Here is a 72,089-nt window from a genome sequence, read left to right as displayed (position 1 = left end):
ATGGTGTAATGATAAAAAGCAAGCAGGGTCTCTGGAACCAGATAATTGGGGTAATATTCCTAGCTCTAGATTATTAATAAGCTCTTGTACAAGTTACATATCTTCTCTGTGTCCCCATTTCCTAAATGATAACAATAATAGAATCAACTTTGAAAAGTCACTGTGAGGCCTAAATGCATTAATATACGTAAAAACCTCAGCTCCAAGTAATGTTGGTATTATTATTAGAGCTTTGTTGTTATAGTTTATAGTGTGACTATAGCAAAATTCTCAAAAGTTGTTAAAATATATGGGGTTGTTTGCTCCTACACTAAACGCTTCCATATTACTCTAGACTCTACTATTTGATAGGCCTGAATGACCCTTCAGTAAGGAAAAAAAAAAATCAAGGAAACTGGATAACTGAATCAAGGGATCAAATGTGTTGAAATCATAGAGCAATGTGCCCTGTAGAGAGACATGCAAAAAGTAAATTGAGCTAATATCACTGACCTTCTGGCCTGCCTAGAAAAGAGGAGTAAGTAATGGGTCTGTTCCACGGAGGTCTACATTTTTAAATCTATGCCCAGTATATACATGCACCAATGCCCACTAAGCACGCGTGCACACGCACACACACACACACACACATACACACACACACATACACATACATGCTTTTTAGTCAAGCAATTACCACTGAAACAAATAAGAGATTCCCCAGCCTGTTTTTTAAATTTTTCTCTGAATAGCATATCAGAAACATCTTTTTTCTCCCAGATATTACACAGTTATCTTCAGAAACGTTTGTCCTTTTGGGCTGTGTGCCTGACAAAAGTGTTTTCTTTCAGGGGCCTTCAGATCACATGTTTTCACTGAGTGATTTAAACTCTGCTTAGCAAAATGTACCAATTCTGCTTAACTTTGCCCAACTTTTCCCTTGTAGGGTTGTTCCAAAGACTAGAAGAAATGAGCTATGAAATTGCCTGGCATAATGACAGTATTAATGCTAGCTATTTAATAAGTGTTAGTTTCCTCCCTTCCCTCTTTCCTTTCTTCTTTCTTTCTTTGGCTACTAGGAAGCTCAATTCACAGTAATACTATTGGTAATAATAATATTAGTTTTCCTTTTGAGTATATTCCTCCTATCTGTCTTGGCTCTTCCATTTCTACTGTGATCTCATGGGTGCTCATTTTGTTTGTTTTTGTAAGCCACTGCAAATCCTTTTTAGAAGAAGGCAGAGTGCAAGTTATTACTTAATTTATCAGTAAATGAAAGTACAGCTTTCCATGGGCCATCTTAAATCTGTCATCACTCCTGGAAACACTCTTGCACAACACATATGCTCTTCACAGAAGTCAGCAGTTCTGTCTTGACGCAGAGGAACAGTGTATTGTACTGATGAAGTCAGTGCTTCAATTCCTGCACATACAGTTTAAGTGCTGGCATTTACTTAGCCTGCTCTGCCTTCTACTTTCTATAACTGCAGGAATATTGTGAACTGCAGCTTCAGATTCATTGGCCATCAGGAATATGCTTTGTGAAAAAAAAAATGGGCGTTGGCACAGGTCTGGTGGATCAATTGCCTTTCCTGGGGAGAGTAATTCATCTTATTCTTTGCTTAAGATAGCCAAGAACAAAATCCCTTCCATAAAGGAAAAAATCTGCTCCTTAAAATCAGCATGATCAGGAGCACGGATTTCATCCCCACCAGCTGTGTCTCCACTCCGTGGGCAGATTCAAGAAAGCAAAAGTCTTCCCTGTTTTCTCCTCCCACTGAACATGGATGCCAGTTTTTATCCTAACTGAAAGAAAATCCCCTCCGACTGTTCCACCCACCAGAGATTCCTCTTGGGCTGGCCCAATCTATTTGCATCACTGCTGCCACTCCCAGCACCCCTCCTTCCCCCAATTGCATCACAGAGAAGTGGAAGCCCCGAGGGATCTTATCTCTGCCAGTTTTTCTAGGTTGTTACTGCTTTTAAAAATGAAACCATCTGTTCCCTTCACTCAGCAGATTCCTGAGGAGCTGCAGCTACTTGCTGGATTAGCCAGGCGAAGGGGGAGCCTTGGAGCTGAGAAGTGATAGACAACTTCCTCCTTTCGGGTTTCACAAAACCCCAGTTCTGCCCTCAAACCTTGGTTAAGGCCACCTTTAATTTACCCAACAGCTTTACTCTTCAGTAGTCTGATGAGATCCCCTCTGCCTAATACCCAAATAAGGAGATCTAGGCTGGCCCCTGCTATGCAGGAGACTGAAGGACCTGGAGTAGACCAGGCCGGGTTTAAGTCTGAGGTGACCCTGGCAAGTCCAGGTTGGGAGATCAACGGCCAAGACACTGAAAGGCCACAATTCTTCTGAGGCTATAAGCTGAGCCTCTGGGACTGGGGAGCATTTAGCACTGTCAGCATGAGGCCTTGGCGGCTCTCTCTCTCCACCTTTGCCTTTCCAGGACCTCAGAGTACCCTGAAAGAGAGTTCACAGCTCCTAGGAGCCCAGGATTCCCACCACTCCCTCGCTCCTTTCACTCCACCACCCCCAACTCCCCAGGAGTCACTCCTTTAAACTTCAGCCACACTGATTTCTTTCCTTCTGCCACTGCTCATGTGTCCCTGCAGACTGAAACCCTAGTGCCCGACATATTGTCAGTTAAATAGAATTCAAATTCCTCCACGGTGCCGTAGTCTTGTCTTCCTAGACTTGAGTAAATCTTCTCCCATTTTCTGTATATTCTTTCCTCAGCATAATGAAATCTCAAACTGGGTGTCCTCCTTGAAGGAACTCAAGTATTTTGGGCCCCATACTTGCCAACCCCAGCCCGACATAGATGAGTCATTCTGATTTTCACACCCTCAGCCTCTTCCAACTTCTCCGTCTCCATTTGAGTAAGCCCCAATTCAGCCTATCCTTCTAGGCCTAAATGAAATGACAGTGTCCCGAGCTACTCTGAGAGCCAGTGATTTTTTTTTTTTTCTTTCTGCTGCTGTAGAGCCTATGCCTCATGTTTTTAACAGAATGGTAGCAGACCATCCTCAGAGACCTGGCTTCTAGCCGCACTTTGACTATCTGTGAGCGTTAGAGAGCTAGTCTTTCTTTCCTAGCTATAAAATGACTGAGTTTAGACTGAACATCTTCACAAATCGAGCTTTTATGTAAGCCACCTGGACCAAGTCTTCTATCCCCTCCAGCTCTGAAATTCTATAGTGATTTGTTGTTCACTCTTTTGTCTGCCTTATCTTTGCAGTGAGGTTTGGGTTCTTTTCTGTAATCTCCATTGTCAGGCCTAGCACAGATGGGAGCACCTAAAGGTCCCTTCAAGTAGCATGCTACATCAAGGTTGTCTGTAGCGGTTTCCCTATAGACAAGTGGTCTTCAAACATCTTACTGGAATACCCTTTAAAAGATTTGTGAAAAGCTTGTAGAATAATTAGCTTGCCTTGGGAATATTGACATGGCCTTCTTTCCAGACTCTCCAGATTTGCACCAGGGAATTTAGTGACAAAAGTATCAGCATGAAAGAGGAAAGTGGTTGGTGATGAAAAGGATGATGATGTCCCAGAGAAAATGGCGCTGGCAAAAAACCTTCACGTTAAAGGAACTTCCAGAGATACTTCGCAGCATAGATAGCACAAAGGATAAGATGTTGGACACTGATCCAAACTTTAGAAAGTAGCTGACAATCCACCAAGACATAGAAAAGATTCTAGCTCTATTTTGTAACTCTTACAAGGAGAAGGCAAGTACTGTTCAAACTGCTCAAGTTTTTTACTTCTCATTGTTTTCAATTTTCATTGTTTCTAGTGCTTTAAGTTACAGTATGCTAAATAAGTATTAGTTTCACTATTTTTTTCACTTCCCCACACATTTATAACTGACAGCGAGAGAGTTTTTAATGTTTTGACAAAAACGTTAAAGGTCATGGAACAGTCACTATTTCTCCCATTGATTATTACAATTCCTTTGCATGGTTTCAGCTTGCACAGTTATTTTTTGTCTTTGCATTACCAAAATGAGGATTGTTCTGTATTGTTTCATGTATTTACAAGTAAACATCTAAAAAAATTCATCATACATTTAAATAGTTGCAAAGGATATAATTTCCAGCATATTTCTCTTTGCAATTGTGCAAAACAGGCAAGTGAAACACTGACTAGTGCCTAATTAAAGAAGGTTCCGTGGGTACCAATATTTCAAATCCTTCCCTTAAGCTCCTTCTTATGTTAGGAGGGAGAAGGATTTTTTTGTTTTTAAGGCAAGCTTGAAAGGACAAAGTAGCATGTTCTCAAGAAGGATCTTCCAGAAATTGAGTATCTGGAGCTTGATTTCTCTAAAACTACCTGTGGCTGCCTGCTTCTTAATCCTTGGTAAACTGGCAGAGTAAGGGGTACCCTAGTTTGAAGACCCCAGTTGTAAACATCCTACTTTGCTGATCCAGAACCCTAGCTCCTCTCCTCTAACCTTTACTTCCTTCTCTCTCAGGCTTTTGTTTTACTGAACTACTGGCACCTTTCTCAGCTGCTATGGCATGGGTTTTGGGATCTGTTTTCTGGCTTTGTACAGACTCCCCAGTAGAGGAGGTGAGAGCTGAGCTGAATAATTGCGAAAGAAAAGGAAGGAATGATTACAAGACACACCCCACTGTACTGTTTTCCCAAGCGGCTTCCTGGGTATTGACTTGTGCTAACAATGAAAGGGAAATTTCTCTTAGGTGTAAGACTCCACATCTCAACTTCAAACAGCACAAACTTGCTCAATCCTGAAGCCTAAAGGGAATGTTTTGCAGGTAATCGGTATGCTCTAACTTCATTCCTAAAATTCTTGCTTGCATTATGAACATTGATAACCTGGATTTGCACCTGAGGGGAAATTTGTGGAAGGAAAAATAAATATTTAATAACTTGTCTATTTTCCCATTGAATGCTCTAAACCTATTATCTTTTTCATATTCAACTTTATCATATATTTTATAAAACTCAGAAAGCAAGATTTCTATCTTAATTGCTGAGAAGAATTAACCTTAAAAAAATAAAAAAATAAAAAACCTTTCTTGAGGCATCCGAAGAATCCGGGACAAAGCTGAAAATAAATGGATGTCTCCATTCCTTTACAATAATACCCTACTCCAAGCCCTCCAGACTGATGTGTGTGCTCTTTATAACATCGTCACTGGAGAACAGTGATTCATTTATTTATTTCTGTGTAATATCTAGGGCACCTCTCTTAAAGGATAAGTAGGAGTTAGCTGGGTCAACAGTGTTGTGAGACCCAATTGGAACTAGGGACTCAATGCTGGCAGGCTTGTCTTTCATTTTTTTTTTTTTTTCCTTTCTCTGCATATCCTTCTCCTTCCTCATCTTTTCTCACTGCTGAGTGGATTCCTCCACATTGAGGCAAAACATAGTCACCAACAAAATCTTGAATTTGTGCTCTTGAAACTTCTGTCACTAGAGATAGACCAATTTTCTCTTTCTCTCAATCCCTGTCTGTCTTCCAAGTCCAAAGTGCTTAGGCAGAAATTCATTGATTCAGCTTTGGAGAGCTAGGGGATGGGCTATATTACTGATCAGAGATTTGGTAAATGTTATATGTTCATGAAAAGCCAAAGTGTTTGGAATGGCTAGAGTGGGGAAGCAGCCAGTGTACAAGATCATCCGTTGATCTTATACAACATCCTCAAATATTTGTGCTTTACTTTGAAGATAATGTAGGAATCATTGAACGATTTTAAGCAGGGTTGTGGCAGGATCAGAACGTATTTAGTAAAGGCACTGTAATGCAGATGAGGTGACTTGGAGGGGGTTGAATCAGTGCAGCCACTCATCAGTGCCCGTCAACTACAACTCAGAGAAGAATGACCTCAGCCCCAGCTTTAGTAGTCTGCAGCCAGATCAACAGCCAAGGGGGCTTGCACTTTTTCATTGGATGGGCAGCATCTAGCAGAACACACTTATCCCTGATCCAGGGTAAAAGGAGAGAATCTTCAGGGGTTCTGCTTCCAAGAAGGCTTTTTGCCACACTCTCTCTCCCCTGCTAACTGTCAGAGAATATGTGTGAGATTCTAGTAATAAAGAGCTAACTTTCTTTCCTCAGAATCATTGTGGTCCTCCAGTGGGGAGAAAAATTTTTAATTACAAGTTTGAGAACAGCTGCAGAAGCATCTTTGTTTGTGTGACCTCTATCTGAAACTGTTTTGCAGTTCTTCACTAATTTGGCCCCTTGTGGAATAAAACCTTGGTGTACGGTATTGCATAGTTGCTGCAGATCAGCTTGCTTAGTATTGCATTCTCAGGCTGGTTATTTCTGATTAATGTTTCATGTCTGCCCACTCTTCAGTCTCAGTTTCAGGTGGAATTGCCTATTCTGAGTGACTGGCTGAGAAAAGTCCATGCACGACGAAGCCATACGCCTGCCTCAGTCATGTGTCATTTGCTCTGGAATCCTGAGCCAGGATGATAAGACTTCTGCCACTGAGTCCTCTTATCTTTGTTCAGAGAACCCTTGCTAACAGTTTCTTCTATATTGCTTTTACTCCTCTTCACTTTAATTTCTTTTTCCTTGATAAGATCCGCAGAGTCCTGTTTGTTTATAACTCTTGGGTTTGTTACTTCTATGTTAGCATCTTTTTTGCTCGTTCATCTATTTTATTTTTCTGCTTTTATTTTATTCCATTTCTGCTAATTCCCTTAGGGTTTTTCCAGCATTTTTTCCTCCTAAATAATGAAGCTGAATGCCTTACTCATTGGATTTATTATTATTATTTTTAGGAGTAAAGGCATTTAAAAGCTGTATATTGACCTCTGAGTATTTCTATGACTTCATCCCAAAGGTTTTCTGTTATGAGCCATTCTAATTTTTGTCATTTTCTCAAGTCTCTCATTATCTAATTGGCTATGTCTTATTTTAGTGGTTATATCGGAGAGTTTTAAACATTGTCAATATGTTATCTAGAATCTTATATCAATAATTGTAATAATGATAAAGTATTGCAAATAATAATTCCTTATTTGATTGCATTGTGAACAGAGAACATAACCTAGACAATTTCTTCTGTTGTTAATTTATTGAGATTTTCTTTGATGAGTAATTTTTGTGTATGTTTTATAGCTATCTGAAAAAAAATTTATTACATGTTTTTAGGATAATTCCTTCTAGGTATCACTACGATTTTTATATTTTTTAAGCTCCCACTTATTAAACATACACTTGTAGCAACTGTTCTGCTTGGTTCCCTTATATGTTTTCCCTAAGGCTAACAACACACCTAAAATTTAATAAATATCAACCCCATTTTGTAGATGACGGAAGGCTCAGATTTTTTCTTTTTATATTTTATATCTCATAACTGCTTGTGGTATCTAAAAGTTCTCACTCTGTATTTCTGTCACTTTATTCTTGAATTTCTGATAATTATTATCTTATATATTTTTCTTATATGTTGATCTGTGCCTAAAGGTTTAGCTCTTTTGCCTACGATGCTAATTATGCCTTTCACCAATATAAAATTCCTCCCTTTATTCCATTTGGTGAGTTTTGCTTTAAAACCTTGGTACTGAAATATTATGACTCTAGGTTGAAGAGATAAAAAGGAGAAGAGGGAACTTGCCTGTATAATTCTCAATAATTCATGCACTTTCGGTCATTTGTTTTAGGGTCTCTTGTAGATGCTTTGGGCTTGGGGCCAAGTGGTATAATAATAAATAATTTAAAAAGTAATCCTGGTATCTATCTATCTTGCAGGCATGTTGTGTGGAGAAAATGAAATAAAAAGTAAGTGTGCCCTTTAATTATTTTAAAGACCTATGCAAATTGAAAATAACATTATTTCTTCCCATGGTTTCCCACTATCCTCCCCTCTGGCCTCTCTTTCTCTCTTTTAAGTCTCCTGCTGGACCACTTCCTGACATCAGAATCCTGAGAATATGATCCAAGGGAAATAATTCTTCTATTATTTTCCTATAAGCCAATCCTAAGGCTTGGCTTTTTTTTCTCCCAGAGAGAATTTTGAAGAAGCAAAGGTAGTGTTGACATTTACTTTTATTCTCAGTCCAATAACTTACATAGATGCCTGAAGTCATGAACCCCTAATATCATTTGAGAGGTATCCTCAAGATAAGACATCACAGTCTAAACTGCTCTGCAGCAAATTGAAGGAACACTCCCTCCTCAGTGAGGCAAATTTCTTAGAATAGTCCTCTCTCATATTGCCCTTGTTGTCCTGTTAATCTCAAACCTCTGACATTTTCTTTTGAATTAATGTGACTTATTTTCTCTTAAAAATATTTCTCTCATCCTTTAAGTATCTATTCCTCCAGCCAAATCACTCCAGCAGAGTGATTTACACCACCATTTCTTCCTGGCACACACAATACTGCAATTACTTGTTTGCAAGTATGAATCAGCCATGCAGGACCAAGCACCATGTTTTGTTTACTTCTGTATCCCCAGTGTCTAACTCAGTACCTACTGCACATGTGTTTTGTCAAATTCAGTTTATTAAATTTTCAAAGCACTTTATCTTTAACAAAACATATGCCTGTCCTTTATTCCTACAACAAGATGTTCTCCCTGTGCCAGATTTGACTGAAGCACCAATAATTGTAATTAGATACTGTTGGGGATTGAATCATGCCTCTCACAAAAGACATATTTAAGTCTTAATTTGCATTTCTGTACATGTGAGCCCATTTGTAAGTAAGACCTTTGAAAAGGTTATTATTACTTAAGATATAGATTCATTTATGAATAGGATCTTCAAAGATCTTATATAGATAAGACCATCCTATACAGATAAGGCCAAATTGAATCGGGGTTGGCCTTAATTCTTATGGCTGCAGTCCTTACAAGGAGAAGAACTCTAGACAGAGACATAGAAACAGCAGAAGCCAGTAGAAGCCAGCAGTGTAGCAGCCAGAGAATGAAGCAAATCACCATGTGACGGGGGCAGAGATACAAGCCAAGGAACTTCAAAGATTGTGGCAAACCAGGATACTACAGATTCCAAAGAAAGCAAGGCCTGATAAGACCTTGATTTTGGACTTCTAGCCTCCCAAACTGTGAGCCAATAAATTCCTGTTGTTTAAGTCAACTAGTGTGTGGTGTTTTCATAACTACCCTGGCAAACTCAGACAGATTCCAAGTAAGTGTGGAACCAATATCCATATGTGAAATTTATAATGAAAATGTGCAAGAAACTGGTCTACAACTTTTTGACTCCTCAGCTGGAGAAGGATATGAAAAGCAATCAGAGTATGGACAAAAAAAAGAGGATCTGTAAGAATGATTACTTTATAGAAAGCCCTTCTGTGAGCTCCTGCCCTAGGCCCACAAGGGCAAACACCTGAACCCTTCATCTCACACGTAGAAGGGGTGTGGGCTTCCACAGTTACTGAGATAGCTTAATGTGTGACTACTATAGTAGAAGGATATAGGTGTTTGGGTCTTATACCCACCTGGAAAATCTAGATGCAAAATATGGGCTAACTGCTCTGGTGGCAAGGACAGGCTGATTTCCATTACGTTGAGATTGGCCAACACTACTAGAGTTTATCAGGACAAGGGATGGTGAGGGGAAACGTGTGAGGTCATCTTTGGAGCTTGTCCTCTGTGGTCACCTAAAGGGGCAGTGGTAAAAAGCTGGAGATGAGTGCCAGATTGCCAGGAGTTATAGAACAAGACATAAGTGACCAGCCAGATGAGAGAAGTATCTGCTCAGAAGGGGACTGAAATCTCAAAGGCCTGATCATGGCTTCCAAAGAACCATGAAAGTGCTTCATGAAAGATTCTGCTTTAAACATCTGTTGTGTTTGAACTGATCTTATTTGGTCAGTTCAATTAAGGCTTTATCATTGTTGTTGTTGTTCTTTTTACAGTCCCTGGCCAGCAAGGTCTGGAGGACGTAAGAGAAGATAGGGGCAGAGAGAAGAAACAAACCATGTCTTCCTTTCCTACTAGAGGCTTCCAGGCTGAATCAGGCCGAGTTGGGGGAAGGATGTATGCCATTAAAGTACAATTTGAGATCTACTTAATTTCTTCTCCTGGACATTCTAATTGTTGACTTAAGGGTGAGTTCATTATTTAAAGTGAACCTCTTGAATAGAAAAGATTTGGGATCCACTGGAGTTTCCTTCCAGGAGTAGGGAAAGATTATTCCCTCTGAAGAAACCTTACAAGGATGGAGGGTAACAATGAATTTGTTCTATGATTACATCAAGAGTTATACAAATTTACTGGACTACTGAGACTTCATGTGAGCTACTCAATAATCCGTGAAGGATGAAGGGCAGGGGATAAAGCCAAGACATACAAAGGTTATCTAAAGCCACATAGCATGACCACTTAGTTGCAAAAAGGAGTACCTACTCTGGTTAGTTTAAGCAGAAGAGGAATTCATTATGAGACATTAAGTAGCTCAAGGGGCTGGAGAAATAAGCTTATGGCTAAGTTTCCAAATACAGCGCCCATCACCTCACTGTATAACTGAACGCCACAGAACCATGTTTACGCCATTGACCCTAGAGCCAAGCCACCATCACCTGCATCTAGCCTGGTTCCTCACCTAACTCAGTCCAAAGTTGCATGTATGATTTATGGAACCCACATTACATGCCAGCACTATTCATTCCAAGAAAGTGGGAAACATAATACGGGAACAATCAAAATATTAAGAGTATATCAAGAGAAATAGATGACAAAAAAACAGCATATTCAAAAGATGTTGGGCAGCCACAAATAACAGATGTTCTCTACTCATGGCATGAAATTGCTTAGAGTGACCTTTGCATTGGTATCTCTTCCCGTTCATTGCACTGTGGGTGTTCCTTGCTTAGTTTCCAAAGCCTGATGAGGAATGTCTGTTTTTTCATAGCAATAGAAGTTATGTGCCTGTTTAGAATCAACAAATACTGCACATTGCAGGGCTGGCTGCCTAACATCTTTTCTATTTCTGATACTCAATCAGAAATCTTAAAGTTAAGTATAGCTCACCACATTCATGAAAGCTTCCCAATTCGGAGAGATTTCTTCTCTTCCTAATTCTATAGCATTAATGTCTGTCCCATTCATTTGCACTTACAACGTCTTTCACTATATTGTTTAACTGTTACAGCATTAAATTTAAAAAATTGTAGAAGTAGCTGGAGTAGAGCGAAGAGAATTCCATTGGGTTATTTTCCACAGGCATTCACACATATACTTCCCACACTTGGTATATTTTCAGCAAATATTTGTACAGTTGTCACAATTTAGAAGTTAAGATGCCACTGAGCAGTAAGCTTCTGAAAAACAATCCAAAGTCATATGATCAAAGCTTTGCCACATTCTCAGCAAGTGCCCTGTGGGCCCCTGTCCACAGAACATACCCAACTTGGAGCTTGCTTGCCACCCCCACATCTCAGAGTCACTGCCCACACAAATGCCCATCCGAGAAGCACTGTTGACTTCCAAACTCTTCTTCACAATTCCCTAAAGAAAGATTCTGCAAACCAAAGTACGAGTAATGAGGACATGGCGGTGCAATTTGTGCCATAGGTTGAAGGTCAGAGGTTCCTGAAGAGCCTTTGGGCCTAGGAAAACCCTCACAAGCAACTGGGTCTGGATTGGCATCAAATGACCCCTTATGCTAAAAATCAGTCCACACTTCCTCACTTGACTTTCTTCTAACATACTCTTTTCCGACCTCTGGGAATTGTTCATCCATTTGTTGGAGTTGACGCCTCTTTTTCATAGTGTGGGTTTTCCTTAAATGTTTGCTCATCTTTGTATTTGAGAGCCTGGTTTTTGGCCTGCCTACCTGGTCCCCTCACCCACCTCTGGTGATCGTGGGAAAGGAGCAGGACATGCAGCCATGCTTTGGCCTTGCTTCTCTGCCTCCAGCACCCCCATGCACTGCTTTAGCCTGTGGGCAAATGGCCCTGCTGCCCACTGCTGCCCACTACTCAGCACAACAGCCTAATCATTCCAAATCCAATGACTTAATTCATCACCCTGATGAAGGCTCCAGGATCCCCTCCCACTTCTAGTGTCTGTGGACTACAGGTTTGGAGGACACCAAACCACTCCTACCTCCACCATTATTTTCTCCCACTTGTGATTTGGTTTATAATTTTGAAGGATTGGTTTCCCTGTACATTGGATCCAGTACACTTCATCCTCCCAATATTTCTCAACAGTTCACATCCATTGATGTAGTAGTTATCTCCGTCTATCTGGCTAGTATTTATTACAAATCAATAGTCCCTTAATTCCAGGTTTTCATAGTGCTTCCTAACTTAAAAAAGCAAACAAACTCATTTTTTGTTTATCTCATTTAATTCTCACTACTTTATCAGGACAGAGGAGGACAGTGAAATTCAGGGAGGTTGAATGACCTGTGCCATAAATGAAGGAGATGGGATCTGTGCACTTTTTTCCATACAAGTAGGTCTCAGTGTGCTCAGAGTCAAAAACCCCTCCATATCGTCTCTCCCCACTGGAATACCTATCCTGCCTGTAGGACTCAGATCCCAAATCAATTAATCCCTCATTCATGTTAACTACACCTCCTAATTTAAGCCCATCTCCATAGTTAGATTTTCATTAAGTTTACACTTTCCTTTTTAATGCTTTGGTTACAAAGAGCTCTTCTTTATCTTACTCATGCCAATCAATCATATCAATTGTTAATATCTACCTGGAACACTAGCTTAACAAGCTTATGAAGCTAAATTGGGTGCAGCAGAAGAGAATGTCTGAGCAGTTCACCATATCTGCCATGCAGCAGAGGATGGTGACAGCCTCTGAGACACTTGAACCTATTCTTTTCCCACTCACCCTACCTCCATCTCCCCTCATCATCACCTCTCTTCTGCAGGCCAAGTTTCCATCAGTGGGTGTGGGACTCAAGTGCATTGGTATTTCTGATGAAAAGAAGTCAGGCCTCCTTTTCAACTTGGCATTTCAAGAGTATGCCTATTTGTTCCACAACAACTTTTAAAAGATTTGGCTGACTTTGACCAAATTTGCTACAGCTCCAAAAAGAATCATGGTAAACCATAAATTTTACGTATGTTTCAGTCTATTCTGACATTGTCCGAGGTGGGGAGGAGTGGGTGAGTGCTGATAAAAGTGTTTCTAATATGTATAGCATCAGTAATTTTTAAACAAACATGAATGAAAATTGGCATATGTCTCAGAAGTGTGGCTTCTCCCGTTCTCAGTCCCAAACCTCCGTTTTAGAATTTTAGAATTCCATGTGAGTACCTTAAAAGGGGAAAGTTTAGGAAGTACTCCTTTACCCAGGGACAAAGCATGAAGTCAGGGAAATAAAGATCTGATTTTTCAAACTCTTGAAACTTAACTGCTTGATTTGGCCAGTTGTTGAGGGTAGGCATTTCATTCCTAGGCCAAATTGTAAGAATTATTGAAAATCCCAGTTCCTCTCCTTTAATAATCATTTTATGTGTTAGTTATCTTAAACACACAAAACCATCTAAGTAAATCATAAGCAGTATAATCCACTCTGGGCCAATAAATATTTCCAACCAGGTATCTGTCTCTCCCTGGACCCAGACCACAAGATAAACTATCTTTTGGAAAATTATTACTTCTTCAGAAAAGGAGCAAAAAGCATGAAAATGTGAGTAATGATAAAAACTGGAAAAAAGTCAAACTTGCGCAAAATATGGTGGTATCAGTGTATCTGGCACAGCTGACATCCTCCTCCAGACTCATTGCTCAACCTCAAGCGACAGACTTCTGGGTTTTATTTGGTTTAAATTAGAGGCAATGTTTTCTCTGAAGAATACTCATCCTTTATTGAATCTTCCTCTAAGCCATGGTGTGTGGGAGAGGGTAAAGAGGAGGAGGAAGAGTGAGGAGTGTATATTGATAAGGGCAAATCAGACAAAGTGGAAGTCTGCCATCTTCTCCTGCTTCTGTTGATACAGGAGGCTATGTCATGCCATGTCAGAAGAGCCAAAAGGACCACCATCTCTTTCATAGAAGCTAAACTCTGGTCCTTTTGACAGGAAAAATCACACAGTTAGGAGCAGCTCATTAGGATGAATGCATCATTCTCACTTTGGTGTGAATGTACCCACCCATTCTTTCATTCACTAGTCAGCACTCAGTTAATGAATGACTACGAGGTGCCTGGATTTCTGTTGAGTGTTAGGGGTAGAACTGTGTACATTAGGCAGCTCTTGCCCTCACTGAACCTAAGACCTAGTGAAGGAAACAGACAAATAATTGGGCAATTGCAATTAATACCAGATGAGATACAAAGTATAGGATGTTTTATGGGAATGCATAAGAAGGGCACCTATGCAGACATGGAGTTTTAAAAAAAAAAAGCCTTCCTATAATAAGTGATAACTGAGACTAGAAAGAAGAGTAGAGATTAGCCAGTAAAAGGGAAGGAAAAAATATTTCAGGCAGAGAGAACAGAGCAACAAATTTGGGGAACTGAAAGCAATTTATTCCGCTTGAGATGTAGATTTTTGGGGGTTGAGGGCAAAACTGGTTGTTCTGGGGGGAAGATGAAGCTGAAGAGATAGGCAGGGATCAGGCCATGAAACCATGAGTGTCATTTAGAAATAGCATGTGGCTATGACTAACAGAAACCACCAAAACAATGGTTTCATATAAGATAGAGGATTATCCTTCTCTCATGTTAAAGAAGTCTGGGAGCAGACAGTCCAACATATGTCCATAACAGAGGAACAATCAAGGATCACAGTGCTTTCTAGCTTTCAGTTCTGCCATCCTTCATGCTATATTTCTATCCAAAAGACCACTTCATGGTTTCAAGTTGGCCACTTCAGCTATAGATGATATTTCTTCCAAGCAGGGAGATGGAAGATGAGAAGAGCCTAAGTTACAGGCCCCCAAATCAGTTCCCTTTTTGTGAGGCTTTTCTAGATGCCACACTCAAAACTTTGGCTTATATCCTATTGGCCAGAACGTGACCCACACAACCATTGTTATACCCAAGGGATGCTTGGAAATAGAGTTTCTGAGCTGAGCATGATTGCTTTCCCTTATGAAACCAGGGTTCTGTTAGTAAGGAAGAAAGAGAAAATGGTATGAAAGACAACTAGCAGTCTATGCTGTGCCACACCATGTTAACTTAAGTGTGAGGGCACTGGAGAGTCATCCAAGTATTTAAAGCCAAAAAGTGACATGGTCAAATTTGTGTTTTCCAAAGCACCTTTTGGCTGCAGCATAGAGACAGGAATGAAGAGGATATGATTGTTGGTAATAGGGGATGGCAGCCATAAAGAGTGATTTGATAAGGATAAGAGGTGAGGTCAGAAAGAACCAGGAGCATGAAGAAATAAAGAGAAAGATCCTGTTGTTGTCATCAAAGACAAACCTCACCCACCTTATCATTTATATCTGAGATGGTTCATCCCCATCTGAGCCCCTTTCTTCTGGGCAAAAGTAAGCCAATAATGCAGTTAACTCAGCTCTTTGGTGCAATTGGGGCAATTGGAGTGCCCATCCTATGATGTTCTTTAAATGTTAAAAACTCATCCTTATTACACTTGCCAACCCTTTCATATGATTTCATTTAAATACATAAATGTGACCATTTCACAAATCCTATCACTTTAATGACATATTTGTTACATACAAAATAATATATATCAAGTATATTAACATTGTGGAACATAATAGTAAAACTAGCACTCATTACCCCCCATCCAATTTAGGAATCAGAATATTAGCAATACTTACTTATATTGAAAAGTCATCACCCACAGAGAATCAAATAGCCAAGATTTCTACTTACCATTGCCATGGTTTTTGTATTCACATAAATAATGAAAGGGGATAGCAATATAAGACCTCAGTGGCCTCACAGTTTCCCCAGGGCCATGACTTACCCTGAAACCTTAACAGAAATAGCTAATATATAACTAGAGCTTGCTATGTGTCAGGCACTCTCCTAAATGCTTTCCATATAAAAATAATCTACTCAATGATTTTGTGAGGTGAATATTATCATCATCCTTATTTTATAGATGGGAACCAGACTAACACAACTTTATGAGTTTTAAGTTATGTATAAAGATGCAGCAGGTTTGAAAAAGAGGCAGCTAGATTTATGGTCTGATTACTTCATGCTCTGAGATTATAAACTTGGCTCCATGAGTGGTTCTATGAATAGTCACTTTCTTATTCTCACCAAGTGTGTTAGTTAAGCAATGCTGGCTACTGCAAAAGAAAATTTCCAGTATCTCAGGGACTTAAAATATTGGAAATTTCTTGCTCATGTAGCCCAAACAAGTATTACTGATTAGTGACAAGAGAGGGGAAAGAGTCTCTATTCCATGCAGACATTGAAGGACTTAGGCTGAGAAACTCCACAGTTGCCCTGGAAGTCAATACCAGCCAGCAAATAGGAGAAGAGCACACAGGATGGCAAGTGGAATGGGCCATACCTTACATCCTTTGGTTAGAACTCAGTCACGTGGCCCTACCTAACTGCAAGGGAGGCTGGGAATTCCAGAAATAAAAGGACAGTTTTGTTGATTAGCTAGTAGTCTCTGCTATTATAAACCTTAGTTTTCTCATTTGTAAAATAGTGTCTTTTTTTTTTTTTTTAACTTTTCTTAAGTCCATAACATTTTCAATAATAAAACAAAAATTTACAGGCCAGACACTTCCTACAGCTCATAAAGTCTGCACTGTTTGCTAATAATGCAAGATGTTCCATTTATCTTATTCATTTTGCTTGTAAAATCATACACCTGAATCTTTCTCTACTTCTTTTAGAGATCCTTATGTCTTTACTTCTGTGAAATAGTAAGAACTTACAGGGCAGAGACTGTGGTTTTTATAGTTAGTAACTGAAATGACACCTTCAAAATGTCTTGAACTGTGGAGTGGCCTTGCTGCTTCATTTAATCCTTTCAACAATTCACTGAAGTAGATTTCATTGTTCCTATTGATGCAAACAGCAGATGGCAGGGTGCTGCGATTAGGTAATTAACCAAAAAACACAGCTGAAGAGCTGATAAATGATGGTAACATTCAGCCTTGAATGTAAAATCGTGGGTGCTTTATATCAACCATACTCTTTTTTGCTGTTTTTCTACTTCCTTCAGAATCCCCAGAATGCCTAGCACAATGGCAGGCACATGGTAACAGAAATTGAACAAATAGTTGTTCAAATAAATTGAACTGAATTTTATAAACTCTCAAGTTTAATAAATATCTAGTGTAAATTTGTATACTTTAAGGCCACATATATTGTCCCTTCCTTGATTCCTTTTCTTCCCTGTGTCTCCCTTATTTTTGCTTTTCCTCACTTGCCTTCTCTCACTCTTTTTCCTGGTGCTCCCAAGGGTCATCCCCACTACCACCGCTACCTTCTTCCCCCTCCCCCCAGAGGAAGCTTTTATTTAGGGAGTGCTGCCACTTGGCAAGTTGAGAATTTCTGGCAAAGATCTTACGAGGAGCATGACTTACTGTAATTTGTGAAAATTCCTTTTCTATTTAATTTTATTGGAAAAATAATTAGTTCAGAGCCAGGACATCATGTGGAATGTGGATCCAGACCCAAGAGTCTGCATGTCTAGACTTATCTTGAGACACTACTTTTTCCCCAGGCTCCCGAGCGAAGTTTAATTCCTCTTGGTGAATGGTACATGGGTTATGTTTTCAGTTGATGCTAAACTAACAGGGCAGTCTGCCAAGCCACCAGGAAGTTATGCTGTTTTATGGTCTATGATCAGTCGGCTGAAGCCGCCTCTCACAAATGTCTTGTGCTTGTAATTTTAAGTACATGGCTGGGCTGCAAAGTCAGAATGAATACTACATCTTCCTTAGATCCTAGGCAAGATTCTATGTGAAGGAAGCTATAAGTAGGTAATTATTAGTGATGTAGTTGCTTTTTTGTGAGTAAATAATTATGGTTTTTGAGACCTGCCTAACAAGTTATATCCACAGGAACTAACTACCTTCAGAAAAGAGTAAAATGATGGGACTTTGGGGAGCTATTCCCACACTGTCCGTCTGGACCAAAAAACTTCACCAGGGGCCAGGATCTGGACTTACAGAAGGAACATTTCATTCTTTAATGAGGAGATACTATTATTATTATTGATTGCTGCTAGAACAGTTTTGATAGTGCTATCATGACTGGATCCTACAAGTTCTTTAGAATGTTTGCTAGAAACACATGGCAGTATATTACATTGGGAGCTTCATAATAGAACAACAAACCTCAAACCATCACATAGCCCAAGAAAATAGATATAGGTGGTAAGAGAAAGAAAGAAAAGTGTTGACAGTCTGGACGTCAGTAAGAAGATTCTTCACATAGCCTGGCACCCTATGGAGAATATTTTTGCTGTATCTGCCATCAATAGCTTGCATGTGTTTCCAGAACAAAATTAACTAAAGATGCTCATTTGAGAACCAAGTTTATCTCATGGTTAGGCCATGTCATTTTTCCATAAAAGAAAGGTTATTATTGTGCTTTCCTTTGAGAACAGTGATTCATTTGCTTCCCTGTATTGATAAAGGAGAGAAGCTGGCATAGACTTGAGTCCATAGCGTAGTTTTGTCTTTAGTGAAGTGAAATATGAGTTGTTACTGCTTGAACAAGACATCTACTCTAAGCAGAATTGTAGACAGTGTTCATGAAAGGCCATTCTTTGAAATAAATTTATTTATTTAAGCTGAGCTTGTTTCTAGTTTATAGACCAAAAAATTGACATTCAAGAAAAACATTGTCAAATATATTTCTCTCTAATTTTTTCCCCTTTCTCTTCAAACATATGTTGTGCTTTGTTCACATTCCTTCTCTCTCCTTCATCTGGTTTCAGGTTGTTTTACCATTGATGCTCAGGGTCAGAGTGAGGTCAATCAGCACATTTTTCAGGTACTCACCTACTGTATCTACAGTCACACCCTCTGGTGAAGACATTTAATAAAAATAAAAGGCTATAAAAAGTGTTGTTGATCTGAACATATAGTCATATTATAGCTTGAGTTGCATGTAATGAAGTTATGTAGAATTATTCTTGGGAAAAATTTGAAAAACTTTTGTTCTTAATTGACAGAATGGTGGAGTGTGTGCAATACTTCAAACTCTGAATTTATCTATCCCCAAACTGCCATAACTTTGTGTTTCTTTCAATAGCAGCTTTATGGAAATATAATCTGCATATTATACAATTCGATTTAAATTGTTCAATTCATTGCTTTTTTAGTGCATTCAAAGTTGTTCAACTATCACCATAATCAATTTTAAAACATTTTCATCACCACTACCCCTCAAAATCACCTTCACCCAACGGCAGTCACTCCTCCCACCTTCCAACTCTCAGACAACAACTAATCTACTTTCTATCTCTATTAAATTGCCTGTTCTGAACCATTTATATAAGTAGAATTATTCAAAATGTGGTCTTCTGTTAGTACCTTCTTTTATCTAGCATAATATTTTCAAAGTTAATCTGTGTCATAGCATGTATCAGTCCTTTGTTTCTTTTATGGCCAAATAATATTCCATTGCATGAATATACCACATTTGTTCACCCGTTCATTAGTTGATGGACAGTTGGGTTTGTTTCTACCTTTTGACTATTATGAGTAATTCAGCTAAGAATATTTGTGCACAAGTTTTAGTGTAGACATGATTTTATTCCTCTTGGGTATATACCTAGGAGTGAAATTGCTGGGTCAAATGGTAATTCCATGCTAAACATTTGAGGAACTGCAAGATTGTTTTCAAAAGTGGTTGTACCATTTTGCATTCTCACAGCAGTGTTAGAGTTTCAATCTCTCCATGTCCTCATCTACACTTATTATTATTTATTTTATTATAGCCATCCTAGTGGGTGTGAAGTAGTATCTCACTGTGGTTTTGATTTGCATTTCCCTGAAAACTAATGATGTTGCACATCTTCTTATGCACTTATTGGCCATTTATATACCTTCTTTGGATAAATATCTTGTCAGATCCTTTGGCCATTTTTTTAACTGGGTTATTTGTATTTTTATTATTGAGTTGTAAGAGGTCTTTACTGTTCTAAATATAAATCCTTTGGCAGATATATGATTTGCAAGTATTTTCTCCCATTCTGTGAATTGACTTTTCTCTTTCCTGATTGTGTCCTTTGAAGCACAATAGTTTGTAATTTTGATAAATTCTGATTTATCTATTTGTTCTTTTATTGCTTGTGCTTTCGGTGTCATATCTAAGAAATCATTGCCAAACCTAAGGTCCTGAAGATGCACCCCTATGTTTTCTTCTAAGAGTTTTACAGTTTAGCTCTTAAATTTAGGTCTTTGATCCATTTGGAGTTAATTTTTGTATACAGTATAAAGTAGGGCATCCAACTTTTTTCCTTCACATGTGGATATCCTATTGTTCCAGTCCCATTGTTGAAAAGGCTATGGTTTCCCCATTGAATGGTCTCAGCACCCTTGCTAAAAATCAATTGACCATGGATACATAGGTTTCTTTCTGAACTCTCAATTCTATTCCATTTATCTATGTGTTTATCCTTATATCAGTACCATACTGTTTTGATTACTGTATATTAGTAGTAGGTTTTGAAACCTACTACTAATAGTAGTAGGAAAGGGGAATCCTCCAACTTTGTTCTACTTTTTCAAGATTGTTTTGGCTACTCTTGGTCCTTTGAATTTCCATATGAATTTTAGGATAAACTTGTCAATTTCTGAAAAGAAACTATCTTGGATTCTGACAGGAATTATTTTTTATCTGTAGATCAATTTGGGGAATATTGGCATCTTAACAATATTATTCTTCCTTTGGTTTGCACACCAGAGAAGTTCTGAGAAAAGCCTTTACTTAAGGTGCAGTTTAACATGCTCCTCTCTCCTATTTCTTGCAAATTGGCAACTAGATATAGGGGCTTGATCAACCCCCTCAGCAAGAGTATCTACCACTCAGGATTAGGCAAATTACTACCTGTTAACCGGACTCTGTTTTTGTAAATAAAGTTTTACTATAAAACAGTCACATCCATTTGTTTACTGTCCATGGAAGCTTTTACAGTAAAAAGGCAAAATCAAGTAGTTGAGAAAGAAGACATATGACCCAAAAAGGCTAAAATATTTACTATCTGGCCTTTTACAGAAAAAGTGTGCCGACCTCCTTCTGTAAGTGGTTTTGTGTTTTGTTTTGTCTGAAAGCATGTTGACAACTGTTGGTGCTTACTGCCTATATTAATTAATTCATTAAGATTGGTGAAATGGTGATATTTTAATTCTCTATTTTTTTCATTTATTAGTTAATATACTTTTATAAACAGAAAGTTTCCCTAATTCTTTGGCTGACTCCCCATCATCCTCTAAAAATGATCAATTAGACTTTGAAAATGACAAAAATAACCTTGTGGATGTAAACATTTATGAGGAATTTCAGTTAATTTAAATTATCTTTTATGGCTCTCTAAGTAGCCTCCTCATGTTGACTCCTGAGTCTTTCTGATATGATTCTTTTAGTCTCTGATAACTTCTTTTCTCTCTGGTATGTTAGGATGTTCCAGGCTCTTGTACATTTACTGCCCCAGACCTAAAATGAGACATTTCTCTGAGAAGTTCCAGTTCATTTTAATAGGTTAGTGGCATTCAAGACCAGTCTGGGTACTGGGAGTGCTCATTGCTTCAGTTGGTCATTATTTTTTACCTCTTCAGTGGACATTTAGGAAACTTGCAGGGTGCACGTGTGCATGCATATATACATGCCTATTTATACAAGCATAAATGTTTGAGATAAAATACCTCCTGAGTTCATACTGATACTTCCAACTCCAATTTAGGATGCAAGGTCTTACATTTAATCTCTTGGATTATTTCTGTATTTCCTTTCTTTCACACTAAGAATCCTGGTTCTCAAGTACATGGGATGATAAAATTAGGATAGCATAATTATACATTTACTTTATTCTGCGTTTTACACACCACAGTTTCAGAATAGCAAAACTAATACAATCGCCATCAATACAATTAGTAAGAACTCTGTAAAACACATTTTTGAATATACTCTCCCCATTTCCCCCCCCCCCCCACATTTTTTAGAGTTGTACTATACCTACATTATTGGAGGATGTAGCCATTACATACTATAATCTCTTCCCTTTAAGCCTTGGTTTTACAAGAGACTAAAGGTTTACTAATCACCATGAGACTTTAAAGCAATGCTTATCAAGTTATTTTGGTTGTCTGGAATTCATTTGCTAACAGATACTGCAGGAAGGGCTCATGGAAGCAATTGTTTTCTGAGTTCTTAGACATTGAAAATAAGTTACCTGTGCCATTGTACTTGAATGTCAGTTTTGCTGGATATAAAATCCTTGGTTCATATTAACTTTCCTTGAATATTTTAAATATATTATTGAATTGTCTTTTGGAATTAAGTGTTTGTGGTAGACTAAATAGTGGCCTCCAAAGATACCCATGTCCTAATCCCTGGAACACTAAAGAGTGTTACCCTTTATGTCAAAAGAAACCTTTGCAGATGTGATTAGATCTTGAGATGGGGATATTATACTGCATTATCCAGGTGAGCCCTAAATGTAATTGCAAGTGCCCTTGTTAGCTCTCCAACTAACAAGATCGTCTAGATTTAACTACAGAAGAAAAAGAAGGTGGTGTGATGAATGAAGCAAGGGAAGAAAAAGGTGATGTAATGTGCAGTCACAAACCAAGGAATGAAGACAGCCTGTAGAAGCGGAAAAGGCACAGAAAGAGATTCTCCCCAAGAGAATTAAACTCATTGCAGACTTCTAGCCTCCAGAACTGTAAAAGAATACATTTCTGTTGTTTCATGCCACAAATTTTGTGGATTTGCTACAGCAGCTTGAAGAAACTAATACAGTGTTAGTGTCAAACAGTCTGATGATAATCTTTTTGCCTAGATACCCAAAGGATTTTGGGTTGCATAGTTTTACTATAATATGTTTTAACATTAGTGTTCAGGGTTAGTATTTTCAGATATGCACTATGCTTTTCCAAAATGTGGTTTCAAATATTATTTTTTATTTCAGAAGAGTTTTTTAAATTATAGTTTTGGGCATTTCTTCTGTTTGCTGCATTGGTTTTCTTCTTCAAGGACTCCTATTAATCTTGTATGTTGGATCTTCTTTGCTCATTTTTAATATTGTCACTTTCTCCTGAATGCTCAAGTCCAGAAGATAACTTGGAACCCGTATCTGTCTCTGAGCACCACCAACCTGGTGACACTGGTTACTTGCAGGATAAATTGGATCCCTGTGCCCCACGGCTTCACACATACCTGGCCAGCACATGGAGAAGTTAAAGGAGGATATCTGGAAGGAGCTACAGGACCTGTGGGTTTCACTGTTGTCCTACAGCATCAGAGGGAGTCAGCAGATCAGTAACGGTGTGAGTTGCTATAGTGCCTGGCACTGTGCTTCAACCTTCAGAGGGCAAAAAGGGCTGCTCCTGCACACCAACTGACAAATCTTAATGCAAATTTCTGCCTATAATTATATAGGGAAAAGGATTCTAGGAATTAGGTATAGCTTAGCCTATAGTTCATTCCCTGCCGACTTTGCATCCAAACATGCCTCAGTAAATCAAACTTAACTTTCAAATAAATACAACAGCAAAATGATGCTTTTACCCAATGATGCAACTAGCCTTGTACAACTGAAAACACATTAACCCTCTCCCTCAAATATGATACAAAGTTTCCTTATCCATATTTGGATGCTGTTCTTTCCTTTTCCAGCTGAATCACGCTTCCCTTTTGATACCCCGTAACTTAAAATGTAAGATGTAAAGTTAACTAATAACATGTGATGCTAGATGTAAGAATTGGAAAGTGGAAGAAAAAAATTGGTCAATGTGTACATAAATGCAATCATATCAAAACAAGGAAGAAATACTCATAACTATTGCAGTCTTCATTTCTGCAATTGGTCACATGGTCACTGCTGGTATTTTTTACTTCTTCCTTCTACTATCCCCCACCCTCACTGACCCCTGCAAACATTTCACAGAACTGGTTGCTTCAAATTTTCAGCTTTTGTCTTAAATGTCATCTCTTCAAAGAAGCCTCTTCCCAATTTAAATTAGACCACCTGTTTTTCCCTCATAGTTCTGTTCTTTTCTTTCAAATTATATATTTCTTTGTTGTTTTTCTTTACTTATTTCTTAATGCTTCTCTAAGCAACAAGAAATATTTTTTAATGTATGAATAAATGAATTCCTCCTTTTCTTTACTGTACTCATCCTACCAGTCACTAAATCCTATTAGTTTTCATTCCTGGTATTTCTTCAGATCCATTCTTTTCTTTCCAGTCATCAATACTCAGCTTCTTTTTGATACCTCTAACTTCTCCCCACTCCAATTACTTCTACACATTGTACTCACTACATAGTGGAAAAAAAAAAACTATTTCGTATATTTGTTTTTCTGTTTCCAGCACAGGAAGTACATGGTAACACACAGTAGGAATTCAAAAAGTAACTGTAAGTGAATAATGGAAGAATGGATATATAAATAATCACTAATTATGCAAGGAATGTTTTAGGAAATCTACTGACTGTCTCTGGTCTCCTTCTCTTATGAATTCAATACTTTAAGTATGAATGGGCACAGATAAAATTATTTTGGACTATCTTGTCTGCTTCACCAAAAACTACTGCTTATGCAATCTCTAATAAAATTAGATTTAACTGAAAATAGAATGAGAATTATTTATTCCTCACCTAGAAGATATGAGTTTGCATCAATTTTCAAGAGCTCAAAGTAGCATGAACATGATTAAGGAAATAGAAAAGTATTAATGAAAATATATAAAAGTAATTAGATACATTTTAGCCCTGCTGTTTATTGATGGAATAGTATTTTGAAGCACATGGGCAATACATGAGTGACAGCAGATCTAACAGCAGCAATATTGGGGGATTGAAGGTAAAAGATGATCAAGAACAACAACTAATTTTCATTCCCATGAGGAAATAAAGTATCACCAAGTGCCTGGCAAAATGCCTGGCATATTGTAGGAGTAGAATAAATTTATACTGAATATCTAACTACTGATTAATTTGTAGTATCAAATGGTATTTTTACAAATTGAAAGGTTCAAGTTGTCTTAAGGAATGGTCATAGGTTTATAGAATGTTACCTCTTGAAACTGATAATAAGGGAGGATATAGATTTTCAAATCCTAAAAATTGCTAAAATGATTTATGTCCTTGTGAGTAAATAGTTCATCTTAAACAAAAGTAGAGTGATGGACTGAAAAGAGATTGCTTCCTCCTTCTGCTTCTACAATTTCAAGTCTTCCTGTTAATTAGTTTTTTTATTTTGTTGTTATTGTTCTTCTTCTTTTAACCTCAAGACTCAAACACCAAAGATGCTCAAGACCACATAGATCAGGTGGAAAATGAATGCATTAGCAATATAAAGAGAATGTATGTGAAAGTAAAAGTATGTTCTCAGCCTTTGGCAGGGCTCCAAGGAAACCCAAACACCGGAAGCCTGCGTTCCAGCTCCTGGCATCCCTCTGCTTCCTTCCACAGACAGTCCACAGAAGATGAGCCAAGTTAACTTGTTCCATTAATCCGTGTTTGACAATTCCCCGTGGCACAATGGCTCTAGATTTTCAAGGACTGTGGCAGAACTCTGGGAGACTCTGGGTGCTCAGCCTCCCTTCCTAAGGCACCTTCGTGTCTGCTTCTGGGTCAAATGCTGCCCTAGTAGTCCCCAGGCTCTGAGTCAGAACTTAAGGGCCTTTCATCCCATGGCATCAAGATCTGAGTGGCTCATCTGACCAGCTGGGTTTTGTTTGCTTTTGTTTTGCCTTGTGTTGTTCTGTTTTTTGGATAAAGCATTAATAACCGTCACACGCCAGCTCCTCTAGGTAACATTTCCTGCATTACTACAGCCACCATGGCTGGTTCTAAGGATGTTATTTGGGAAGTTCCCAGAATCCACACACTCTATGAGGGAGGCTGTTGGAGGGAGGTGGGGGAATGCAATATATATAAATATATATCCAATGTATATTCAATTGCAAAGGGCTGTCAAAATATTAATTGTAGAAACCAGATATATTTAAGTAATAAGTAAATAAATTACAGTGTTTAATTTTGAAGGATTTTTTAATCCTTAGGGATTATTTTTTAGTGCTCAGAACATCTCACGTTGATATTTCAAATGCAGGATACTCTACTAAAAACCACCCAACATAATTTTTATTAATAAGAAGCTATGTGTATATCCTTTTCCAATACTATTTTTAAAACTGTCTGTTGCAGCGATTTCTCTCTTATTCTCTCTCAGTAAAAATAATTCAAACCTTTTGTTTGAAAATAAGGTATTTATATGAACTTGTTTGGATGATATTAGCAAGAACTTAGGCTCTTTCCCCCACAGTATGATGAAACTTTTCCTATTTAGAAACCTTCCATGCCTCCACTTTGCAGAATATGATCCAAAATCCTTATTTAATGCCTCTAATACTGTATCTTCAAACTGCCTATTAATCCTTATCTCCAACCATGACCAAACACAAATTCCCATCTTAGAAAACAACATATGCTCAAATAAAGAAATAAGTGAATGAATGCCATAACCCACAGTGGAGACTCCTTTTCCCCAGAAGACAGCATGAGAATTCCTACCTCAGGACTTTGCACATACTGTTCTTTCACTGCTACCTTCTCTTTCCCTCTTCCTCTCCAATTTGAATTCTGCAAAGATCTTCTGTAATGTTTCAGTGATCGCTCCACCTCTAAACCCCATAATTGTGTTATTCATTTGGCACTTTCTGCCTTGCGGAGTAAGAGACTTTTGTAAATTCATGATAGTTATTTTGTAATGAAACCAACTATGTTCTAGGCAATATACTTGCTACTATACATGAATAATCTTTTATACTCACAATAACCCAGAAAGTATGAATTAATATCCCCATTTAACGTAAGAGGAATGCAAAATTCAGAGTGGTTAAAAAAGAAAAGGAAAAAAAAAAAAACCTTCCCAAGATCACCCTGGTGAATGGCAGAGCCAGGGTTTAACACTTGGCTCCAAAAACACCACGATCTTTCCACTATAGCATCCTTCCTTATTTTGTTTATTTTGTTCACTCATTCAGCTAATGCACATAATTTTCTGAACGAGGCCAGAACTCCCTGAGGCAAATAGGTCTGGTGGAAGATTACTGCAACAGTTAATGGGAGAGTTAATAAGGAGAGTCAGTGGGGCCACAGCCCACAGGCTTTTAGTTAGGGACAGGAAGAAGTTGGAAAGTAGGAAGACATTAAGGCTTCTGGCTTCAGGAAGGATCATCACTCCTTTAACCAAGAACATGAAGGCAAGAGCAGGGGTGTGCTTTGTGAGAAAAAGAGGAAGTTCTATTGTGAGCAGACTGAGTTTCGGTTGTCCATTATTTCCACGTGGATCTGTCCAGAAGCAGGGTGGCAGGAGTTAAGAGCAAGGTTTTTGCTATCAGCTACCACTGGTCTTAAATCTCAGCTCCACTAGTTAATAGTTGCTTGAATTTGGCCAAGCTACTTCACTTCTCAGTCTCAGGTTCTCATACATCAAATAGGAATAGTAATACTTCAAAAATTGTTGGGAGGATAGCTAAGCAATCCATATAAAAAATGAATAATAGAATGCCTGGTACATGATAAGTACTCAATAAATGGTATCTGACAACACAGATGATTACAATAAATTTGGTGCTGGAGTGGAAGACATCTGGACTGGAGGGTGGTTTTAGATATTAGTGTATGAGCAGTGGTTAAGGCGTAAGAATAAACGAGACAGGCAAGAGTATAGAGCTGAGATCACATACTCAAATGCCTCAGGGCAGGCAGCAAATGAGAAAAGTGAGTTGGTGCAAGGAGATCCCTGGAGAAATGGAGAGTGCAAAGTCTTCCTAAAGATTATAGCAGCAACTCAGCCTGAGATGGTTGCTGTCATGCCAAAAATTGGCCCCAGCGTCACTAGATTTCCTATTTGTTTGCTTTTATTCAAAAGAAGCCATGAATTTACTAATGTTTCAATGTTGGCAACTAAATTCAACTTTGCAAACAAATAAAACACATACATAGGCCAGAGTGTGAGCATTTAGCTGACAGGTTGTAACTTTTGATGTAAAGAAGAAAGAAGGCTGAGGGGGAGCCCTGAAGTCCACCAGTATTAAAGGGGTGGGCAGAGAAGGTGGAGGGGTAAAGTAGGCTAAGAAATGCTAGAACAGAGAGAGAGAGGACCAGAAAAGGGGAGGTAAAGAAGACAGGGAAGAGGAGTATTTCAGAAAGGAGAGAGTCATCAGGACTCTTCAAGGTGGTACAAGGATCACCATGGCCAAAATACACCATACAAACCCAAGCAGAGTGTTGCATCTTCTCAAGACTACAAATTGTAATAACTGATAAGGGGAGGGTATGTAATACAAAGAGATTATCCCACAGGATTAGAAATGAAGCAAGAAGTCCCAGGGGAAGGAATAACAGTGCATGGCAGAATTCTATTTGAATTGAAGAGGAGCCCTGAAGACTTCCAGTGAAAGCCTTGTCAACTGTTGACATTGCCACCTCAATCGTTCCCTGAGCATGGCTCTGATGGCTAAAACTGAAGCAGGTGGGAAACTAGAAAGCATGCACCATCCTCCCCTCATCAATCATGCTAATCAGAACATGGGAAAGAAGAGAGGGATAAGTAAAAAACACCAAACTCTAACCAGTAGTGAATCCTGAGATCTTTTATTTATTTCCATGTAAATATCAATATTATTATTAGCTATATTATTAATATCAATATAAATACTCTCTGAGAGCCGGGAAAGCACTAAGTAAAAAATTATGGCTTAAAATAGGGGACCCGCCCAGTATGCTGAAAAACAGATGAGGATTTGGATCAAGATTGGAATCTCATCATTAGTTTCCTAAAAAGAAAGTCAGTGAGTAGCAACTGATCACTACTCTCGAAGAAACCAACAAGAAGACAGGAAAAATATTAGCTTGGCAGAAAAAAAAAAAAAAAAACTATAAAAGAGAAACTTATACCTCTTGACCCGTAGCAACTAGTACATATACATTTAATACGTGCACATTACCAGGTAGCTATGAACATAAAATTCTAGAATTTTAGAGATTTAGATATCACCTGGTGCACCTCTCTTGTAAAACAAGAGAGAGAACCAGGATCCAGCAATGGGAAATTATTTGCTCAAGATCACTTGGCTTGTTAGTGGCTCAGTCAAAATTGGAACTCTGATCTCCTGACTTCCTACTCAGTTCTCTTTCTACAAAACCTTGCCATGTCCAGAGAACGTTAATTATGCCTTTAGAAGACAAGACTTAAAAGGACTGAGACACAGAATACGCCTATTCTGATGGGCTGGAAGGTGGGGAAGTGGGCTGGTGCATGGCAAAGCGCCTCTGTGTGGCTAAAGGAAGCCAGCTCGGAAGAGCAGGCCAGGGGCAAGCAGCGGGAGTGGGTTCCTCGTGAGGAGGGGCCATGGCACCAGAGACAGCTTAACCCACAGAATAATCAGGCATAGACCTGGCATATGCACATCCATGAGAAATACAGACAGAAATTCCAAACTTAAAAAGTAAACATACATTTTCTTACATATTACCTATATTCATAAACATTTGCTTATTCAGATATCATGGATTGAGTAACAGTAACTGCAGAACATAGTCAATAACAAAGAAGTAAACAAATACATACACACACACACACACACACACAAAGATAAATCCTCTGAGTAGCCAGACAGATACCACAAAGTCCTTGCTCAGAATAATTCATGTAAAGCATTTATCCCAGTGCCAGGGCATGGGCCCTCCATAAATCTTTAGCTATTATTATATGAGTGCTTTGATAGCCACTCGGAGCTTGGTTATTCTCAACTTATAATATTTTTAAAATTAGCTTCTTTTTGCTTAGCTTCTTTCCATAACAGATTAAAATAGAGGTTAGGATTCTAGTCGGCAATAGACACTTAAGAAGAGATAGAAAACCTGTATCAAACAGACAGAAAAAAATCCAAATATAACTGGGGCCATTTAGTGTAGTGGCGAACAGCCCTCCATCTTTCTGTAGATCCTGGACTTATCACTGTATTGATGACACAGAATCATTCAGAAAGATTCAATTATGTGTCATGTACTCTATTGAAAATGGAAAGGGAAGCAGTTGCTAAATTAAATTTTTATATCAAAAAGTTTAAGTTTGTAAAAGTTTTGATACATGGAGAACTTAGGAATCATTTGGAAATTTTATCTAAAAGAAATCACATTCATCCATAATGACATAAATACAATACACTGTGTCAAGTTAAAAGGGACATTTAAACTAAATATAAGGGGCTCCTACTCTCTTGAAGCCTTGGTGTTGGCTGATTACAGGGCCTTATCTCAATGAATAATGTGAGCTCATACATAGTATTATAGTATTACTAGAGAGAGAATTACTTTTCCTAAGATACAATAGCTTCTTAGTGCCTTTGACATAAAGTTGCACTTTGTATAGAATTGCATCCTTTTTTGGAACTAGCAATGTGTTAAATGTGTACAAGGCACCGTGCTGAGTGGGAATCTCAGCACAAGCAGGAGGATGAGCACATGTTCCTTTGCCAATCTGTACTTAAGAATGTGTTTTCCTCCCCTGACTAACTGCTTAAATTCCTATTGCCTTTTCCCCTGATAGGCCCAGCATCACTGCTATCCTGTGCAATAAAAATAACCCTCACAATAAATTATCTCACTCTCCTTGCTTAGAAAAATCTCTCGGAGTTTCCCCTAAGCTGCTGATTAGATTTATCTCAGCATCATATCCCCAGGATGATTTAAAGGGAAGTTTCTGTTAAGGTTGTCTGGAGGCTGGGAAAGCAGAGTGGTAAATTTTTAAAAGCCCAGAGCACTCAGTATTCCTCAGACAACTGTCTTCAGTCCTGAAAGCTGCTCAGAAGTAGTTTTTCCTTTTGAACTCTGCCAAATGAGAGAGGTATACAGGCAATATGCAAACCACAACCAGTTAATCTTGGAGAGGCAGCTTTGACAGCCTCATAACCTTCCTTCTTTTTCCTCTTCATTTTGATAGTGCCACATGTCCAAATTCCAGCATATGGGAGTCAATGTCTTTTTGAATGAAGTAAGTTTATTATGACAATAACCTGACCAATGGAAACAATGTGTCTTGAGGAAGAGGAGCCTATGTTTTCATTCTTGCAAAGGTACCTAACAGACTCCAGGTAGGCACGGGGGATGAGGCTTAGGTGATTTAGAAGACATGAGGATAAATAAGGTTAATTGGTATGTAGAATCACTTTTAAATATCCCTGAGGTGCGAGGGAGGGAATCTGCTTCTGGTCACATCCCATGAGGCCATCTGGGTGATAGGGGTGACGAGCTGGGGCATCTCCTCCACTCACAATGAAGAATCAATCTCCTGTCCATCCCCTGCTTGGCTTTCATGCTGGTGCTTGCCTTAGGTGCTTCCATAAGTTCCTCAGTGGACGCAGAATTCACCAGGACTCTGATGGATGAGAATCAGCTCCCCACCATTCACCTGTATGTCTTCACAGGAGATGTTGTGAGTAGTCACATTCAAGTAGACTTTGTCCTTGTAGCCCAGATAGGCCACCGTGATGGAGTCGACAGACCTGACCTTGTTCAGAGGGAGTAGGGGTTTCCTACTCTTCCGGTATTGAAGGCCGAGGCTAACCTCCTGGGAGAAGTAGCCCTTCAGGGAAATGAGATAAAATCCATCACAGTTGATGATGATTGAGTTGTCTTGCACCTTCATGGTTTCTTGCTTGTTTTGAGATGTGATGATGAAACCTTTCTCATTTTCACACCCTGGGGTGGGGGGTAGGGGATGGGGGAAGGTGGAAAGAAAAAGAAAAAACAAAGAATGACTCCTAACCACCACATTGCAGGAAACTTCCAATACAACTAGAGCCTGGAGAGGAGAAAGTGATGGGGAGAGATTTCAAGAAGAGTGAAAGCAAGAGAGCATGTTGTTTCTACATGTGGGCTGGAGCATGCGTTACCTGTGCAATGGAAGGAGAGGCAAAGCTTATACTTCTGGGGGCCAAGGAAGTCTTAGATGGGGCCGTGACTCAGGAGCTGAGAGATTACGGCAATTGTCACACTAGACTTATGGCAGGAAATGGAGCCTCTGACTTTTCAGAGCCAGGAGATGTTGGCAACATCAGTGCACCCTTTCTTAGTGGTGGACTAGGGCAAGGGGTGGCAGGAGTGTCCCTTGCCCTGGTTGCACACACTACTCCCACTTTGAAGCTTGACTCAAAGCAACTGATTTTACCTGGTCCCTATTTTCCCTCCACCTGACTCTGGAACAAAAATCCTTCACAGGTCCCAGATGCTAGACTTACAAACAGCGTTTACCACTGGCCTTGACCAGCAGTGACATAAGCCTAATAATGCAGCTGTGCATATCAGGGTATCTGTGGGCTCAGGATGGATTTAGTAAGAAGCTGGCGGGGGAGCTCAAGTAAGGGGAACAGCTTCTACCTTCTTATTGCTAGTTTTTACTGGGGTGGGGGGGTGCCTTGACAAGAATCATTGTCACAGGAGAAAGAGGAAGAGGAGAAGGAGGCAGAATTATGGCTTTCATAGGTTTGTGTGGGGCCAATCCATATGTAAATCAAACAGCCTAAATTTCCTTTACTTCCTTCACCCCTAAAACCATCCTGAAGGGCCAAGCAATCGTGTCTTGGAATTCTTGCTTTGTCCCATGTCTTTTAGTGATGGAAAAGAATAGGACCCTGCTTCTAGCTAGAATTCAGTATTTTTTTATTTGTACCAGGCCCATGGGCTACACTTTGAATTGAAACTGAGGACAAGTTATGGAGTGCAGGGATATACTTCCCTTTAGGTTCAAGAAACTTCATAAACAAATGGATGGTCAGAAAGAAACTACAGCTGGTTGCCCTAGTATAATCATAGATCCAAACAATGTTCTCCTAGTAGCAGTTCAAGTATCACATTGCCTTCATATGTGGGGTCTCATTAAGGTATAATCTCATTGGGGTATACTCTTGTCCCATAATAGGATTATTGCAAAATGTATCTTGAGGTCAGATAGACTTATAAGAGGAAAAGCCTTACTTTCTTACCTGAAAGAATGAGAACAATTCCTACCTCAAAGGGATCCTGGGAGGAGTAAGTAAGGGGATATAAAGTAATTAGTACAGTGACCAGAACATATTTGGTATCTAATTAATTACATTTTCTTCTTTATCCAGCCTTCTTAGTCCCAAATGAAAATAATATGCAGGCTCCAACAATTCTGGAATTTAATGCTTCCTTTTGGAAAGGGAGAAATCTTGTGCTCTGGAGAAAACTAACAGACTGAAGAGAAGATTCTTTTTAAAATATGAATTAATTAAGCTTTTGACAATACTCACTGGTAAATCCTACACTGATACTTTGAGTTGAAGTACTCTGAGATGGTACCTGAGGGAGGAAAAAGGACACATTTTTAGGGAAAATATGAACAAATGGAACTGGCAAGTCTTATTAAGTGAATCAGAAATGCAGTAGCATATAGGGGGAAATTTCAAAATGGTTTTGCACTAAACAAGAACTTCACAAAAGATTTGACTTTCTCTATGATGCTTAGAGCCAGACTTCTCAGCTACCCCCTCCCCTTTCTTTTCTGTAACCTCTCTTTACAGTTAGGACTATTTCGCTCTTTTATGCAAGCATCTGAGATCTGTTCTCAGATCTGCCAAATTTTTTCTCTGGTATATTCTTTTGACTCACTAAGCCCCAATTTCCCATTTTGAGAGTCAACAGTCATCCTATTAAGAATAGTCATCTAAATAGTCATCTTATTAAGAAACCCATTCAGTCATAGAGATCTCCTCATAGAGAGGGCTGTCAGTAATCCATCCGTTGGGGTGAAAGAATCCCAGAATATGCTGGGAGTGAAGTCCTGAAACTTCGCAGTCACTTGCTCTTTTACTATAAGGGAGTCCAAATTTCAGGGAACATGGGCATTAATCCTTAAGAGTTCAGTAGATTTGGTTGTAACTTTTTAAAATGTGGGGTCTTTCCCCTTCAACAGTTTAAAAAGCCTAACTTAAACAAAGTGAGCTTTCAAGATCAAGAGAAGAAGTAAAACAAAGAAGAGAGGAAGCCCAGTAGATAAAATACCTGTGGTAACATGGTAGTTAAAAGAGCAAAGTTCAATACTGAGGCAGCCTAGAATAGGGAACCTTGGGCCAACAAAAAGGGGCCACAGAACTAGGATTGCAAATGAGCCAATCCTAAACCACCCTTGATGGACCAATCAAGGCAGCCTGGAATGCAAGAACCAATCAAAATGGCCTTCAATTGAGCCAATCATAAGTCACTCTTAACTGGTCCCCAGTTTGACCAAAGTGCAGTCTCTTATTTGCATAAAAATCAGCCAATCCTAAAACACCAAGTGGCTAAGCCCTCCCTCTCACCAATAAAAGGCCAAAGACCAAACTCACTGGGGGTGGTTCTCTGTTGCGTTTGTCCATGCAGACGATTTTTGGGGTGTACCGTCCTGAGCTGTAACACTGCCTGAGTTGTAACACTGCGTGGGCTGTAACTCTGCTTGAGTTGTAGCCTGCTGGGAGCTGTCTCTTTGCTCAAAGGCTCCAGCCTGATGGTGCCCTCCATAGTATCTCAAATAAAGTTTTGTTGTCACCTTGTGACTGGCCTGTCCCATCTGTGAATTCTTTCTCAGCAGGACCCCTAACCAGGAGTAAGACTCCACTCCCACTCCAGTAGGAGCCCAGCCTCGTCCAGTGAGCTGGTAACAATATGGAGCAAATTCCAGTTTATATTAAGTGAAAAAAACAAAGGGTAAAATTGTGTGTAGGGAATATGCACATTTATGTTAAAAGGTAGTAATAATGCCTGCATGGTCACTGAATATATCGGAAAGAACACCCAAGGAGCTGGTCATAAAATTTGCCCCTTAGGAAAGGAATTGGAAACCTGAGATCCAGGGTTATTTCTCATGATCTACTTTTTAATTTTTTTTTTAATTTGTACCATATACTTGTGCTACCTACTATAAAAAGAAATAGAAAAAAAAAGAACACCTTTTGTGCCTGCCAAGAACAACAGCTCTTTCCAGAAGGATATCTTTGGGAAGACATCCTGATCAAAGTTGTGGGGAAGAATCCGTTTGCACACCCTACGGAGTGGAATCCCTGCTTCCCACTCTCCTGGCACACTGACTGGAAGCTGAAGCCACCGGGATCCCACTGGAAACTGCCCAAACAGATGAGGAATTCCCTTCTTCCATTTTAAGGAAATAACATGCCTTACCCAGTTGAAGCCAAGATGAAGCATAGGAGAAGGGAGAGCCTTTCTGAGACCTGCCAGTGGCTGCGCCTCTGAAGCTATATTAGTGCAATGTGCAAAGCACACGTGTTGACTTGGGTAAAAATGGGAGTCTTTGGCTCTCTCCCATCTGTGAACTTTCTGTGACACCTAAATTGGTATCCTTTATGCTTAAGACCATGATCTGGAAGACCTCTCAAAAGGTATATTATCTTACCACCGTACTTCTCCGGGTAAATAAAGACCTCCACTTCTCCCTGAGCCAGTTGGTACCAGGATGAATTGCCACCTTGTTAAAGTCAGAAACAGCCTGTGAGGAAGCAACAAGGTGCAGCATCCAGCAAGGTGGGTTCTAATTAATTCCAGGCATTCAGATAGTGTGTCATCTTAGGCAAGTTTCATAACTTCTCTGGATTTCAGTTTCTTCACCTTTAAAAATTTCTAGATCTCAGGCATCCCTTTCTGCACTAACTTGAAGACCCCTTGTAGTAGGTTGAATTATAAATTTAAAAAAGGCATGTTCTTAATCTTAATCCCATTCCTATGGATGTGAACTCATTGGAATAGGACTTCTTGAAGATGTTATTTTAGTTGGGGTGTGGCCCAACTGAAATGAAGGTGGGCCTCAATCTGATTACTGCAGTCCTTTGCAAACAGAAGAAATTCAGACATAGTCAGAGAAGGCCACAGGGAAAAGCCAGAAGTCAGCAAGAACTCAGAAGAAAAAGGAAGAACATCATATGTGATGAGAAAGCCAAGGGACCCAAGGATTGCGGGCCAGCCAGAGAGCTACTGACCCCAGGAAGAAGCAAGCCTTCTAGCCTCTGAAACCATGCACCACAAACCATGAGCCTGTTGTTATGCCAACCCATTGTATGATACTTATCTGAGCAGCCTGGAAACTAAGACACCCCTCATCCCCAAATTTACTTCAAGTCCCTGATTTACAAAGCCGCCCTCATGATTTGGGGTTATCTGAGTGACTTTTACAAAAATAACAAAACATTTCTGCAAACCAAGGAAACGTCCCAACTCTTTGAAGTGCCCTGATGACATAGGGATGGTAGTGAACAAGCTGACATCCTCTGAAACCACGGTGCTGAGAGGAAGGGAGGAAAAGCACATGTGACTTCCTCCCTTGGGTTGATCTACTGGTACTCCAGACTCAGCCATCCCTACCTGTGCCTCCTCCAGAAGGTCACCCTGGGGTAGAAATTTGTGTATTCTCAGAAGGTTCTCACTGCCATCAATGTGACAAGTCTGGGCAATGTTGTGAAATAGAAAAAGATGGACTTTCCTCTTGCTCCCTGCCCTTCCACCATTTTCCCTCTCATCTTCCACACTTGATTACCTCATGCTGACTACCCCACTGCCAGAGACACCCCCGAGTGCCTGGTTCAGGGTCCTCCATGGCTTGGTCCCAACTTCCTAGCCAAGGCATACTGCTCTACATATCCTTTCTGTGTCTTATGATCTAGGCAGCCATTTGCTCTAATCTCCTTGTCCTTGAATGGAGAGTCTAGTAGGATGGGACAAAAAGCATAGGCTTTGGAGTCAGACTCTGTTCAAATTGTGACTTCTCTAGTTTTGTGATTTTTGAAAAGGTTATATACTGTTTATAAGCTTTAGTTTTCATATTTGAAAATAAGGTGTAATACTGGTATTGGAATCTTCCAGGCAATGACTGTGGAGTCAAAAGAGTACAATTTATGTGAAAGCACCCAGCAACTTGCTTGGCACATGGAAAGCATTCAAAAATGCTTGCTTCCTTTTTTCTCTCCACCATCTCCTTCTATCCATCTCTGCACAGCAAAATCTTACCACTCTCAAGGCCTAAATCAATATTCTGATTTTTCATTTCTATACTCTTATAGTAATTTTTAAATAATTCTATTGACACTTACCACTTACTGATTACCACTTACTGATACAATAATTAGATACATGTCTCATCTCCCTTAGCATTCTTAGCTGTGTGACCTCAGAAAAATTACATTATCTTGCTAATCTTTAGTTTCATCATCTGCCAAAGAGAGATAAAAATCTATATCTCAGAGGGCTGTTGTGATATTTAAATGGCATAAGGTATATGATTGTTCAAGACCCAGTCTGGAACATTGTAAGTGGTTGATAAACTTCCACTCTTTTTCTTATGTGCACATAGAAGACAAGATCTATGTCATGTTTCCAATTTATTCTACCTATCACTATATAAGATTTATACATAACTATATGTTTACAGAATAATGAAATGAATTAAAGGAAAAACAAAGACTGCCAAAGTAATCAGTTCCCTAAAATATCAACCCTCTGGGTCCAAAAAGATCTGGGCTTCATAAGGAAGGTAACCAGAAAACAATCAGAAGATATTTTTTCTATCCACATGTGCAAATGTGGTCTTTTGTATATCAAGGAAAGAGAAATCTCAAGATCTTCTCCAGACACTAAAATAAAACTGAAAATATCAAAGGTATGGGAAGGCTTCCATTGAGGATGGGCTATAGGGTGAAGTTTTTTCAATCTGGAAAGTCTGAGGAGTATACACCATCCTCAAAGGTGGAATGCAAACTTCTTTGGTAAGTCTCCACTCCAGAATCAAAGTATACCCCTGAAGGTCAAAGGAAGCATGAAAGAGTATAAAAGAAGTCATCTTATAGTTGAATCTTATATTTTACAGATGAAGAAACTGAGGCCCACAGAAATGAAGGGATTTGACACCTGCCCTCCAATTCAATACAATTTTCATTAAACTATACAAATAATTTTCATTCTCGCGGTACAGATTTGAATTGAGGCAAACCTGCCATGAAGACTGTGTTAATATTCCATTCATTGTGCCCACTTCACTGCTAACGTTGGAGGAGAGAAGAAGTTGCAGCACATAGCAGATTGACAGTGGGTGGTCTCACAATGACTTCAGTATGAGAATGCATGGGGAAAGCCCAGAATCCAGGCTTCCTTCTGGGTTGAGGAGCTGTCAAAAGAGAATCCAAGAAAACAGGAAAAACCAAATACCAAGTAGGCACTTGATATATGAGTGATTTGACCACTTGGCAATTAATGAAAGTGTCATGTCTAGAAACAGCTGATGACAAAATGGGAAGTTGGCTAAACCAGTGATTGTTAAACTAATGTGCATTACAATTGCCTGGGAAATTTATTTTTAAAAATCAGCACTCTCAGAGACTCTGATTCAAAAGGCCTCGTTGGAGCCAGGAATCTGTAATGTTACAAGCACCCAAGGTTCCAGATTTGAAAATAACTGCACTAAACTGAACTTCTAAAGGCTTGAATCCAGGAATATACCTTCTCTCACATCCTGTGCAATGCCATTCCCAAAGGCAGTGCTCAAGAAATGTTTCCTCTACTGGAAGTATTATTCAGTGGTTGAATGAAGGAGAGGATTGTAATATTACTTTGTGGTTTGCTTAGAGGTAGCATCTACACGTGTTGAATGCCTCCTATGTGGCAGGCATCACACTCTAAGGGAACACAAAAGGGTACAACACACAATTCTCTCCTCACCCAATCGTTGACAAATTCATACTCCAGTTGGGGAAATAGTCCCTCTACATAAAATGGCAAAAGTAACCTTTAGTAAATACCAAATAAGAAGTAGCCATGTTTTAAGTTCACAGGAAACAGAAATATCATTGTAGACTTCACAACTAAGAAAGATTTTACCAAGGAAGAAAGACTTAGACTTAGGCTTTGAAAGAAAAAAGGAAACCAGAAAAGCAAATGACATTTCATAATTATCTGGAGGAAAAGTCTAGAAATGGGACCATATTGGTGTGTTCAAGAAAACAGAATTAAAACCTAATGAGCACTTACAGCATGCCATGTTTGCTGCTCAAAATAATCCTGTGAAATTGGAATAATAATTCTCATTTTACAGATAGGAAAAATGAGAATCACTGCTGTTAACAACTTGCCCAGGAATAAACAGGTATTAACTTAAGTTTGGTCAAACCCCAGGACTCTTTCCATGAAAATGTGTCTATTTCTTGTCCTGCACCACCTTAAGTGTATAGAAGCCCTAAGAAGTGCATTTATCTCAGGGCCCAAGATTAATTTGGACTATCTTCATTATCAGTATTGAATATTCTTTGGATAGTTCTCAAAATACTCAGATATGTCTCAAAATGCCCAGAAATCCTCCTTCAGAAAGAGTTCTTTAGCCAACCCCTCCCCTGCCAGGGTTGTCTGTGTAATTCAAGTTGCCACAATCATTAACTGGGCTTTGATTAGGTGCAACTGTCCTGGCAAAGGCAAGCAGGCCCTGGCACAAGCACAACAAAGGCTGCAAGGAGAAGAGTCAGAATTTGTTCCCTTCCTGTCCCCTTTCAGCAGCTTGAGCACTGGGCTCTCCAGGAACAGAGATGGGAAGTGTTTGATGTTGGGCATTTTCCCAGCTGTCAGGACTATGTACTCAAGAAAGTGATGCTGGTTTCAAGAACTCCTCTTTGGAGAGTGTAAGCCTTCAGTTCTGACTCACTGGGATGTGGTGTGGGACTGCCCACTGTATATTCATTTGGCATTTGGCATGGAGGGGGATATTTGTGGCAGGAGGGAATGATATTCATCAGGTAAGAAACCAGGAAGTGGGCTCTAAATGCATTATGTGGGTCTTGCCCTTCCTCACCTGATAACAGGCTACAATGTCAAGATCCTGGGTGGGGGTGGGGTGGAAGTGGAGAGTGAGGATGGGGTCGAGGGTGGGGGAGTGAGTCAGTGGATGTGATGCAGACTCCCTGGTTCACCACGCCATCTCTACTGGATGCGAACATCCCCTCCCTGACCTTGGGCTTCCTGTCAATCAGAGGAGATCCGAGAGACCGTAGCGCATGACCTCGCAAACTCTCAGGGTGTGTCTCAGGGGGCCCCTGAAGAGGAAGATGGAATTTTCCACACTTCTCCACTACAGTAGGCTGAGAAGATAGGTGCATCCTAGTGGAGTTAGGGTGTACTCAGTCCTCCGCAGAAACAACACCCCACAAAGGATGGCCCTGAACTGCTGATCAGGGAAGTTCAGAACCCCACCCAGAGAGAAAGAGAAAGGAGTAAAAAGAATGAGCAAAAACTGATACTCTGGCTAAGGAGTCTTCAATATTCAGGAAACTCTACCCCAAAAGTTACATTTATCAGAGATGAAAATATGTGGGTTTGAAAACCTTGTTAAATAAAGAGTTAATTGAGATTTAGTGAGCCCAAAGAAAAAGCATTTTAATTGTCATCCAAAATCTTCTCTTTCTCCATCTCTGCCCCTTACCATCCCTGTTAACTCCTCTTTGAGGCAGCCTCTCTCTTAACCTCCATCCTCCTTCAACTGCACAGCCCAAGTGTTATCTGAATACCTTCCTACTGTGACCTCCCTTTATAGACCCTTTCCTCTGAACCTCAGAGAACATGAACTGTGGTTTCATTAGCATTAGCAGTTGACAGATTCCTAAGAGGAACCTCACGTATCCACGTAAATAACCAAATCAATCAAAATCATCCATGTGGCATGAACACACCTTCAAAAGTATGTGATTGACTTAATGTACCAACTCTTCATATCCTCAAGGGGAAGATTTTCTTATACCTTGGTTTCTCTTCCCACATGGGGAAATCTTCAAAGTACACTGACAGAAGGATCTGCCAAAACATTTCTGAGAACTCCCTTCTTACCTTCAGTGATTGAGGAAGTCTCCACCATAATACCCCAGTACTAACGTAGCCTCTAAGCAACTGAAGGTTTCCAATGTATACATTGCCTGACCCAAAATCCTATCATGCTTCAAACATAGTTGGCATTTAGTAAATAAATTTTTGCTGACCTAAAGTGGAACTTAGCCCCTTTGACTATACATGGACCCTAGCCAATGGTTGCATGGTCACATAGTATCTGACGCTGGTTCTAACCAAGACCATATATTTGTCAATGTTTCTGAAATTTCCCCATTCATCCTTGAGTACAAAGGAAGCAGCAGAATTATTATACTTAATATTTTTCCTTTTGAAGTCACTCATTCCCCTTCCCATTTGTTATATAAAAAGGAGGGCCCACCATTGCCTTGAGAAGGCAACCTAGCAGGGTAAACAAGGAAGGCATTGGGCTGGGAGTAGGGATGCCGGGGTTCTGGTCTGGGGCCAGAGAAAGTCCTTTCCCTTCCTCAGTTTTTAATTTCCTTATCTCAATGTCCAACCTCAATCTATTAAGATGGTTGGAATAAATAATATCTAATGACCCCTCCATTTCAGAGCTTAGGCAAATCACGATATTCAAAAGGCAAATTCCAAGAGGTTGAGTGACCAAGGCTGGAAAAGCCTTTCAACACCGTAGACCCCTCTGCTACAGCAAAAGCAGCAGGGCCTCCTGCTCCCCGCGTGGTGCCTCTAATGAAAGATCAAGACCTTCTCTAGCATTGTCTGCAGTAAGGCTGTTACCCCCAACTGCATTTAGAAAACTCCTGTTGAGACATCTAAATAATCCTGAACATTTGTCTGGTACAAACTAAGACTAATTACTGATTAAAAAAAAAAAATCTCAGAATAGCAGTGAATGATGAAGATGATGTGACAACCATAGCATTTTAAGCTAAAGCCTTCCTATTAGTTAATGGAAGAAAAACCAAGTGCCCATCTCAAAAGTAAGTATGCTCATTTATAATCCCAACTGAGAAACTGGGTGCCAAAGTGTGGAGCTTCTTGTCATGGGAGAGAAAAACAACACAGGTGCCAAGGCCCTAGCTCTGAGGCTCTATACCTCCCTCCTGTACCTCCCTCCCTTATCCAGCTCTTATCACATACTGTGTTATTGCTTTTTCACAGCCTTCTCTCCCTACCAGGGCAAGGTCTGAGAGGACAAAGAGGACAATGTCTGTCCTACTCACTATTGCTTGTTTCCTCAGTGACAGATACTTTTGTCCCTTAAATATTGTTGACTAAGTAAATGAATAAATGATTAAATAGGAATTTGTACATAGCATGCAAATCAACCCTCGCATGAAAGTAATTGTTATAATCCGAGTATGAGAGAACTGGAATGACCCTGGGTGATTACATAGTCTAATCTTATTGTTAAAAAGAGAGAGAGAGAGAGAGAGGAAAATAAGGTTCAGAGAAAATAAATGAGTGAGCTAGTACCAGAAATCTAGGTCCCCTTCCCCCTCTATGAATATATTACATATGCAATGCTATGACTATTTTATAAAAATAACCTATGAGGTACTATGCCATTGTAAAAGTGTCATTGATCATATTATCTACATTTGTGCAAATAGATTTAAGACATTTAATAAAAGAGTTTTTCTTCCCTGTACAAGGTCATAAATACTTCCCCAAATTTTTCCCAAGAGCAACTGAAATCAGAAAAAGAAAAGAGAAATTTTTAAAACAGTCAGCCAACATTCTTCAACTTTAGAGACATGGAGTCATGGATGAGTATAACGAAAAGAGGACTGAAATTTCTAACCCTGACCTTTGTTTGCAAACCTAGGCAAGTCCCTGTGCCTCAAATGTCCTCATTTGTAAAACTGCATTCAAATGTCTGTTCTATCTTCCTCCCAGCTTGTAGTGAAGAAGTAAGGACAGAAGTAGGGAAAAGAGCCGCACAAAGCCAAAAGATTATTATTGCAGTAGCATGAGGAGCAGTATCCCTCAACCTCCCTCACTACCAGGTGCCCAGTCTCCGCTGAAGCAATGAACACAGACAGGGCCAGATCAGGTTAGAGGCCTGGGAAGCTGGAAACGTTACCCAACACACAAGTAATTCAAAGTATATTTTAAATTACTAAACTGTAAAATAAGTGTTTTACAACTTGTTCTATAATCCAACAAGGTTCTTATATTTCCCTTCGATGACTGTTTTGATGTTTCTAATCATTTTTTATAAATTCATTGTCATTTTCATCCTAATCTTTGACACTGCTCTGCTCGTGCTCTAGACTCACGTTTTGGCTGTCTGCAGAGGAGCCCAGCCCTGAGCATGCGCCACCCAGATTTTCTGGGCCCCTCGGTTCCTGACTTGTACAATAGAAGTCAGGCAGTTGGGGAATCAAGGTTTCCTATTTCTAAGCTCTTACTAAATCAGTATAGGGAGAATTAAAGTTTGGGTCTGTCTATCCATCTGTAAGTCAGGGTGTATTTTTAAACAGTGATTACATGCCATCAGAGCTAGACAAATTTAAATTAACAGTCCAACTAGGGTAAGCTTTAGAATATAAGGATTGCTAAAAAAGGAAAGAATTTTAAAATTATGTTAGTCATATCACCAATGTTTCTAGTATTGTGAAACAGGGACTCCCACACCACATGCCTTTTCTAAATATAATGTTCTATAGCTAAGTACATACAATTTTAGCAGCCAAGTCATTTGAGAATTGGATGAAGTATACCAAAGTGGAGAGAGAGAAAGATAGCCAGGGCCATGGGTTCTAAGTGAATAATTTTAGATTTCTGAGCCACTTTCAAATACAGCCTAAGAAGCAGATACTAACGCTTCATATCCTCCAAAATTCTCTCCTTCACCCTTTTTCTCTTCTCTAATCCAGCCATGAACACCAAATTAAAAATCTATATTCAAAAGGGCTAGAACTACTCCAAGGGCTTTGTGGGGTTTTATACTTTCTTTTGTCCTAAGAATTGCAGGAGGGAAATCAAGGTCTATGAAAATAAAGGTAACGTTAACAACTCTGATGATGCTTTCTGAGGTTTGAGTTATGGGTGTATGTGTATGTGAGAGAGAGAGCCACAAGGTAAACATTTTAGTGGTTGTACACTTATGGAAGCATGTTCATGGATAATAATAATCTTACCATTTACAAAGCTTGTAACACAACATTTGATTCCCACAACCACCAAATAAGATATACAGGAATGGTATCACCCACCATCCCACCTCCACCTCCAATCTTGAAAATGATTAAACTGAATCAGGGAATTTCAGGGAAGCTGAAAAACTGGACTGGACCAGAATCATCTGCTTCCTGGTCCAGCACACTCTCTTCTATACATCAGGGACTCCCTAAAAGTCTGAGAAGACGGTCTGTATTTTGGGATAAGGAAGGGTTTTAATTCCTTCATTTGAAAAGGTGTGGATATCAAAAGCATGGGTGGCTACAAACAAATCCACAAGGCATGGGATGCTGGGGAATCAGGTTCCTTCCCAATTCTATGACATATTCCATCTGTGACTATGGAAAAATAACCTTGCTACTTTGTAACTCTTTTTTTTTCCACTTGCTAAATAAGAGATAACAACATGCGCACACCTATTCCAACCCAAAGGACTCCCTGAAGGGGTGGGGGTGGGGATAGCTTCAGATTCTCTGAGAGTGGAGGGCACTGAAAAAGCTTATTAAATGAAACAGAAAGGAAGGGCACACAAGGCTGAGTCTGTGAAGTAGGGGCTCAGGTCAGAGAACAGGAATAGGGAGAAAATCTTCCTAATCTTAATTCCACAGGAAAAGAAGATAGGTTCTGTTTAAAAGACGCCGGAGAATGGTTAGTTTTACTATGGTGCCCTCTAGTGAAGCGTGAGATTGGATTTGCTTTCTATATTTGCCTCTATATGGATCACATAACAGAAGTGTAATTTGGAGAAGCAACATTTTTGTTAATTTTCCCCGTATTTTCTTCTGCATAGAATGTAAAAATGAGTGCTCCCTTAGCATGATGTTCACGACCCTTTGCAACATGCGCCCCTCACCTAGATTTCCAGCCTCATCTTCTGCCACTTCCCCCACAAACAGGACTCCAGCCATTTTGACAACTTGCTGATCATACCTAGAAAGCCTTCTGCCTCCCACCCACTCCATCTCTCTCGATAGGAAGAATTTCTACTCCTCCTCCCATCAGCTCAAGCATGACCTTACCACCACCACCACCCAGTTTTTACTGAACCCCCCGAAGACAGGCAGACCTCACCCCGCCCCCATCTGCTCTTCCCCTTGTCCCTTGAGCACGTCTCTACATGTGTTCCCCTTTTGCCCACCCGCCCCCCACTCACATCTTGACTATAAGATTAGAGTTCACGAACCTTCTCCAATGCAGGCTTGTGTCTCGAATGCCTCCAATGTACCTGACACAAAGTAAATATCCACTGAATTCAAGAAAGGGTGCTTTGATTGATAATAGCAAGAACTAGACTAGTCTAGGAGTCAGAAATTTCTGGTTAATGAACTGGGTGATCATGAACAGTTTGCTTATCATCTCTGGATCTGTTTTCCTATCTGTAAATAGTCTAATATCTGCTCAAACATCCAACAAGTCTCCAAGTTTTCATACTACTTCCTTTAAAAGTCATGAATACTTTCTGACAAATCAGTTCAATTCCTCTGATTTTTCTTTCTAATTCCCATAGTTTTGATTATGAAATGCAAATTCAATCGCATCCAAAATTATATCGTATGTCTGTCATAAAAAAGTATTTCTAAAAAGTGTATTAGATTGGAGAGATATTTATGATGCACTAATCTGAGACAAGATTTTCTTAGACAAGCTCCTTTTTCCCTTCCTAAATGACACAAAGTAAGGTCCAAGTAGTAGCCTGAAACTCTATGGAGAAATATGAATTCTAATTCTGGCTGTTGTTGACACAGAACTGTTCAGCCCACTTTCTAAGTATCTCTACTTCCCAGCAGTAAAAAGGGATAAGAAGGTAAACAGAACAGCAGGATAAACTGAAGGAATTATCACTAAAAGCACTCACACCCATAAAGTGCTATAATAAAGGAGATAAGTGTCTTGGAAGAGCCAGGCTTCAATGGCCTGGAGGCCCATGGATATCATTTGTCAAATCTTCTCACCTTAGAGGTCTGCTTTTTACTAGGAGTGTCTCCCAGCTGAGGTTCCAGGTACAACTGGAAGCCTGATACTTTCAACAGTAGCCCCAATAATTACCCAAAGAGTATGTATGTTCTTTTTGATGAGCCAAAGTACTTAGTTTAAAAACTTGTAATGAGTATTCTTCCTGAGCACTCACTTCTTTCCCCTTTCTAAACAAGGTATGCTTAGAAAGATAACCAGACTGGGTTATTTAGATATGTCCAGAAAGTATACATTAAGTATGTATGTGCAAATTTTATCCCCCCACCCCAGTCCCTTGTTAAGAACAAGGAAAATCCATAGGGTTAGACACAAAACTCTACGTGCACTTACATATTATTTTCCTCAACTCCTCCTACCCATTCTATAACCCTATAAACCATACACTCACAAGATATTGAGCTGGAAAAGAAGTCGCTGACCATCTGATCCAGCTGCCTCATGTTACAGATAAGAAAGTTTACCCTCTTTGGAAAGTGAATCGTATGAGGGATGGGCAAGGTCTATCTGTTTGTTTGTTTTTTTCTGATATCTCAAAAATGGAACCTTCTGCTTTTTCACGTATTTAATTAAAATTCAACCCAATGGTAAGAAAATAGATATTACTAAATAAACTTCATTGAGGGGAAAGCTGATTGCCAGACCGAGTTTAATACCTATATCTATAGTTCTACAGAGTCAGTCACTCAAGTATGCAATTGATTGATAAGGCTAAAAACAAAATTTTAAAAATGAGGAGAAAAGTATGATTATCCTCCAAATACCTTTCTCTTACAATAGAAGAGAACCAGTTAACTGCATGAACAATGAGCATTTTAGCTCTATTTCATCCCGGTATGCATTAACTAGATATTCTCTTATAAAAGTTGAGGTTTAATTTATATTACCACCAACACCATCCACTCCACCCCTCAACCAAAATTCCAAACAATCTTCTGAGTTTAAAAAGGTTGCCAGTCTGTGTCCCTTTTTCAGCAGCTACTCTACACCCTTCTTTTCTCAATCTTTCTCTCTCTCTCCATAGACACACACTATCACAAGACCCATATATGCTATCCTTCCCCATAATAATAATTATTTATAATAATAAATACATGAGATTAAATGTAAGAACCCATCTCACTCCTCTTGGTCCTATAACAGTATAAAAAATTACCTTAGCTAGAACAGTCTAGCTAGAAATAAGAAAAAAATTTAACGTCAAGTGAATTTCAAATTTCTGGGCCAAAAAATACTTTTGCATCTAGAGTATATGGGACCAAATTTCTTCAGTAAACAGTTCTAACATACTTCCTATGTTTCTGCTTTGATTTCTGCAAAACTTACCTGACCTTTTCTTGAAGGCTGCGCCAGGATTAGAGAACATTAATTCTCTCCCAGGGACGGCTCATCATGGTTTCTAGTGTCCTGAAAACAGCACCCAGCTTTTTCCTTCTTGATTGTCACAGAGTTGCTAGATGACTTGCCAAAAAGGACCCCTCTCCTTCTCACTGTCCCTTGGGCATCAATCCCCCAGGGGCAGCCCTGGCCACAAACAGACTGTACATCTATGTTTTACATTTTGCTCCAGCCTGTTCCAAGTCCTGATGCAATTAACTAGCTTTGTTCCAGGCCATCTGTCCTCTCTTTTTATCATCACACAGTGTAAGGAAGTATGTAACACTGTGGTTGTTTGAAAAAGCCCTTTAAGGGCTCCCTGACCCAGTGAATGCACTCAGCTGTTCTATTTTTGGTTACTTTGTTTTCTTCTCAGAGGAGCCTAATTCTGATCTAAGCTGTGGGCACCCTTCCATCTACTGTCAGTTCACCCAAGGGTTCTGCGCAAAAAAAAACTGTGTGGTGGTAAGAGGACAAGCTGTTGAGCTAACTGGTCTGGAGACTTGAGCGTGACAACGGCCGCACTTGCAGAATTTGGGGACTTAAACGTTCTGCAGTGCAATGATCACAACCACCCACCCACCAGCTGCCCTGCACTGAAAACCCCCATTTCCTGCAACAGAGACAAGCCCAGGCATTTGTTAGGATTCTGCTCATCTCATCTGGTTTAATTTAAGGTACCCAGTGTCTGACATGACCCTCAGGAATAAAAATTCCTTTTCTTTGATCCTTACCAGGGAGAGACTTTTTCATCCCAAAGCAACAAGCCAGAGAAACAGGGATTATTGGACTAACCCCAACAAGGGAACACAAGGAGAATATAGATTTATTTTCTTTTCAGCAGAGTCTTCTGTAATCAAGAACATCCTTGAAGACCCAATGAGTGTTTGTATATCTGAACAAATATATAAAATACATAAGAAAAAAAATGTAAAAAGGGAAAGCATGGGATCAGGAGAAAGAGAAGGAAAACTATATAGAATAACTTAATTACAAGGGAAAAATGTTAGAAAGATGATATCCCACTATATAATGTATTGACAAAGTGGAAGAATGTAAAGTGATGCCATTAAGTTGTGATTAGGCTGTTAGAAACATTATCTGATTAAATGTTGGACATATGCACCTGCCCATATGCACACACACTTCTCTGTCTTTTAAATGCACAGGTGAGCTATTTAAAAGAATTTATTATTAATCATTTTGCTTTTTAAAAAAATCTCACTTATTGTCTATGGAGTTCATGAATATGATGGGAAAGTGGAACTGGTCTCTTATTTCCTTTTTGTATTAATTCCCTGATCAGGCACACTACTAGGAGGATGGATAAACCAAAATCAGTGGCTCAAAGCTTCAAAATGACAACTCATAAAGGAACACCAGGATCCTTGCATGGCAAAAGAAAAACAGAATAATCTAGAAGCAGTGCCTCTGCATTTTTCTCTCCCCTTTGCCCTACCACTGCCACCACTGAAAATAAGGAAGGAAAGGAGAGACAGGAGGGTCATTGATCACACTTCACAATCACTGAGGGGTTAAAAAAAATAAAAAAAAGATACATTCAACAGTTTTGGCATCAGATTATTTTCAAGTAACTGTTTGCAGCTGCTGGAGCTTCTACCAGCATGAGGGAGAGGAAGAAAGGTGCCCACTGGTGCATCTTACCTGAGAAGCATAGAAGTGCAGGCAGATGTAGGTGAGGCACAGCAGCAGCCCCAGTCCCTGAATCACGGAGGCTACCACCAATAGCTTGTTCCTCCCGAATCTCAGTCTTGGAGCGTTTCCCACAGTCTCGTCCAAGGGCTGGGTCCCTTCCATGTTCACAATCTGGTCGTAGGGAAGATGAAAGCTGCAGCGGAGGGGAACCTGGGGGAGGGCTGACCTCTTCTCCGCAAAGGAGGAGATGAAGGCAAAACTAAGTGTATCAATCAGGACCAGAGATAAAAGGCGATTGAAAGAGCACAGCAGACTTTCTCAGTTTTAACGCTGCAGCATTTGCAGGCAGGCGGGGGAACTTCTTTGTGACTAATCTGAATTTCCCCTTTACTTTCTTTCTTTCTTTTTTTTTTTTTTTTCTCTCCCTCTGGGCTAACAGGGAGTTGTTTTTGTGGCATTCCAGTTCAGATTTGAGTGACTGTGAAATGACAGTCATAAAAGTGTGCTCTTTTCTTAATTTCTCATTGCACACGTAACCAGATTGTGGGTCACTTGGTAAAGATAAAAATCATCATCCGTTGATACAGGAGAGCATGTATGTCTCTTCCTTGAGGTGCCTTAAGCCATAGAAGAGACTTAAGGAAAATGCTGACCTAAGGCTCTTGTCTACACTTTACTCATTTTACAGATTCAGCAAATAAAGCATACACAGACCATTCTTGAAGTGAAAGACAGAAAAGAAGAAAATGGGATGGTGGATCCTGTAGAAATAAAATGGTATCTCCTAGTTAAAGTCCATTACATTATAATGAATTAACTAGTGTTTACTGAGCACCTACTATGCTTCAGGCACTGTACTTGACAATCTTGCAGTCCTTTTTTTTTTTCTTATTTAATTCTTTGAGGCAAATTGAATAAACACTTGCATGATGAGTTTTAAGCTTACCAGAAAAGGAGGGGATAAATATCCTGTCTTTTTCACCTTCCCCTCACTTTATCTATCCCCCATGTATAATGTTTGCATGAAAGAACAAATGAATAGATTCAAATATGCTTTAAAGGTGGTTCCTTTCCTTAAGGTCAAAGCTGGACTCAGAACTTTGAATGTAAGAGTGTTCCACCAATAGACACTACTTACCCTTTACTGCTGAAATAAAGATAGGAAAGATGAAATTATTTTAAAATTCAAGTTTAAAATGACAAATATTTACTGAGTAAATAGTATAAGCTCACTGTTGTACTGGATGACAATGGAATTCTTGGGAGAGGCTATTTAAGACAATTCTGCTTCTCTTCTGAGGGCATGTATGTCTCTCTAATTTCCCCATAAGGCACTCAATATGTTTAAAGAAAGGAGGGAGGAATATTGTGGACATCAACAATATGAGATATTATATACAACTTCATTTTGAAGAAATTGATATGAGGCATATTCAAAAGAGAAACCGTCTGTGGGAATGCAAAATATATTTATTATTACAGTATTAATCAATTAAAAATATGAATTTATACCCTCATTATAATAATTAAGCCTTGCATTTGGAGAAAATATGGCTCTTCAAAATTTCAAGTTCTTATCTGACAGATCAAGCAACTGAGGCACGATATCATAGGATCCAAGCCAAAACTAGAAATCAAGTCATTATCTAAGCTTGTTTCTCAATAGTTATTCCCATGAGCAAAGTTATGTGTAATGGAAGAGTGACAGGGTATAGAGAGAAAAATACAACAGAAAAATCAGTGTGTAGAGCCCAATTCTTACGTAATCATTAACAGTCATAACTAACATTAAAATCAGTAACTATTTACTCATTTATTTTCACAAAATGAAGACTACAAAAGTCACAGCAAATGAGCCTAGAATACTATTGGAAGCTGTAGAGATAAGCTGAAAAAGAAATAGTGAAAACTGTTAATGATGAAATCTTAGAGAATATTTCTAAATGACTTCAAAAGGATGAAATAATCAACATTTGCTAGGCATGTACCTGTGCCTCTAACAGCATTCCTTCTCATGGCTTCTTGGTGGTTTGGAGCTATGTACCCAGAATAACATGTTCTTAATCTATTCCTGTGGATGTGAAGCCATTGTAACTAAGAAGTTTTGGTGAGTTATTTCAACCAAGGTTTGGCCTAAAAGATACAGAGAAAGCCACAAAAGGAATAGCCCAGAAGCTGACATTAGTGAAAACTGGATGAGAAGAAAGATGTCAGGAGAAGCTGCCAAGTATATTGCTATGTGACAGAGAAACCAAGGATCTTTGGCAGCCAGCCCCAGAACTCCAGTCTCTGGGAAGAAAGCATCGCCATGATGTCACCTTGATTTGGACTTTATCCTAGCCTCAAAACTGTAAGCTAGTAAATTCCCATTGCTTAAGCCAAACCATTTCATGGTATTTGCTTGAGCAGCCAAGGAAACTAAAACAGATTTTATGAAGAAAAAAATGACAATTACTATTTTTCCTCATAGAAAATGAATGAATTTCCATTTTGTGTGTGGTCTCATGAAATCAAAGGGTCAGCTACACTAACATTTATATCTGTGTGTCTAGGGCACCTCCCCCCATTCCCCTTGGCTTGACCTCTTACTACCATATATTGCCTAGTTGTAATTTTTTGTTTTAGTGATATTATGCGATTTAGTTTTTTTGTTGTTGTTTTTTTTAAAATTGAACACATTCTCACAGCTGCTTCAAATCCTTTGTGGAAAGAAGGTGAATACATACATACATACATACATACATACATACATACATAAATAAATAAATACAAACTGTTCTGGAAATTGCAGGCAAGGCCTTTTGACAGACTATTAAAGCATTTCAAAGTTCATGACTGGGACCATCTAACATTTTGAACAAATGACACCACCATCAGAAATACTGTTGATTGCATTTTAATCTTGAGCAGATGGGCAGAGTCCTCCACCCTCAAAGTTAAAATGTTTTCAAAGAGGTCAAGTATGTTAACCTGAATCAACAGGAAATTATCTTAAGCATCTCACAAATATCAAATACATAGATACACCAGGACAAACCAGCCTTGGAATGAAGTCTCAGGAAGTCAAACAAACCAAAGGAATCATTTTTCCCTCTATTAACTTACCAAGCAAATAGCCATTTCAAGACTACAGAAAAGTACAGAAAATACAAAGGCTTTGACAACTGACAATAATACCTCATGTTCAAAATGCAGGAAAAACGAGATTCTTTTGGTGGTGAAATGTGTACTTTTCAATTGTTTCTAAATCAAGTTCTCATTTGTCCATTCAACAAGTGTGAGCAGGGTGCCTGCATACTGGTGCTGGGGTAAAAGACATGAACAAAACACATTCTTAGTCCCCCAAGCGGTCACAGACAGGAAGGGAGGACCTCCACAGCCTGGGGGGTGCGAGACCAGGGTGGCTGTGCAGGAGGGAATGGGGCTTGGAGGCAGGTTCTGGGTCAGACCTCAATTAGCGCAACTTCCTTGAAATGAGTCACGTAAATCTGGGAGAAACCAGAAGCAGTCTGGCCATCTGAGGAAGCGGGGAGGTGCAGGTGCTTGCTCTAGGGCAGGGAGTGAGGGGAACACAGCCCAAGCGAAGCCTGCTTGTGCATTACCCATTCAGGGAACGGCAATGAAGCAGCGCAGCCAGCCAGAGAAGAGGCTGAGAAGGAGCTGTAGAAAGGACCTTTTTTTTTTAAACTATGTTAAGGACTTTGGAACTCATCCTGAAGGCACTGGGGAAATGGGAAAGGGTTTGAAGCAGAATGTGGTATGATTAGATTTACATTTTAGAAAAAAAAATTACTCTGACTGAATGGAATAGAAATGTCAGGGTGGGACCGAAGAGACCAGCTGGAAGACTGTTCCAGAGCATTCTTTCCCAATGAGGGAGTAAGTAGGGTCTGAAATCCTGCCTCTGCCCTCAGCGCTCCAAGCCCTTCATTCTGGAGAGTCTTTCTCCTACAAGAGGGGGTGCTTTTATCTTCCCATTAACTGTGTGTCCTGCTCCCCAAGCCCAGAACAAAGGGATGCATCCGCCCAAAAGATAAAGACACCTTTTCTAAATCATAAACCCAGAGAGGGTGCCTTGTTCTAATTCACACAAAGGCACCTATATAAACTAGGGCATGTAATTGCAACTCGGGCTTGCAATTATTTAAGTGAGAAGTAATAAGGTCCTAAACTAAGGCAGGGAGGTTAAAGAGAGAAGATATTGACAGTAGCTGTTCATTTACCAGATAATCAAGGGCCTACTCTATGCCAGCCTCCGAGCATACAAAGGAACTCAGATCCAACCTCTGCCCTGGGACAGGTGACAGAATAATGTTGGAGACATGGAAACAAATGCATTTCAAATGTCATGAACCTGCTTTATCATCTGTCTTCACAACCTACTCTTCATTCTAATGTCTCTGGCTTGGTTGGTATTGCACCATGCAGGAATTCAAAATCCCAAAATCGACTTCGTCTTTTCCCTGCCCACAATCAATCATCAAGCTTTGTAGAACTACCCCTGCAATGCTGCTCACACTTTCTTCCTCTTTGTCATTTCTACTACTTCTGATCCAAGTTCTTATTACTCTTCACTTGAGCTCCTGGATTAAATTTGTAGCTGTTTTCTCTACTTCCTTCCTCTTTGATCTCCAATCCGTGCTTGGGCAGTCTTCTTTCTTTATCCACTTTATTTTTATATAAAAATATAGCATAAAATCTGCCAGTTTAACCATTAAGTGTACAAGTGTAAAATTCAGTGTCATTAATTACATTCACAGTGTTGTACAATCATCACAACTATCTAGTTCCAAAATTTTTTCATCACCCCAAAAAGAAACTCTGTATACATTAAGTAATAACTCCCATTCTCCCTTCTCCCTCAGTACCTGGTAACCTCTAATCTACTTTATCTATGAATTTACCTATTCAAGATAATTCATGTAAGTGGAATCATGCAATATTTGTCCTTTTGTGTGGTGCACTGTACTTAATATAATTTTTACCTGATTCATCCATGTTGTAGCATGTATCATAACTTCATTCCTTTTTGTGGCTGAATAATATTCCATTGAATAGATACAACCACATTTTGTTTGTCCATTCGTCTGTTCATGACATTTTAATAGTTTCCATTTTTTGGCTATTGTGAGAGAGGCTGCTTTGAACATACTTTGAGCCCCTGTTTTCAATTATTTTAGGTATATTCCTAGGATTGGAATTGCTGGATCATCTGAAAATTCTGCTTATTCTTTGAGGAAATGTCAAACTGTTTTGGACAGCTGCTGTACCGTCTTACATCCCACCAGCAATGCACAAGGGCTCTAATTTCTCCACATTCTTGACAACACACACTTGCTATCTTCCTATATATATACACATATATAATAGCCATCTTGGTGAGTATGAAGTGATATCTCATTGTGGTTTTGATTTACATTTGCTTAATGACTAATAATGTTCAGCATGTTTTCATGTGCTTGTTGGTCATTTGAAAAGCTTCTGTGGAGAAATGTCTATTCAAGTCTTTCGACTGTCTCTTAATTGGGTTGTTTGTCTTTTTGTTGTTGAGTTGTAGAAGTTCTTTATGTATTCTGTATATTAATCCCTTATCAGATATATGATTTGCAATTATTTTGTCCCATTCTGTGTGTTTGTCTTTTCACTCTTTTTGATAGGGTCGTTTGATGCACAAAAGTTTTTAATGATACTGAAATCCCATTTACCTATTTTTTCTTTTGTTGTCTGTGCTTTTGGTGAACCCATTTGTAAATGGGACCTTTGACGATGTTATTAGTTAAGGTGTGCCCAAACTGAATAAGCATGTTTCTTAATCCAATAGGTCTGTAGTCCTAAGGGAAATTGGACACAGGAGAAGCTGCAGAGAACAGTGAAATGCTGGAAGTCAACGGAACTCAGAGAAAAAAGGAGAGGACATCACCATGTGCCTTGCCATGTAACAGAAAAACCAGGAACCCTAAAGATTGCCAACCTGCCAGAAGATATTTACTCTGAGAGGAAGCTTGCTTTCTAGCTTCTGAAACCATAAGCCAATAAATTCCTATTGTTGAGTCAACCCGTTGTATTGTGTTTGCTTTAGCAGCTAGGAAACTAAAACAGCATGGAGTATTTTTCCATTTCTTTTGATCTTTTAAAATTTATTTTAGTAATGGTTGGTAGTTTTCAATGTACAAGTCTTTCACCTCCTTGGTTAAATATATTAAGTACTTTATCCTTTTTGGTGCTATTATAAATGGAATTGTTTTCCTTTTCTGATTGTTTGTTGCTAATGTATAGAAATACAACTGATTTTTGCATGTTGATTTTGAATCCTGGAACTTTGCTGGATTCATCAGCTTTAATGGTTTGGTTTTGTAGGTGTGTGAATTCTTCTGGGTTTTCTACCGATAAAATCATACCATGTGCTGACAGAGATGACTTTATTTCTTCCTTTCCAATTTGAATGCTTTTTATTTCTTTTTCTTGCCTAAGTATTCTCGAAAGAACTTGTAGTACTCTTTTTTTTCAGTACTCTTTTGAATAGAAGTGGTGAAAGTAGGAATCCTTTTCTTGTTCCTTATCTTGGGAAAGCTTTCAGTCTTTCATCATGGAGTATGATGTTACTTGTGGGTTTTTAATATATAGCCTATATCATGTTAAGAAAGTTCCCTTCTATTCCTAGTTTATTGAATGTTTTTATGATGAAAGGGTGTTGGATTTTGTCAAATGCCTCTTCTGCATTAATTGAGATAATTGTGTATTTCCCCATCATTCTATTTTTTTTTTGTTAACTTTATTCATCAAAAAACAAAAAAATTAAAAATATGTATTTCCAGATAAAATAAAACAAAGGAAAAGGAAAAAAAAAAACAAATATCCTGATATAATTTCATTGCTTCCAATATGCTCCTACCATACCACAAAAAAATTAACAAACCATAGTCATTCCTGAACATTCCCGTATCACTAAGATTACCCTCAATATCCTATCTGTTCTTATTTGATTATCATTCCCCCTTCACTAACTGCTATCTATCTCTAGGTTCCCTATATTCTATAATAAGAGTTCACATTTGTGGTAACATACAATGTCTCTCCTTTTGTATCTGACTTATTTCACTCAACATTATGTCTTCAAGGTTCATTGTTGTCATATGCTTCACAACCTCATTCCTTCTCACTGCTGCATGGTATTCCATCATATGTATGTGCTGCATTTTGTTTATCCACTTATCTGATGGACATTTAGGTTGTTTCCATTTCTTGGCAATTGTGAACAATGCCACTATGAACATTGGTGTGCAAATATCTGTTCGTGTCAGTGCTTTCAGATCCTCTGGGTAAATATCGAGAAGTGAAATTGCTGGATCACAGAGTGATTCAATACCTAGTTTTCTAAGGAACCGCCAAACTGTCTTCCAGAGTGGTTGTACCATTATATAGTCCCACCAGCAATGAATAACGGTTTCAATTTCTCCACATCCTCTCCAGCATTTGTAGTTTCCTGTTTATTTAATGACAGCTATTCTTACTGGTGTTTGATGATACCTCATTGTGGTCTTGACTTGCATCTCCCTGATAGTTAGCGAAGATTAACATTTTTTCACGTGTTTTTTAGCCATTTGTATTTCCTCACTAGAGAAATGTCTTTTCATATCTTTTGCCCATTTTATAATTGGGCTATTTGTACTGTTGTCATTGAGTTGTAAAATTTCCTTATACATACAAGATGTCAGTCTCTTATCTGATAGATGGTTTCCAAATATTTTCTCCCATTGAGTTGGCTGTCTCTTTACCTTTTTGACAAATTACTTTGAGGTACAGAAGCTTTTAATTTTGAGGAGCTCCCATTTATCTATTTTGTCTTTCGTTGCTTGTGCTTTGGGTGTTAAATCTAAGAAGTGACCTCCTAATGCAAGGTCTTGAAGATGTTTCCCTACATTATCTTCTAGGAGCTTTATGGTACAGTCTCTTATATTGAGATGTCTGATCCATGCTGAATTAATTTTTGTATAGGGTGGGAAGTATGGGTCCTCTTTTATTCTTTCAGATATAGATATCCATTTCTCCCAGCCCCATTTGTTAAAGAGGCTGATAAGTCCCAATTCAGTGGATTTTGGAGCTTATCAAAAATCAGTCAACCATAGATCTGGGGGTCTATTTACAAATTCTTAATTAGATTCCATTGATCAATATGTCTATGTTTGTATTAATACCATGCTGTTTTGACTACTGTGGCTTTTTAGTAGTCTTCAAAGTCAGGCAGTGTAAGTTCTCCAACTTCGTTTTTCTTTTTAGAATATTTTTAGCAATTCAAGGTATCTTTCCCTTGCAAGTAAATTTGATGACTAACTTTTCCAAATCTGCAAAGTAAATTGTTGGAATTTTGATGGGAATTGCATTAAATCTGTAGATCAGTTTGGGTAGAATTGATGTCTTAACTACATTTAGCCTTCCTATCCATTAACATGGAATATCTCTCCATCTCTTTAGGTCATCATCTATTTCCTTCAGTAGAGTTATGTAATTTTCATTATAGAGGTCTTTTACAACCTTGGTTAAGTTTATTCCTAGGTACTTAACTTTTTTTAGTTTCTATTGAGAATAGAATCTTTTTATTCAGTGTCCCTTCAGTTATGTCATTTCTACTGTATAGAAACATTACAGACTTATGTGCATTAATCTTATATCCTGTCACTTTGTTGAATTTGTTTATTAGCTCAAGTAGGTGTGTCATTGATTTTTCAGGGTATTCCAAGTATAAGATCATATCATCTGCAAATAATGGGAGTTTTGCTTCTTCCTTTCCAATTTGGATGCCATTTATTTCTTTTTCTTGCCAAATTGCTCTGGCTAGAACTTCTAGCACAATACTGAATAATGGTGGTGACAACAGGCATCTTTGTCTCATTCCTGATCTTAGGGGGATAACTTTCAGTCTCTCACCATTGAGTATTATACTGGCTGTGGGTTTTTCATGTATGCCCTTTATCATATTGAAGAAGTTTCCTTCTATTCCTAATTTTTGGAAGTGTTTTTATCATAAACAGATGTTGGGTTTTGTCTTATGCTTTTTCAGCATCTATTAAGATGATCATTTGATTTTTCCATTCTGATTTGTTAATATGTTTTACTACAGTGATTGATTTTCTTATGTTGAACCACCCTTGCATACCTGGGATGCACCCCATTTGGTCAGGATGCATAATTTTTTAACGTGTCTCTGAATTTGGTTTGCAAGTGTTTTGCTGAGAATTTTTGCATCTATATTCATTAGAGAAATTGGCCTGTAGTGTTCCTTTCTTGCAGCATCTTTATCTGGTTTTGGTATTAGAGTGACGTTGGCTTCATAAAATGAGTTAGGTAGTGTTCCATTTTCTTCAATTTTTTGAAAGAATTTAAGTTGGAATGGTGTGAGTTCTTTTTGGAAAGATGGGTAGAATTCCCTTGTGAAGCCATCTGGTCCTGGGGTTTTATTTGTAGGAAGCATTTTGATAACTGATTGGATCTCTTTACTTGTGATTGGTTTGTTGAGGTCTTCTATTTCTTCTTTATTCAGTCTAGGTTGTTCATGTGTTTCCAGGAAATTATCCATTTCCTCTAAATTATCTAGTTTGTTGGCATAGAGTTGTTTATAGTATCCTCTTAGGATATTTTTTATTTCTTTGGGGTCTGTGCCAGTTTGAATGTATTATGTCCCCCAAACACCATTATCTTTGATGTAATCTTGTGTGGACAGACATTATCAGTGTTGATTAGATTTCTTTGAGTGTTTCTTTGGAGATGTGCTCCACCCAGCTGTGGTTGATGACTCTGATTAGCTATTTCCATGGAGGCATGGCCTCACCCATTCAGGGTGGGACTTGATCAGTGGAGCTATATAAATGAGCAGACAGGCAGAGAGAATGCAGTGCAGCTGTGAGTGATATTTTGAAGAGGAGCTACAGCCAAGAAGGACACTTTGAAGAAAGCACAGGAGCTGCAGGTGACAGACATTTTGAAGATGGCCGTTGAAAGCAAACTCTTGCTCTGGAGAAGCTAAGAGAGGACAGATACCCCAAATGCAACTAAGAGTGACATTTTTGAGGAACTGCAGCCTAGAGAGGAACATCCTGGGAGAAAGCTGTTTTGAAACCAGAACTTTGGAGCAGATGCCAGCCACGTGCCTTCCCAGCTAACAGAGGTTTTCCAGACACCATTGGCCATCCTCCAGTGAAGGAACCTGATTGCTGATGTGTTACCTTGGACACTTTATGGCCTTAAGACTGTAACTGTGTAACCAAATAAACCCCCTTTTATAAAAGCCAATCCATCTCTGGTGTTTTGCATTCCAGCAGCATTAGCAAACTAGAACAGATTTTGGTACCAGAGAAGTGGGGTGCTTTTGCTGCTGAGTTTGCAAATACCAAACATGTTGGAATGGCTTTTTAAATGGATAAGGGGAAGATTCTGGAAGAATTGTGAGGAGTTTGATAGAAAAGGCCTAAACTGCTCTGAAGAGACTGTTTGTGGAAATATGGACTCGAAAGATACTTCTGAGGGGACCTTGAACAGAAATGATGACTGTGTTGTTGTGAACTGGAAGAGAGGTGATCCTTGTTTTAAAGTGGCAGAGAATTTGGCAAAATTGAGTCCTGGTGTCAGATGGAAGGAAGAATTTGAAAGCAACAGCCTGGAATACTTAGCTGAGGAGATCTCCAAGCTATGTGTGGAGGATGTACCCTGGCTTCTCCTTGCAACTTATAGTAAAATGCAAGTGGAGAGAGATAAACTTAAAATTGAACTCTTGGGTTCAAAGAAACCAGAAGCTGATGGCTTGGAAAATTACAGGCTTCCAGGGCATGGAATCCCAGAAGCTATAGCCCAACATGAGGATGTAACCAAACATGGAACCCAGCCGCCATTTCAGTACAAGCCAAGATTGGAGATGGAATTATCCAGAAAGGATTTGTGGAAAGTCCTATTGTCTGATGGCTTTGACCCCTGTGTGCTTCATGTGAAACCAACAGTATTTTTGTGAGATCTTTATAGACAGAGCCATTGCCAGTCTGGACTGGAGGAGACAGACAAGGAACAAACTGAAGGAAAAATTTCTTCAGAGACAGAGCCATAGAGGTTGAGGTCTGGAGTCAAGAGGTCTCAGGCTGGGAGAGTGGAGCAGCCCACATGCATGGAAAGGGAGAGTTTGCCCTGGAGGTCGAGGGCGGGCTTTCCGCCTCAATGCTCTGGAAATGTTCTGTCACTCCAAGCCCCAAAGAGGGAGGAGCACATTCCCAGGGGAATGGGAAGAGCCTGGCTGCCACCACACTGTTCTGAAGGGGTTGAGCATGTGCTCCAGAGATGGAAGGGAATCTGGGAGCTGCCCCGATATTTGAGGAGAGTGGGGACGAGAAGGTGGTCTCCCCAATGTGTGGATATGTTGGAGCACTCACCTAAGCATTTGGAGAGGAAAGGGCTGCCACAAAGGCCCTTAGGAAGGGTTAGACTCCCACTCTCTCAAACCCCAAGGATGCAATGTCATTCTGTTAACAACTGTCAGACTTTGAAGTCTAATGGAGTTTGTCCTGCAGGTTTTAGGAACTGTTTTGGTCCTATGAACCCTGTTTTCCTTTAAGTTTCTCCTTATGACAAGGGAATGTTTATCCTATGAATGTCCCTCCTTTGTATATTGGAAGCAAATAACTTGTTCTAAATTCACAGATCCACGGCTAAAGGAAAATTATGCCTTAGGACTAACCATGCCTATAATTGATTTTGATGGGATTTTGTACTTAACTGTTGTTACTGAGATGATTTAAGTTTCTGTGATATTGTGGTGGGATGAATGTATTTTGTATATGGAAAGATAATGTCATTTTGGGGTCCAGGGGGTGGAATGTGCCAGTTTGAATGTATTGTGTCCCCCAAACACCATTATCTTTGATGTAATCTTGTGTGGGCAGACATTATCAGTGTTAATTAGATTTCTTTGAGTGTTTCTTTGGAGATGTGCCCCACCCCACTGTGGTTGATGACTCTGATTAGATATTTCCATGGGGTCATGGCCTCACCCATTCAGGATGGGCCTTGATCAGTGGAGCCATATAAATGAGCAGACAGGCAGAAAGAATGCAGTGCAGCTGTGAGTGATATTTTGAAGAGGAGCTACAGCCAAGATGGACACTTTGAAGAAAGCACAGGAGCTGCAGATGACAGACATTTTGAAGATGGCCATTGAAAGCAAACTCTTGCTCTGGAGAAGCTAAGAGAGGACAGATACCCCAAATGCAACTAAGAGTGACATTTTTGAGGAACTGCAGCCTAGAGAGGAGCATCCTGGGAGAAAGCTGTTTTGAAACCAGAACTTTGGAGCAGATGCCAGCCACGTGCCTTCCCAGCTAACAGAGGTTTTCCAGACACCATTGGCCATCCTCCAGTGAAGGAACCTGATTGCTGATGTGTTACCTTGGACACTTTATGGCCTTAAGACTGTAACTGTGTAACCAAATAAACCCCCTTTTATAAAAGCCAATCCATCTCTGGTGTTTTACATTCCAGCAACATTAGCAAACTAGAACAGGGTCTATGGTAATATCCCCCCTGTCATTTATTATTTTGTTTATGTGGGTCTTCTATCTTTTTGACTTTGTCAATCTAGCTAAGGGTTTGTTGATCTTGTTGATCTCAAAGAACCAACTTTTGGTTTTATTTATTCTCTCTATTGTTTTTTTGTTGTTGTTGTTTTGTTCTCCATATCATTTATTTTTGCTTGTTTCTTTCTTTCTACTTGCTTTAGGATTAGTTTACTGACCATTTTCTAGCTTCTTCAGTTATTCCATTAGTTCTTTGATTTTAGCTCTTTCTTCCTTTTTAATGTATGCATTTAGAACTAAATTTCCCTCTCAATACCACCTTTGCTGCATCCCATAAATTTTTATATGCTATGCTCTCATTTTCATTTGTCTCTAGATATTTAGCAATTTCTCTTGCAATTTCATCTCTGATCCACTGATTTTTTAAGAGTGTATTGTTTAACCTCCATATATTTGTGAGTGTTCTGGTTCTTTGATAATTATTAGCTTCTAGTTGTATTCTATTCATTCCATCAATGTAGTATATGCATTAATTGAAACTTAAATGTTGAAACACTCTACAATTCCAGGAATAAAACCCATTTGGTCAGGGTGTATAATCATTTTCATATGATGCTGAATTTGGTTTGCTGGTATTTTATTGAGGATTTTTCATACATATTCATAATGGATATTAGCCTACAGATTTTTTTTCCTATAGTGTCTTTGTCTGGCTTTGTCATCAGGGTAATGCTGACCTCTTTGAAGGAATTACAAAGTGTTCCTTCCTCTTCAAATTTTTGGAAGGGTTTGAGAAGCATCAGTGTTAATTCTCCTTTAAATGTTTGGTGGAATTCACCAGAGAAGTCATTTGGTCCTGGGCTTTTCTTTACTGGGAGATTTTTTATTCCTGATTCTATCTCCTTACTTATTGTAGATCTATCCAGATTTTCTATTTCTTCTTGAGTCAGTATGGGTACTTTGTGTGCTTCTAGGAATTTTTTTCCATTTCATCTAGCTTATTTAACTTGTTGATGTACATTCATTCATAGTATTCTCTTACAGTCCTCTTTATTTCTGTAAAATCAGTAGCAATGCCACACTTTCATTTCTGATTTTAGTAATTTGAGTCTTCTCACTTTTTGATTAGTCAGTTGATTTAAAAGTTTGTCAATTTTGTTGATCTTTTGAAAGAACCAACTTTCGGTTTCATTAATTTTTCACTATTTTATCTCTGCTCTAATATTTATTTTTTTAATTCTGTCTTCCAGATTTGGGTTTAGTTTGTTTCTTTTTCTCTAGTTCCTTAAGGTACAGAGTTGGGTTATTGATTTGAGATCTTTCCTCTTTTTTATTGTAGCTATTAATTTCCCTCTTACCACTGCTTTTGCTGCATCCCATAAGTTTTGCTATATTGCCTTTCATTTTCTTTCATGTCAAGTTATATAACTTTCCTGGGATTACTTCTTTGATCAATTGGTTGTTTAAGATTGTGCAGTTTAATTTTCACATATTTGTGAATTTTCTAGTTTTCCCTCTGTTTTTGGTTTCTAGTCTCATTCCATTATTATCAAAAAAAGATACTTTGTAGGATTTTAACCTTTTTAAAGACTTTTGTGGCTTAACATATGGTCTATCCTGGAGAGTGTTCCATGTGCATTTGAGAAGAGTGTGTATTCTGTTGCTTTAAGGTAGAATGTTCTATAATGTTCTAATTGGTCTATAGTGTTGTTAAATCCCTCTATTTCCTTATTGATCTTCTGACTGGTTGTTCTATCCATTTTTGAAAGTGGAGTACTAAAGTCTCCAGTGATTATTGCATAACTTTCTGTTTCTCCCTTATTTCTGTCAAATTTTGCTTCATATATTTTGGAGATCTGTTGTTAGGTGCATGAATATTTATAATTATTATATCTTCTTGTTGGATTGAAACTTTACTATATAATGTCCCTTTTTGTCTCTTGTAACATTTGTTTAATTAAATTCTATTTTGTCAAAAAAGAAATATAGACACTCCATATCTCTTTTGGTTACTATTTACATGTAATAGTCTTTTTCATCCCTTTACCTTCAATCTTTTTGTGTCTTTGTATCTAAAGTGAGATAGCATGTGTTTGCATCATAGTTGTTATCCATCTTGCCAATCTCTGCCTTTTGATGGGATAATTTACTCCATTTACTTTTAAAGTAATTATCAATAAGAAAGGACTCACTTCTGCCATCTTTCTCTTTGTTTTCTGTACATCTTATTCCTTTTTTGTCCCATATTTCTTCTATTACTACCTTCTTTTGTGTTTAGTTGATTTTTCATAGTGAACCATCTGATTCCCTTCTCATTTCTTTTTGTGCACATATTTTGGATATTATCTTTGTGGTTACCTTAGGGATTACAGTTAATATCCTAAATTTATAACAATCTAATTTAAACTGCCAACAACTTAACTTCAATCACATATGAAAACTCTGCTACTATGCAGCCCTGTTCTCCCCCCTTTTATGTTGTTGTTAGCATGAATTACATCTTTATACATTGGGTGTTCAATAACCTTGATTTATAAGCATTTGTATGCATTTTTATTTTTAATCACATAGAAAATAAAAAGTGTAGTTACAAATCAAAAATACAAGAATTCTGGCTTATATATTTGTCCATGTACTTACCTTTACTGGAGATTTTTATTTTTTCATACAGCTCCAAGTTGCTAGCTAATGTTCTTTCAATTAAGCCTGAAGGACTTGCTTTAACATTTCTTCTAGGGTAGGACAATTGGTAATATACTCCTCAGCTTATGTTTATATAATGTAAATGTCTTAATTTCTCCTTCATTCTTGAAAGATGATTATGCCAGACATAGATGTCTTGGTTGACAGTTATTTTTGTTTATTTGTTTGTTTTTGCCTTTCAGGACTTTAAATATGCCATTCCACTGTTCTCTGGCCTCCACTGTTTCTGATGAGAAATCAAATATTAATCTTATTAAGGATACCTTATCTGTGACAAGTTGCTTCTCTCCTAGATGCTTTCAAAATTCTCTACCTTTGACTTTTGACATTTGGACTATAATATGTCTTGGTATAGATTTATTTTAGTTGATCTTGCTTGGAGCTCATTGAGATTTGTGGATGTATAGATTCAAGTTTTTCATCAGATTTGCAAAGTGCTTGGCCATTGTTTCTTCAAATATTCTTTCTGCCCCTCTCTCCCTCTTCTTTTTCTGGGATTCCCATGATGTGTATGTTGCTCTGCTTGATGGTGTCCCACAGGTCTCTTAGATTTTGTTCACTGTTCTTCATTCTTTTCTTTTATTGCTTCATAATTTCAATTGTCCTATCTTCAAGTTCATTGATTCTTTCTTCTACCTGCTCAAATCTGATGCTCAACACTTCTAGTGAATTTTTCATTTTATTATTGTACTTTTCACCTCCAGAATTTCTTTTTGGTTCCTGTTTATAATTTCTATCTTTTTATTGATATTCTCATTTTGTTCATATTGTTTTCCTGATTTCCTTTAATTCTTTGTGTATGGTTTCCTTTAGTTCTCTGAGCATACTTTAAAAGTTCATTTAAAGTCTTTTCTAGTAGGTGCAATGTCTAAGCTTCCTAAGGGTTGGTTTCTACTGCTTTACCCTTTAAATGGGGCCTCCTCTCCTATTTCTTTATAGGCCTTGTGATTTTTTTTTGTTGAAAATTGGACATTTTGATATTATAATGAAGTAACACTAGAAATCAGATTCTTTCCACTCTTTCCCCAGGCTCTATAACTTTTTTGTTTTTGAAGGCTATAATCACCCAACTGTTAAGTGATTTTTCTAAACTATTTGTGCAAGGACTGCATTCCTTGTCATGTGTAGTTGTGGTCACTGATGTCTCTCTTCCTTTAAATTGCATTCAGAGTTTTGACAGAGATTTCCTTGAACACAAAGAGATAAATTTTAAAAGTAATAAACTCAAATAACAAGCAAACAAAAACAAACAAACAATAAAAGGAAAAACATCTCTCCCAGTCTTTGCAGATTAACTCTGTGCTAGGACCCTTCAACATTCCTTCAACACTCAGCCAGGCTTGTACTAAGCCTAGGGACCAGACAAGGGTGAAAGCTTAGGGTCTTTGCAGGTCTTTTCTAAGAATACACCTCTCTCTGGGTGTAAGCATGGCTTTCTAAACTCCTCCATGACATTAGGTGCTTTTAAGTGCCCTAATTTCCCAAAGAAAAGCTCCCTGGCATTTCATTCCAGGCCTTAGTCATTCTATTTCATGTCTCAAGAGTAATCTTTTGTCCCAGGTGGGTAAGGGCTGTTTATTCACCTTCCAATGATTTTGAGCAATGACTGCCACTTTGAGGCCCTGAATGAGTTCTGAGATAGGTGAAACAGAAGAATGTCTGTGTCAGTCCTTCAGGTGGCCACCAGTCAGGTTAGATTAGATGTATACAATAATATGTGAATACAGTCTGCTCTCTTCCCTCAAGATCCAGGGACCCACACTGAGAACAGGGGCTGCCTTCTTCCTCAAGACTGCTGCAAAGCCAGAGAGAGGTGAAGCAAGGAAAATTAAAACACCACAAGCATGTCCCACTGTTTTAAGTTACCATTTTCTTGATTCAGGATTCACTTGGTTGCTGTAAACTTTTGACTGTTTTCCAGAATTCTGACAAGGTTGGTTCAGATAGTTTCTGTTTGTTTTTTGATGTTGATGTTGAGGGCTGGCTCCTAGAGCTGACTACCGCACCATCTGGCTGACATCACTCTCTTGGCCGTCTTTTTAAGCCCACTAATGATCATGGTCTTCTCAATGACTCCATCACATAAAGGATAAAACTGAAATTCTTTACCTTAGTCAAGACAGTCCATGATCAAGCCTCAACTGTCCTCTCCAAACATATCTCCCTCTATTTCCTGATTATTTCTTGTGTTCACTCTGCCTCAGATATGCTTACCTCCATCTCTGATGATCAAAACCCAAAATACTACTGTGTAGCAAATAATTTGGCTAGTCTTTGTCCCCGATTCCTGAGAGGTAACCTCCAAGCCCTTGGAATTTCCCAAATGATTATGTTGTCTTTGTTATTCATCGTGAGCCCCTCAGACCACACAGTATGGTTATGTTAGCAAGGTGACTCATGGTGGGCCCCTAGATGGTTTATGCTAGCAAGATGACTCAGCATGGGGGCTGGTGTGATAGTCAGCCTTATATGATGACTTGGTTAGTATATAGTACCCAGTTACTTATTTACTTAGTAATTATTCAAATACTAATGTAGGTATTGCTATGAAGGTATTTTGCAGATGTGGTCAATAGCTATAATCAGTTAACTTGAAGTAAAGGAGTTTACTCTCAATAATGTGAGTGGGCCTCATTCAATCAGTTGAAGGCCTTAAGAGCAAAATTTAAGGTTCCCAAAGAGGAAATTCTGCCTCCAGGCTAGAAGTTGAAGTTTCAGTCCTGAAGACTACAAATTCAACTTGTAGCCTGACAGCCTATCATATAAATTTCAGATTTGTCAGCCCTCGAAGTTTCATAAGCCAGTTCTTTAAAATAAATCTCTGGTGGCTGGTGTCTGAAATTAAGACAGTCTTTTAGAATACCATACCCTCTAATTGTGCAGTTTGGCAAACTCATTGCAACTACCTTCCCATAGAAGGCTGCCTTGTGAGGTAGTAAGTTTGCAGGGTTCCAGAAGAGGCTAAACAAAAACCCTAAAGGAATGTTGCCCTTGGAATTCTGTCTTTGAGGAAGGGGTCAGTAGGATCAGTGGCTCCCAAAGCCTAGTTGATCAGTGGAATCACTCAAGCAGCTTTTGAAAGATTCAGATTCCTAACCCTTCACTCCAGAAATTCTTATTCAGTAGGGCCTTATGAATCTATATTTCTGAAAGCTTCCATAAGAGCCAAATTTGTGAACTTCTCCCTTAATGATGACTGAGATCTCTTCCACCATTATTTTTCTATGATTCTAAACTTATCATGAGCCTCTCATAAAAATACACCTCTGTGCTGAAAGAATTTATCATGTTCTCTTGTATTATAATTATTTATTTATATCTATTTCAGTCTCCCCCATGATGCTGCAAGTTACATGTCACTGAGGTTACAAGTTCTATATTACACTCACTCACAGGGTCAGAATAAGTTTTCCATAAAGATTTGTCAAATTAAATAGAATTTGCTGACAGCAATTCTAACATGCTTTATTCATATGACCAGCCAAGAATGAGAGTCTAAACAAAACTGAAAATGGCATTATTGAATACTGAAGTCTCCTCGTAGCTAGACTTTGATCTTGATATGAAAGATTAGCAAACTTGAAATGTGTACTTTTCATTGAAACCGGATGCACGCAATTCGTTCAAAGGCAAATGTGAACTTGTATAATGATATTCCATTTTATTTTCAGACTCACTGGCCCCTCTCTTGTCACATTCTTTGCTTCTGGTACTGATTTTCCTTTCCTTCTTCATGGTGCTTGCTACTTCTTTTCTCTTGTATTGACCACCGGCAGTTATTTTAGGGCATGATGATAGATTCTAAAACTTAGTGGTACAAAACAGCTACCAAAATGTTTCTGTCTTTGAAAATATACCCACCACGTACTACACCATTATGGAAAGCAATTATCTAGACAGGTTTTTGGGACTCACAAAATTATATTTTGAATTATGCAATGTCAAGTATATATAGATTTATAAGTACATGTTCCAACTCACAAAAGAATATAGGCGATTTTCTCTTTTAAAAAAATCAACTTTTTAATAATATAATTATGTACAATTAAGTGCATGCATTTAAAATGTGCAATTAGATGAGTTTTGACAGTTATATCTGCTCATTAGATCACCATGAAAATAAAGACACAGAAAGATACAAAACATTTTCATCATTTCCAAAAGGCAAATTTATTTAGATAATAATTGTTCCCAAAGCAAGTCTACCCCAAAGACACAAAAGACACTGTTCCTCTCCTCTTTCCAAAGTACATTTACTGGGTTTAAATTGGAATTGGTGTAGACCAGTGGTTATCAACTGGGGGCAATTTTGCCTCCCAGAGGACATTTAACAATGTCTGGAAACACGTTTGATTGTCAGATGTGGGAGGTGGAGAATGCTACCAGCATCCTAATAGGTTGAAGCCAGGGATTCTGCTAAACATCTTACCATGCCCACAACAGTCTCCTTCCCTTAAAATATCAATAATGGCGAAGTTGAGAAAACCTGGTGTCTTAGTTTGCCAGGGCTGCTTAGCAAAATACCACAAACTGGTTGCCTTAAACAACAAGAATATATTGGCTCACAGTTTGGAAGCTGGAAGTCCAACATCATAGTGCCAGCAGGTCATGCTTTTCCGAAGTCTATAGCCCTTTGATGATAGCTTGCTCACAATCAATCTCTGCCTCTAACACATGGAATCCATCTCTTCTTCCTACTCCTGTGGTTTGTAATTCCATGTCAAAATTTTCTTTTCTTATAAGGATTTTGGTCATACCAAATTAATGCCCAGACTGGGTCAGTTTAGCATCATCTTAATAGACTCTTCAAAGATCCCATTTACAAATGAATTTTCTTTCACTTTCATGGGACCAGGGATTAGGACTTGAGAATGTCTTTGTGGGGAACATGATTCAATCTACAATGCCTGGTTTAGATGTATCCATATCCATCACTGACCTGGAAGGGGCAATACAATATTCACTCTCTGAGTCTTTGCGTATGCTTATTATCCCATCAAAAACACCCCTTCAGTGCCCAAAAGCAACCCTAGAGGAAGTTACTATTTGTCTCCCATTTTACAGTTAAGAAAACTGAGGCTTAGAGAGATGAACTAACTTGGCCAATGTTGCAAAATTTTTATGTGGCCGAGCTGAGATATGAAACTAGGTCCTCCAACTCGAGAGCCTGTTCTTAAATAGTATAGGCTACTATTGATTTTTAAATGAAAATATAAGCTGTATGTCTGGCCTGGGCATGCACACTCAGTATATCTAAACAGATATTAACATATTAAATGCACACAGCTGCTAATCCAATAAGAAAACAACTCTTTCCTACCAATTAGATCTCCTTTTTTTCCAAATTATTGGTAAATAGGAATGCATTATATATTTATATGTGCCTTCTGCGTACAAGGCACAGAAGCCTTCTTTCATTTAATCTTCTTGGGAATACTGGGAGATGATTATTACTAACCATATTTTTTTAAAACTTTTTAAAAAATGTATATGTTTTTATTGTAAAATGTAACATATATACATATCAGTGATAACTCTCAAAGTATGATTTAACAAGTAGCTAGAGAGCAAATTCCAAAGAATGTTTGGGTTACAGTTCCACAATTTCAGTTAATTCCTTATTGTAAAATATATATACAGAAAGGTGATAACTTTCAAAGTACAATTTAATAAGTAGTTATATAGGTAATATCAAAGAATGTTATGGGTTATAGTTCCACCTTTTTGATTATTTTCTTCTAGCTCTCCTAATACCATAGCATCTAAAAAAAAAAATTGCAAAAAGATTCAGTATTCGTAATCCTTTTTTAAATCCTATCTTGTTTGTCACTACCCCTTCCTCTCATTTAATCACTTTCTCCATCTTCAGGAGTGTCTGGGCAGGGACTACCCTAACTTGTTCATATTGAAAAGGAGTATCAACATTATGGGGAATGAGGCTGCATCTGATTGTTGTTTTAAAGAGGCTGTTGCCTCTGGGCTTTAGGCCTTGTCTGGAATAGGAACACTCTGTTGGATTTAAATTTCTGAGAGATAAACTTGGTGAGTGAAATTTTTATACAATCTCAGATAGGGACCTAGGTATTTGGGGACTACTGTTGGTTGGAGCATGGCATACTGTGGCCATATGGGATGTCTAGCTGGAGTTTGCCAAAGGGAGGGATAGCCTGTCGGCTCTATTTGGAATCTCTTAGCCACTCTAACTTTATTTTGTTACCTTTTTTTCTCCCTTTTGGTCAAAATGGTATTTTCAGTCCTTCAGTGCCAGAGCCAGGCTCATTCCTGGGAGTCGTGTCCCACATTGCCAGGGAGATTCACTCCCCTGGGAGTCATGATCCACTTAAGGGGGAGGTTAATGAATTTATTTGCTGATTTTACTAACTACATTTTTAACATAAGGAACCAGAATCTCAGAGTAAATTAACCACAACAGTGTTGGGATTTAAACCCAGATTAACTGGGTTTGTTTGATTGCACCAAACCACTTAATAGCCAGATATTATGAAAATTGTACCAAAAGAGCATTGTCTCTTGAAAGACCTCTTGCTTGTATCTTCAGATATGTCCACTCTGTGACAATGAAAGTTTTATTTTGTCAATTTGAATGTCCTTGTAAGTAATGCTTTTCTTGTTATATTGGAGCTGAAATGAAATAATCTGTATAATACTTTGAGCAACATGTCTAAACAAAATAAATCCTAAACAAATGTTATTGTGTTGTGATTTTTTACAGTGATTTCAAACAGTTTAATGTAATTCCAAGACAAAGCGTGATTACACTTCTACACATATACAATATGCATATGTGAGTTTACAAATTTTTAATTAATAACTTGTTTTAACTCAGAGACTGAAAAAATGATCAAAAAGAAACTGTGAGTAACAAGCTATAACACAGTTCACCACAACGGAACCCCTCTCCCCCCACTTCTCACCCTACAATTAGTAATATTACAATTAAAATAACTATATTTTTGTATAATTTTTTCTGTTAAAATCATCTCATAAATTTACAATGCTACTATTAATTTCCAAGCATACTATAAATTCACTCCATTTTTCTACAATGAAAATGATTATTCATTTAGAAGCACATGTCAAGATGAAAAACACAAGCAAGAACTTGATCAGTTAAAAATTAGTTTCCTTGTAAAACATTCTAAAGCCAAGTAAAATATCCATTCTTTTAACATGCCTATAATATAAGACTAAGTAATAGGTTACATAAAGGTCTACAACACATTGGCTTGTCTTTAAAAAATAATTAGACATTTATAAATAAAAAAGAAAAGAGGGACAATTCACATAGGAAAAAGAGGTACACAAGAAAATACTGTTGCATGCAATAATTTTCACAAAGATTAACATGGATTAACACTTTTTATTACAGAAACAAGACAGTGGTGGAATACAACAGATAAGGGCTTTTGTAGGGTTATTGAGCTGAGATGAGCCAGTAGAGAAAGATCCAGTGAGAAGACCTTGGGGAGGGAGCCATGCCCTTTGGACTGGTGACTGAGTGACTTTAGGTATGTTGTGATTTTTAAACACTGTAAAAGCTTTTCAGTTTTATTCTTTCACTGGCACATGTTGCATTAACCACCTCGCAGTTTTTTAAGTATGCCCAATCAGCAATCATAGATACCCTTATCCAAATCATTGGGTAAGCCACTTAACCTCAAAAAAACTTCAATTTTCTCAT

General features: G+C 38.6%; 1 protein-coding gene across 2 annotated transcripts; it reads right to left on the bottom strand.

The window, feature by feature from the left end:
• Positions 1–29,004: 29,004 nt before the first annotated feature.
• On the bottom strand, positions 29,005–49,295 carry TNFSF4 (TNF superfamily member 4). 2 transcript variants are annotated; one of them, XM_037812927.1, is made up of 3 exons: positions 49,143–49,295; positions 33,371–33,419; positions 29,005–31,796 (listed from the first exon to the last, which is right to left on the bottom strand). In XM_037812927.1, the coding sequence occupies exons 1-3, from the start codon at positions 49,293–49,295 to the stop codon at positions 31,447–31,449; spliced, it is 552 nt and encodes a 183-aa protein (XP_037668855.1). In that variant the 3' UTR covers positions 29,005–31,446. The 2 variants fall into 2 exon arrangements, 1 of the variants encoding a protein (XP_037668855.1); XR_005213327.1 differs by lacking the exon at positions 49,143–49,295 and adding an exon at positions 47,432–47,732 and having other exon boundaries at positions 31,754–31,796.
• Positions 49,296–72,089: the final 22,794 nt, after the last annotated feature.

The sequence above is a fragment of the Choloepus didactylus genome, chromosome 2 (genome assembly GCF_015220235.1).
Source record: "Choloepus didactylus isolate mChoDid1 chromosome 2, mChoDid1.pri, whole genome shotgun sequence".
NCBI classification, from domain to species: Eukaryota; Metazoa; Chordata; class Mammalia; order Pilosa; family Megalonychidae; genus Choloepus; species Choloepus didactylus.
The sequence above is the reverse complement of the archived record's forward strand: the minus strand, read 5'-3'. Positions and strand labels throughout refer to the sequence as shown.

Excerpts from the sequence above, each read along its gene's own strand:
- TNFSF4 (XM_037812927.1), bottom strand. The coding sequence starts at position 49,295 with ATGGAAGGGACCCAGCCCTTGGACGAGACTGTGGGAAACGCTCCAAGA. Across the intron at positions 33,420-49,142 it reads TGCACTTCTATGCTTCTCAG|GTACCATCTCAGAGTACTTC; the intron begins GTAAGATGCACC and ends TTCCTCCCTCAG. Across the intron at positions 31,797-33,370 it reads TATCAGTGTAGGATTTACCA|GGTGTGAAAATGAGAAAGGT; the intron begins GTGAGTATTGTC and ends CCCCCACCCCAG.